General features: G+C 38.7%; 1 long non-coding RNA gene and 1 other non-coding gene across 2 annotated transcripts; one reads left to right on the plus strand and one right to left on the minus strand.

The window, feature by feature from the left end:
- The first annotated feature begins 15,843 nt into the window (after nucleotides 1–15,843).
- On the plus strand, nucleotides 15,844–15,987 carry LOC127665294 (small nucleolar RNA SNORA48). The gene has a single exon (XR_007973349.1). It is a non-coding gene; the product is annotated as a small nucleolar RNA SNORA48 (small nucleolar RNA).
- Nucleotides 15,988–21,465: 5,478 nt separating this feature from the next.
- Nucleotides 21,466–32,252, minus strand: LOC127664772 (uncharacterized). The gene is made up of 3 exons (XR_007973252.1): nucleotides 32,149–32,252; nucleotides 22,613–22,779; nucleotides 21,466–21,956 (listed from the first exon to the last, which is right to left on the minus strand). It is a non-coding gene; the product is annotated as an uncharacterized LOC127664772 (long non-coding RNA).
- Nucleotides 32,253–72,089: the final 39,837 nt, after the last annotated feature.

The following is a 72,089-nucleotide window of genomic DNA, read 5'->3' on the forward strand; positions in this document are numbered from 1 at the left end:
CTTTTGAAGTCTTCCTGTTACTGGATATGGGCAGCAGCCGCCCCAGCACCTCCACAGCTGATTCCAATGGGACAGAATCATACTACGAGAAACAGCAAAGAAGTGGAGAGATTCTTCCTTGTTAAAAACAATCAAGCCCCTTCCCAGTGACAGCAGCATCCTTGGCCTCGGAGGACATTCTAACACTCATCCATCTTGACAAATTTTCTAGCAGTCTTCACACTCCACTGAGGTTAAAAAAGACCAGGCTGTCTTCAAAGTTGTGATTCTCTTGGATCCGTTTCTCTGGTGCTGGGGTTATAGGGTTACAATATAGACACACCCAGCTCTAAAAGATATTTGCAATTTTTCATTGTTATTGAGATATGTTTAATAAAAATTATACAGCTAAGATATACAATATGATATAAATGTACATAGATATAGTTATAGATATATAGATACATAGATATACATACATATACACACCACACACAAATGAAATGATTAGCATAATCAAGTCAATTAGGACATCTATTCTGTTATATTATTAATTTTGTGCATGTGTGTGTAGAATAAGAACACATAAAATCCAGCCTTTTAGCAAACTTCAATCAAGGACATCATATATTATTTCTTAAATTTTTATTAGTAGTAGTGCATGACACATGTTGTATGAGTGTGGGCATGCATATGATGGTGTGAGGACAACTTTTGAGGCTATGTTCTCTGCTCCCACTAGGGGATGTGGGGATTGAACTAATGTCATCAGGCTTGTAGAGCAAGCACGTTGCCACTGAACCATCTTGTTGGCTTCCACGCCACTACTATTATCTAGAGTCAGTATCTTGAACATTATTTTCCTGTCTTGTTCGCTCCCACACCACTATTATTCACTGGGGTCAGGATCTTGAACATTATTTTCCTGGATCACATTCATCCTATAATTGAAATGTCTACCTCTGACCAACATCTCTCCAGCATCCAACCCCAAATCCTGCCAGACACCATTCTGCCTTCTGCTTTTATGGATTCAGTTTCTAGGGAGTTAAATTCCACATATGAGTAAGAGCCATGGGAATTTGTCTCCTTATATCTGGCCTTATATTTCTCTTGTGTAGTACAGTCAAGATGCTCCGGAGTTACCACAAATGACCACATTTCCTTAGTTGGTAAGGCTAAAATAATATTTTACTGTGGGTAGAGATCACAATAAGAAAATATTTTAAGTGTTAACCAAACACAAAATATATTCTCCAAAGGCTTTATATTTAAGAATCATTTTGCTTGTTAGGAAGGTTGGGAAATAGAAGAAAATACTGATTTTATGGTTTTGTTTATGAGCCTAGCCTTTAGCAGCTAAGTCATCTCTCCATTCAGAAATACTGATCAAACAAACAAAGAAGGATCTGCACAAATGGAAATTGGATCCCTTTTATTTTTCACATGAGGTTATCTGCTCTCCAGTGGCTAGTCCACGCTGTGGAGTGCCTATGAAATGATTTCTAGGGTTGAAATACTTCACTAATCTCACAGCAGGTCAGAGCCAGCATGGGCATACAAGCTGTCTCAAAGATTCCTTCATTGTGTAGATGAGAGAATGGAGATTCCCAGCAGTGAGCCCTGGGCACTGCAGACTTTGTTTCTGTAATGACAGCTGTTCTAGGTGTCACTTACTAAATGTTTGTTGGCTGGGTTGACACTTTGCCAATACCCAGTTGTAATTGTTCTTCATTCCAGAACTGCTGGGAGAGTGTCCTATAATCTACCCCTGTACTATGGAAACCCTAAGCACTCAAGTAGGAAGACTGTCTACCACTATGGGCAGGTGAACAATGACATGCCTCTCACAATTCTTGCTGTCCATCAGCTGTTTGCACTCAAGGGCAGGGCAGGTAAAGTTACTTCCATGACTCTCTGTGCAAGAAAGGGCAGTTGAGTCTCCAAAGATCAGCACCTTTCTGTTTCCTTTCTCTTGTACTGTCCCATATTTAACAAAAAAAGTAGACTGATCCCACATTCTCATGCAGGACACCTGGAGTCTGTTCTGCCGATTATGAGTAAGGCTCCAATTTGAACGAGAAGGGTCGCCACACTGGACAGCAGGCATCTTACAATGAGTGTGATGGCTGAATAGTTGAAATTGAAAGGCAAAAGCTGATCCTGTCTTTTCAGTGTGAAAATCCCCAGGTGGCAAAGAATAAAATGGCCAGGATTTTTTTCCTAGGCAGATTAACTAAAGCCTTCAGACATGACCTTATGGTAATAACCTATAAGTCCAGATGAAGCTGTGGGGGGGGGGGGAGCCCAAATCTTGGTGGTTTGTGGAGCCTAAGGAAAAGGCAATTGCTTGCTAGGGGTATATGAGGAGAGAGCCTAGGAAGTCCTGTCCAGCTGAAAGAACAGAAGAGTGAGCCAGTGCCCCTTGACAAATGAGGCTGGAGACAACATTGAGTTGTACACTAACCAGTATCTGGGACCCAGCATTAGGAATTAGAACCCAATAACAGCACCCAGGAACAGGGACAGAAACAGGAATAGGAACAGGACATTGGGTCAAAAGCATGACCAGAACACAGACCAGAAACAAGACTAGGACACAGGACAATGAGCTGGCCCAGGATACAGTGCCAAAGATAGGACCAGGATCTTGTCTAAGGCACAGGGCCAGCAGAAATTAGACCAGGACAAGAGGCCAGTAACAGGAGCTGGACACATGGCTAGGCACAGAACCAGGATTGAGAACCAGCCAGGTCACTGGACAGGTCCCCAAAACCAGCTTTGGTTATAGAACCAAGTCATTGTAACCAGGACCAGAACCACCACCAACTCAAGAGCTACGAACCAGGTTTTGGGACTTAGAACCCAGGATGGATTCAGAGAGGAAGACTTTATTAAGAGAAGTAGATGTCCCTGTTCAGTCTTGGAGGTCAATTGGACATCTGGGTCTCATTCCAAAGGAAAAAAATGCTTATACAGAATTATAAACAAGGCTCTGAGGCAATGAAGTGATCAGTGTGTAGAGCACTTCCCTCAAGCATAAAGACCTGAATTAGATATCCAGGACTCATAAAAAGTTGTGCATAGTGACTGCTGTTCTAGGAAGGTAGAGACAGGAGGCTCCCTGGACCTTTCATGCCAGCAGATGAGATGAGAGACCGGTCTCTAAAAAGTAATGGGAAAGTGATGAGGGAACACAACCTCATAGACGTCTAATCTCCACATGCTCATACAGACTCATGTACTGGCACAAATTTGTGCATACATCCAAACATATACACATGCACACACACACACATACATATACATACATAAAAACACACATACTCACACACAAACATACACACACATAACACACACACATATGCATATATACCACCCACATACTCACACCACACACACACATACACACATACCGTACATACACACACACACTCACACACATACACCCCTAACACACATACCACACCACACCATACCACACCACACACACACAACATAAATAGAATCCTAACAAGGAAAGAGGTACATTGTCTTATTGAAACTGAATATGGCCTTTTTGGTTGATATCCCTGGGAGGCATGCACTTTTCTGAAAGGAAATGGAAAACTAGATCTGGAGGAGAGGGGAAAGGAGGGAAGACTGGAAGGAGAGAAAGAGGGAGGAGAAACTTGAATCAGGATGAAATATATGAGAGAATAGTAATAATAATAATAATGAAGAAGAAGAAGAAGAAGAAGAAGAAGAAGAAGAAGAAGAAGAAGAAGAAGAAGAAGAAGAAGAAGAAGAAGAAGAAGAAGATTCTCCTTTGGGTTTAATAAAATAAAAAACATGCAGAGCACAGCATACCCTCCCCCAAAAAATGTGGGCATGGATGAGTATTTCTGAATTTATTTTAAAAGGGTTTGTTAATTGTTCCATAAACACCCTGGCCGGTACTTACAAACATACAACGTGATCTGAAATCTCAAGGCTGAGGCTCTTCCACTCCTGGTTAGTTTCCATTCAAAAACAGAAACCAACCAACCAACAACAACAAACCACTGGGCGACACAAACGCTGGTATTTTAAATTAGCACTGGGCTTCTCTGAAGCAGTGGCAAAGGAAACCAATAAAATGCTGAAGCGGGGTTAATGGCATCTTAGCAGACCAAGTCATCATTTGTGTATTCTCCACACTACAGTGGGTGGAGAGGGCGCTTCATCGTTGGCTGATTCGCCCCGTCTGTTCCTGTTAGAATTCTGTTCTTAGAGTAAACTTACACCCATCCCCTGGTGCCCTGGTTCAGGTTGTCTTGGCCTTTTCATTACGGGTCATGTTTACCAAAGGTTTACAACTTGGCTGTAAACACCAGTTGGCACCAAAACCGGAAAGTTGGCATGAGGAGTTTGGCATAAACATTGCCCGGAAGCACTTTTTTTCCCTTCTAAATCTGAGAAAAACAGGCTAGGGTCATTTTCAAGTTATTTATGTTATTCATGCATAAGTAAGCACAAAGCCTGACAGCATCAAACAGTTGTTGGCTTCTGCAGGCCTCAAAAATAGATTTGATCCAAGAAAAGTAACATTTGGTAAACAAACACTCAGTGACAGGCTGTTAAAAAAATGAAGGGAGGGAAGAAAAGGTGGCATGGGATGGATTAAATAGTGAGGGAAGGGAGAATGTTTCAAGAACTGTTTTTCATGTCAGAGAGCACAGTCAAGAAAGTTGTTGTTGAGTGCTTACAAACATTTAGAAATTTCTACAGACTCAAAATTATAAATAAGCAAAATGCAAGCTTTCAAGTAGATTTTATTAAGATCCAGAGGGCACCTCGTCCAAGCATACAAAGTAAACACTATAGAATCATCTCATAGGATAGGAACAAATGATTTTTAAATATGTGTTCTAAAAGCAATGGTATGTTTAAAGCATTTTAAAACTCAAGGGGAGTGAGTCAGGAATTAACACATGTTGATGTTATAAGTCTTTTAAAAGAGTTAGTTCTGAGTGTTCAAAGTCTCCTCTTGTCTTCCTTTTATTAAATTGTTTGGAAATGCAATTTGTAAACTATAAACCCCAGCAGCCTGTGGCTGTATTCTAAAGAGAGAAAGTGATGGTGTCAACTGTTCCCTAAAGAACATCTCTCTGGCAAACTTAAAAGTCAGCCTTGACGTCAAGAGACTGTGGACAAGAGTCTGCATTGAGTTTTTCGAAGTGTGGGCAGAAAGGACTTTCACTCTGGAAACCCTACCAGGGAGGAAGGACTGAAGAGACCGTTTAGGGAAAAAGAAAAGCAAGCCAACTCAAACAGAAAGCAAAAATAAGTCAGTGGGGAAAGAATGTCATCTGCAGAAGAATGCAGCCTGTCTGCTGAGGCTCATGTTCCGGAACACATGCTCTTTAGGCAAGAAAAGGGTTTTCCTCAGCTTGTTTTGGTTGCTCTTTGTAAATGAGGCTTGAGCTATTGTTGCTGCTCAAGTCAAGGGCAGCTACATCTGGTGGCCAAAAATGTATGCTCCCCTCTACATAAGGTGATGTTAGCTACATTGAGCAAAGAAATAGAAATGCGCTATTCCGTAATAGAATTATCCTGATTAACAGCCTGTATCCATAATCCAAGGCATCTGATCAGTATATTCCAATGCCAATTCAAGCCAAAAAGCATTTCCAGGACTCATTTCAAATGCTTGGCTCCCTGGAACTTCCTAGGTAAACTTCATCTACAACTACGTCTAGAACAGGATAAACTAAACATTCCTGGTATGTGCTACTTCAGATAGAGTCTATAAATCGGTATACTTACCCTGCTATCAAAGCTGTTGCCATGACAATGTTGTGGCTCTGAGGATAACAAATCACATGATCTGTAGATAAGTGTTTACATCACAGAGCCACAGAATGCCATGGCCAACACCAAAAAGCACAAATATACACATAGGATCATCCCTTGGAGACGGTTATTGTCTGTGAAGAAAAAGCCCTAGAGAATGTGGTCTGGACACCAGAGACCAGAGGATAAACATGCTCATCAGATCACAGGCTTCTTGGAAAGGGGCCTAGGCAGCCTTCAGTATTCTCAGAACTGGCAATTAGTTCATATTATATTTGAAAGATGCATATTTCCCCAAACTGAGTAGTCATGTGGCTTCTTCAAGAATTCCTTTTGAATTCTCAATTCCTAACACTATGCCTGATATTTAGTAAGTATCTGTAGAATGATCAGTCAGCATGAAATGGCACGATTCGACATCCTTAGTCACACACTGATGTTGTGATTATTTAACTGTCTACACGCTAAGAGAGGGGTCCTCAGTTTGGCTTTGTTTAAAGTTTTTGTTGTTGTTGTTGTTTTATTTGTTATTATTCTTTGAAAGGGGTCTTATATGGCCCTTTGAACTTGGTGGCCTAGGATGACCTTGAACTTCTTATTCTTTCAATTGCTAGAAACAGATCTTTGCCACAATGCTTGGCTTTTTAGAGTTTAAGAGTTTGAACTCAGGTCTTTATGCATTCTAGTCACGTCCTCTACCAACTATGTTCTCTGCCCCTTGGCTTTTATTTTTGGTGGACTTTGGAGAAGTGGTAGAAGCTAAAAGAAAACTTAGACTAATCATAAATAAATAAATTGTTTTAAAATGCTCTTTTGGGCTAGAGAGATGGCTCAGCAGTTAAGAGCACTGACTGCTCTTCCAAAGGTCCTGAGTCCAAATCCCAGCAACCACATGGTAGCTCACAACCATTCGTAAAGAGATCTGACGCCCTCTTCTGGGGCGTCTGAAGACAGCTACAGTGTACTTATTTATAATAATAAGTAAATCTTTGACCTGAAGCAGGGACTATGTGAGCAAGGTTGACTGGAGCGAGCAGGGTTGACTGGAGCGAGCAGAGGGCCTAAATTCAATTGTCAGCAACCACATGAAGGCTCACAACCTACATACAGCTACAGTGTACTCCTATACATAAAATAAATAAATAAATCTTTGAAAAATAAAATAAAATAATAAAATGCTCTTTTGTTGTATAATTTCCATACAGATCAATATGAACATGTAAATTTGAGTATACACTGGCAGATGATAGATAGAAAACTGATAAATTACAGATCAATATATGCTGATAGATGTGATTATAGATCTATAGATAGCTGATAGATGATTGATAATAAAATGGTTAGTAAATAGTTGAGAAATAATAGAAAATAAAATAGATAAATAGACGTGTAATATAAAGATTGAGATGTGAATGACAGGTAAATGGGTCGTTGGTAGAGAGTAAAGAGAGGGCAGACAATACAGAAAGACAAACAGGCAAAGGAATAAAAAGTCCTCAATAAACTCAATGAAGAAATGTTTAGAAGCCATGATCATGCCAGGCAGTGGTGGCACACGCCTTTAATCCCAGCACTTGGGAGGCAGAGGCAGATGGATTTCTGAGTTCGAGGAGAGCCTGGTCTACAGAGTGAGTTCCAGGACAACCAGGACCAAAAAAAAAAAAAACAAAACAAAACAAAAAAAAAAAAAACCAAAAAACCAACAAACAGAAACCATGATCACACAACACTACCAATTTGACATCTTCTAGGGTAGTGTTCTTCCCAGCTAAAGATTTTAAACCCATAAGTGCTTTTCTGCACACACTGAGTTTAAAGGCATTGACAGCAATTAAATGATTAGTAACTGAAACTCCAGAAGGAAAAGAATACTGGGGTGGAAGTACAGATTGTAAAATGATTCTGCCTATTTCTATACTGATACGGTGGGAATGTACATTTGAAATTGAATTCTAAGAAGGTAAAGTTTAGTAAAAGTGAAGCGAGGTCTCTAGAACATCAAAGGCTAGCGGGTGGCATCTGGAAGTAGCCTGAAGGATGCAGTCTGGGACTTGTTCCCCAAAGCTATGGGTCTGTAAGCACGTGTCTTGACTCTGGTACCTATATTTATATTCTCTCTTTCTAACTCCAGAGCACAGGAACCACAGAGAATTTAGCTGGCCCCAGATCAAAGATACCAAGGGGTGGTTTAGCACTTTTCTTAGTGAGTCTTCAGTGTTACACAGCATGCCCTTGGGAAATGAAAGCGAAAGCTCTCTGCAATGACAAACTTGAGACAAACTTTAAAGTGAAGAGAAGTTGCACAGAGAAAGAGCGTAGATTTAGGAATCTGAGAAGCCTGGGTTCATGTTCTTCTGTATTCACAAGACATCACTTTGAGCAAATTATAAAGTTCATGTGAACCTCCAAAATCTCAGCTGTCAAATGAGGCTCTTTATACCAACTCCTAGACAGTTCACAAAATGCCTGTAGCCTAAACATTTCTCACGAGTCCCCCTGTGTTTTACACCACACATTGAATTCCATTATTAAATGTGGCTGGTTCTACTTCCCAATACATCTAGACTCTGTGTTACACAACACCCCTTGCTCTTCCAACAGTTGTCTCTTCCCTGGACTGTGTTCCTAGCCCCTTTCCCTACTTCCTCTCTTGCTTCTCCACATCACCAAGGTGAGTACTGAGATCATGATGTGTGTGTGTGTGGGGGGGGGGTGAGTTCACATTTGTGTGAAGGTGTTCTAGCTCAGATGTGCACATGAAATGGCCATAGTCAATGTTCAGTATCTTCTTTCATCACACTCAGCCTTAGTGGTTGAGACAGCCTTCTCACTATACAAGGACCTTGGCACTTGACTGGCTCAGATGACCCCCGACTCTTCTGTTACCATGTGCTCCTCACCAAACTCCAGGACTACAGAACTATGCTTTAGTACTCTGCTTTTACCTGGGTCCTGGTGATCCGAACGCAATTTCTCACACTGACCCAGCACATGCTCTGTCCACAGAGCCACATCCCTACATTATTAACTTTCAGGAAATGCTGGTGACTTTTTTTTTTCCTGTAAGAGAGCAGAACCTCACAGAGGTTTCTGGAACCTAACCTCCTCAGGCAGGTGAGCCTGTCTTAGCTTTTGTCTGTGGGTCAGTGCTGAGGGCTAAGACACTACTAGGAAAACATTTGATCTCTGAGCTTGTAATTTCAAAATAATCTTATACTTCGGGTGTAAATCACAATAACATGCTAGCTTGGACAGAAGAAAGATGGTGAGTGAAGAATGAGATGTTGAGTTCAGCAGTAGCGCCGATGTAAGGCTTAGATCACTGTAAGGCAGGGACCAGCACAAACCGGTGACAGTGATTTGTAGACAGTTTCAGCAAGGCTCCAGCAAGGCCGTATTTTCACAGCTTTATAAATTACTTTCTTCTTTCTGTATAAAAGCATTAATGATGTGAAGAGGTCACTTACATTTTATTGCATTTTAGGAGGAAATTATATATTACAATTGAATTTGCAAAGTTGGGTATTTTCAAAGGTCATATAATGCATGCCTCACAGATGTGAGGGGGCATTATGAGGCAGGTGTTTTATTGGCTGTCTGAAGGATGAATTTTCGTCTATTATCTACTTTTGATTTAATTCCCCAACTTCATATGTAGCCTGCCTCCCTTCCTCTTATTGCCTTTTTGGCCTCTGATAGAGATGGAGACAATGAGCATTTCAAAAGTACAATCTCAGTCACAACATGCCACTTCGACCTGAGCCAGAGCAGGAGGGCAGAGAACATTACTGACCCTTAGGGAATGACTCACTCTCATATGATAAAATACAAGAGGGGAAGGAAGTGTGCCCTGAGCTGGAACCAATATCCCAGGGATTCTTTCTGTTGACTATCAAACTCCTTGAATCTTGTTTCCTAGCAACATGGTCAAGTCTTAAGTTTTCAGTGGATACTTACTGTGTAATGGTAATCTTCCCAGAGATGTCCTGTTGATACACACCCATTTTCTCAATAGTCTATAAGGGCATAATTTCTTTTTAATAGATGAAGGAAATCTCAGCTAATATCCTAAGAGAAGAGTAGATATGGTAAGTCTCAAGTCAGGCCTACAATTATCTATGTCAGTGATATGTTGGTAAAGAAGATAATGGATATTATCTGGTCACTGTATACCCTTGACACATGAATCAAAACATCATCCCTATAGGACAGGCACAATTGTTATATACCAATTTTACAGTGAAATGATAAGGTTTGCGAAGTTTGAATGCAGTGTATCTACTTCCAGTCTAAATCCTGTACAGTTCCTGGTAGTAGATACCTCCAGAGTCACAGCCTTGCCACCATGGACCTAGTCTAATTCCTCAGGATGCTTGTGAAAAAAAAACATAAAAATGACTCTGATTAAGGTTTTATATAACGGAGAGTCTAAGGAAGGCCCGTCTCTATCTCAGAGAAGACTCTCTTAAGTCAGCAGCTTGTTTGCCTCTTGCTAAGAACCAAGCCAATGAAAAACAGGTATGCTCAGCATTATAAGTAAATTTTCTAGTGAAAAGTACTGAATGGGTTATAGATGTGTCTTACAGTTAAGCACAAATCTCTGCCTCACCTCAATCACACCTCTTACCAGCAGCAGTGTCTGTGTCTGCTTTATAATTCATGCCTCCATCTACTTCAGATGGCTTCTGATAATTCTTCAGCAAAGCATTCTTCAGAAAACCCTTAATCTTTTCTTCTACTTCTATCTCCAGGTATGGAGATTTCAGCTGTGTGTTTTCAGCACGGCCTTGATTTAAATACTCAGACGCCACTAAAACTTTGGGACTCCAGGAAAGGACTTCAGGTTCAACCAAGTCCTTCCCTAGCTCTTCTGTAGGGAAGGTCTTCCTTTGGCAGGCAGGGCATCTTGATAAGGCTTGTTCAGTGGCCATTTTAGCCCAATGGCATTCCACATCCTTTTACTCCACAGTCTCAGGAACTGGAAGTTTTAAGAATAAACCAACCACTTCCCAAATTGTCCCCATGCTAAATACTCACCGCATCCCAGTGTCCTAAGACCTCCTTTTCTTCCTTTGATCTCCATTGTAATCACTGCCCCTTAACTTGGATATGGTTCACTTGTTTCACTTCATCTCAGTTGTATCTCCTCTAAGCATAAAATAATCCTTCCCCTTTTCACACTGGGTCCAAGTGTGCATTTGGTGCATGAGAATATTCAATGGAAGCTAGCCAAGAAAATATGAAATCAAGTTTGGAAAAACGTCATCCCTTTTCACAAAAAAATGATTATGTCTTTCCTGCTCCAAAATAGAAGGCTGATGATAAAGTCATCGCAACATCAGTTGATCCGATATTGAAACATGGATAACACATTGGTCCCAGATTAAACAAATCGAGTAAGTTTTAGATTTTTCATTTTTCAGGCACAGTTCCAGCTGTTCTTCTGAAACCTAAAGGGACAATTACCCTCTGCAAGGAAAATACATCCACACATAATTTTAAAAATATACCTCCTCCTTGCTCCCCCACCCCCATTCTTTATTCCAGCACCCTCCCACCTAGCAACTTGACATGTTAGCAAGCAATCTGTGTACTTTGAAGCGACTTGAGAGAAAACAGGTCTTTCATATTTATTTGTGAACCTATAGATTGTAAAAGCTTATTTTGCTGGCTAGCAAGGCACTCACTGTGCCTATTATTCATGGCTGCTACTTTTCTGCAGGTATATTTTTATCCACTTAGAATAACATCCTTGAGAATCACAATTTTTTTTTTTATGTTTCATCCATGGGACAGCTTGCAGAGAAAGCATGAAGAGATGAAAAATGAATTCATTTATTTAGAATACATCATAAAAATATCTTTAAAGCCTGTGTAATTATGTGTGACATATATAAGGAATCTAATTACATTCAAGTTTCTAGTCTGTTATAGAGATAAATTATTAAAAATAGGAAATATGCATCTAGTAATCCTGTTTTTTTTTCCTGTCAGGTATTTTGTTAGCTTCTTTTTGATTTTTTAAAATGTAATTACTACTTTATTCCCTAAAAATGGCATAAGATTTACATATGCTCCCGCACATTACTATTGCTTTCATTTTAACTTATTCAAAAGCATAAAAGAATTGGTTCCAAAGTAAAATAAACTTTCTGCATTGAATGCAAAAGAATAGGTAATGAGAACTAAGAAAAAAAAGGTACCTTGTATGTCATTATAGACATTGTTAAGAGTGTTTGGTTGAACATATAAAGAACATTATCAGGCTATATAAAAATGGGGTATGATAAGCAGGGTTACAAAACTGAAAAGGTTATACCTACACATTGCATATGTGTGTAAGTAGACACAAATACAGTAATATGCAGATCTGTTTTTCTTGAAAGAATCCAATAAGTAATAAATGCTTGTTCTTTTTGAGGGAATGTCTTAAGAGAGATTTTTTTATAGTTCTATCCTATTTTTGTTATTTATTTAAAAAAAAATATCTGTAGAGGCCACAGGCAGGTTCAGAGCCCCTCAAACTGGAGTGATAGACCGTAGTTCGCTGCTATGTGGGTGATAGAAATTGAACTTGGATCCTCTGCAAGTACATGCAGTGCTTTTAATCACAGAGCCACCCTTTGCTCCAAACTCTATCCTATGTAAAAGTCACATGTTTTTAATTGTTAAAAATGTCAACAGAAGTCATCATGGTACAATCAACAACCATTTTTATCTTTATACCTATATTAAAAGCACAAACCCAAGATTTAAAAATAACTATGTTATGACCTATTCTTGACATTTTTCGATAGATAATCATATAGAATTTATTTCCATTTTGCATATATTATATAGCTTAATGCTATTATTCTAACACGTTTTCTTTACCCCTCTATTTCTAGACAAGTATCACTATTATTTCCATTTCCATTGCAAAGTTATGTGTGATGTTAAAAAAAACAAACAAACTTAGATGTTTTGTGTTGATGGAGATATTTTTGGCACCATCAGCCCAGAGACGTGATGAGTAAGACTCTCTGTTTGCAGTGTAACTGAGCCTGTCTTGTTAGTTACAAGAATCACAGCAAGGTTAAATCATGTCAATGGGCTTCTTATCATTGAGGAGTCTTATAGTTTGAGGTCAAGCACATGCAAGTACATACTCATCATTGTGGTTATCTGCCTACGACATGGCAGATGCTTGGGGGAAAGAAAGAGGCTAGACCCCTTCCTAGGTCATGGTCACCTTCTTGCCAACCACCATTCTCAGAGCCACTGCAACTTTCCTAGTTCAATTTTCTCTTCACCAATAAGATATTTGAAGAGCAAAATAGAGAGATGTTTTAATGGATGAAAATGATTACTGATGTGCTTTCAATTTTTTAATGAGGAGTTAATCTTGAGAAATGCTTGCTTTCTGGGCACACTTTTGTATTCCTATAACTGAACAATTTGAAAATTTTTTACTGGTTTCAGTCACAAGAACATAGTATGATGTCTCATGATATCTTGTCTTCTAATGAACCCCAGCATGTGAGAATAGTTAAGAAATGTGAAACACACATCAAATGAGGTACAAGAAGAACAGAGGAGTGGCCCCTGGTTCTGGAAAGACTCAGTGTAGCAGTATAAGGCAAAAGCAGAACAGGGAAGTGGGAAGATGTGGTTGGGAGAACAGGGGGAGGGAAGGGGGCTTATGTGACTTTCGGGGAGTCGGGGACCAGAAAAGGGGAAATCATTTGAAATGTAAATAAAAATATAACGAATAAAAAAAAAGAAATGTGAAACAGAAGGAGGAAGAGATACTTGGAATTTTAAAAAAAGATTTATGCATATTTTTAATTATGAGTATGTATGTATGAAAGTATGTATGTATGTATGTATGTATGTATGTATGTATGTATGTGTGTATGTATAGATATGTGCACAAGAATGCAGGTGACCAAAGAGATCAGAAGAGGGTATCAGATTCCTGGATCTGGATTTACAGATTTTTTTTTAAGTGCACAGGGTGTTGGGACTGAACTCTAATCCTCAATAAGAGAGTATCTCTCAGAGATCACATCTGATGAGTCATATCTCAAACCCTGAGGGTTTGATATTTCTGTAATGTGTTATGCCTTCTAAAAAAACACAATAATTTGTGTTTGACATAATTTGACATAATTATATCAGCATGTTAATATTTTCAATTTTTCTCAACTTAAATTTGCCGATGATCCTTTGACTATCTGACATCTTAAGACCTTTTTCTTTGTTTAAAGGGAAGGGCAATGAACAATCTCATTAACTTAGCATATAGAATTTTGAAATAAAATTATGATTTTTATATAGCAACAAAGCCATCTTCTATTTGTAATTAAACTCATACTCACCTCCCTGAGTTACTGGGGTAGCACAATTAAAGAATTCAAATAGTTCACACATAGTAGTATAATAGTAAAAAACTGGTGTTTCCTGCAAAGATCAATAGGCATAATACCAGTCTCTTTGCTTCATAATCTGAGATTTGACAGGGCTTGAGGACAAAAGAGAAATTGTAGGAACAAGTGCAGACAGTTCAAAACACATTCTATTTACCACATGCTGTTTTGTGTGTTCATATTTACGACACTTTCATTTCAAACACTTTCAAGATTTTGTTTTCTTTTTTTTATTCGATATATTTTTTTATTTACATTTCAAATAATTTCCCCTTTTCTAGACCCCCACTCCCCGAAAGTCCCATCAGCTCCCTTCCCTCCCCCTGTTCTCCCATCCACCCCTTCCCACTTCCCTGTTCTGGTTTTGCCCTATACTGCTTCACTGAGTCTTTCCAGAACAAGGGGCCACTCCTCCATTTTTCTTGTACCTCATTTGATGTGTGGATTATGTTTTGGGTATTCCAGTTTTCTAGGTTAATATCCACTTATTAGTGAGTGCAGACCATGATTCATCTTTTGAGTCTGGGTTTCTTTTTCATTCATGAAGTTTGCCAGCTAATCACCATTAGAGATAGGCGGTCAGAATAGCAGAACAAGAACTCAGACCCTCTCATAGATATGAAAAGCAAATAAAATATAGTGATGAGTAATTAATATATTTAAAATACCAATTTCATAGGAAAACTGCTTGTACAAATTATGATTCCGTTGTGATTAATATCATAATTCTGGGCATGAAAAGAAGCCCTGGAGACACATAAGTGGCCTCAGAATTTACTTTTTTGCTTGCCTCCTCCACAGAACTCTCTCCCTTCCTTCTCTGCACCACAGCTGTCTGGCTCTGTGTCCCCAGCTCCGGAGTGGCAGGAACCCAGGGCATTCCAGAGACCCTGCTGAGTCCTAACCACCTCCACCCCCACTCTCCTCTTAGGTTTGAAGACCTTTCTGACTTCTCAAGTATGTGACCCATCTGGATGCCACATTCTGGAAACTGAAATCCCCTCCCAGTCCTCTGGCTGAGTTCCACCGGCTCCACGCCCAGATACTTACAATTCCTTTGCTGTCCTGTTCTCAGAGACCCCTTATCTATGGAATTTTGTCTCAAAATCTGAAATTGTAGGCCATTTGCACATTCAACACTGGGAATTAGACTACTGAAAACCAATGCTTCAATAAACAGAAGAGAGGGCAATTCAATAGAAAGAGGAAACTATAAAGGTCAATTTACCATAGCTAATTTCATGTTAAAATGAAATACATAGCCTGTTTTTATTTGGCATTTAGGTCATGCCACTGAGAAAATCTTATAGTTTAATATATGACATTAAGAGTGTATTTCTGAATAATGTCATATATTTAATACACACAGTGTCTTGCAGATGAAGACATTACAAGTTTATTAATAAAATTCATTTCGAAAGATGCATATTAATACATATTTTTTCTCTTTCTAACACCTTAGCATAGAGCTATGGCCAGACACACAGCATGAATATGTGATCCTGCACTGAAGAGTCTGTAATTATTTGACCATAAATAAAGAGCCAAGAACCTGTATACCAATAATAACTTTGGGACTTCAAAGACTTTGCCCCACAGAAAGAATATTTATGAATTAGCCTTGGTAGATATGCTCAGTCATCACTCCTGGCAATGGGCAGAGATACCTTTCTGCTAGTGGTGGTGTTCTTCTATCAGTCAGGGCAGAGCAGACATCAGTTCTTTGTTCATCCTAGCTTGATTCCTGGCTTGGTGGCCAAAGCGATTTTATGACTAGGACACATAAAAATTGAATCAGATCAAATCCTGGCAGCACAGTGTGGGAGGAGAAAGGCAGACAGAGACCTGTATGCTGCCATGCCACATGGTGTAGGTGGGAAAAACACCCATAGTGCTGCCCTCAGACCCACAGGGCACTGATCTTTGGATGAATAACTTTGTCTTTTTGTCATGCCTGAGCTGGGTCCTGTTAGAGGCACAATCCTATCTAGACAGAATCTGGTTTGTCTGCTTTGTTTCTCTGCTTCAGAAGAAAAAGGAAGACAGCAAGGAGAGTGAAGTCAATGCAGTCAGAGGTGGCATGCCCATAACTAACACTTCATCTAAGAAGGACAGAAAATAGAATTTCTTGAAGAAAGTTTGTTAACGATTTCTCATTAATAACTAAAGATCAAAAATAGACTATAAGAAGGAAAGCGGGAAATAAAAAGAAAGACTAAGTATTTACTTGTGCATAGTACAATTCATCAGAGGATGAATGTGGGCCTGAGTCCAACGTGCTGAGCAGAAAGAATATACTCTGTTCGTTGCTTCCTTTCTATCCGTTCCTCAAGAATCCATGAGGGATGACTCTGTTTGCTGTTTTGGGTCTTGGCCAACACTTTCAACTTCTCTTTTTCCTATTTAGATACAATTAAAAAGAGTCTGCAATGGCTGTATTCTCCCTAAATCCTGAAAAAGCAAGCAGAGCATGAGGATATCAGGGACAGGATCTACAGAAACTGACACCATGCCATGTCACGTTTCACAATAACGATTTCAAGCAACTCCTCTAAACAAATGGCAGAATTAAGATGGATGCTAAGTTCCCATGACCTTTAAAAATAACAACTTCTCAACTTCTGGGGCCTGACCATCTTCTACTTGTTTTAGTAAAAGTGGGAAACAGCTTTGTGTAAATATAAGGATAAGCTTGTGAACCGTGGCAGCCAGTCACGTGTGTCCTACCCATCCCTCCATGCAGTTATATAGCTGTAAACCCACCTATGGCCCACAGTGAAGAAATATTAGCCCTACAAGCAGTCAGAATTGGCAAGAAAGTATGAATTATCTCTTCCCGAGGCTCCAGAAGCATCAAGCAATAGTCCTTTTAAACTGATGGAGAAATCACACTGAACACATTTAGTCAGTGTTATGTGGATTAACATTCAATAATTCATGCAGATTAAGTTCCAGTAACATGGCTGAACCTCTGCAGCTAGCCCATTGCCTCTGAGGAAGGTCCACTACTACAGTCACCCACATTACAAAGCCCAAATGCTTCTCTTTTTGATCCATTCTAGATTAAGTTACATTTCTATCACATAGCTCCACGACCCCCAATTAGCACCCTGAGATTGAAACAGCATGTTGTAGAAATCACATAATAACAAAAACTGCAGGCAATTTTCACAGAAGGTCAATATCAGTCATGCAAAAACACTCTTATCCATTACCACTTCTTAAATTCATGCACACAGGAAATCAGTGCCCTGTTTTCTGAAATATCTTTGAGTTCTTGTGTGGGTGGGGGGGGTCTTCTAATTAAATCATTATACAGTTTAATTAAAATGCCAGAAACACATTGATTTGTCAAGAAGTCAATATGCATTTTAAAGCATTAATTTTTTAATTAGACTGAAATTCTAGAGAGTTTTCTTTCTTTAAAATTCAGCATGGGATCTCCATATTTGTAGGGTGAAACTATCATGTTCTATAAGTCACAGGTGTCATCTAGACACAGGAATATGGTGACATCCAGAATAATGTCTGAGGCTTTGTTGTTGTTTGTTTATCTGGGTGGTCAGTTGTGTTATTTTTTGTTCGGTTGGGTTGTGCTGCGGTTGTTTACATGTCATGTCTTTGTTTTGGGACAAGATCTTATGTATCCCAGCCTGGCCTCCAGCTTACTCTGGAACTGACAATGACACATAAGCTCAGAGACTGACCTCCTCGCCTCCGTCACCAGAGAGATGGGCTTACAGGTGTGTCCCACCATGCCCAGGTTGATGCCAATGATGAGTAGCAGTTTATCTTCACAGAAAGAGGAGGTTGTTTCGTAAAGAAGAGAACAACGTTCAACCTGTTTCAAGTGGAGGTTTGTAAAGTGCAATCCCAGAAGGTAAAATCGATTTGGAAGCTCCTATGAATGAACCTCTTGGTGGAAAAGACTGTGGACAAAGCTAAAAGGTCTCTTCTCACATAGAAGCTGACAAATAGGCAAGTGTAGTCAGGAAAGCAGAACGTAGGGATTATGTTAACAGAGGAAAGCAAGGTCTTACCTAGATAAGAGATACAAAAGAGATTGCATGCATACAGGTATACACACACACACACATACACACACACACACAAACACACGCAATATATGATAGGGCTGGTAAAACCCATTAGGATTAAATTATCTATAAACATTGTTGGACCATTTCATACATCAAGAATGACTTAATTACCCCAACAGATAACTGAACACATGAAAATGTATATATGACCCAGATTCCAAGGAGGATTAGACAGCTTGAGAAAGGGGGATATTTATATCTAAAATGACTCATTGTACAAAAAAAGAGTCCAACAAGACAAAAAGAGAAAGAGAGCTTACAAGCAGGACATTAATTTCATTGTATAATCGGCTCAGGTAGTAATAAGGAAGTGATTTACTAATCCTTATTAAAACAAAGTAGAATATTGCTACAGGCAATGTCAAGAGATGGAGCTACATTTCACTTTATAAACACTTTCTTGCATTCAGAATCCTTTGAAATGAGAAGCCATCTGTGAAACTGCTTGTAGCTAAGTGGGAGTCTTTAAACAGCTTATCTTTTGATAATGCTTGTTAATCTAGCATAGCAAAGAATATCTTTATAATATTATATATGTATATATTATAATGTGGAAACACACACACTGGCATATTTAGATCTTAAAAGTTGGAGAAGCATGAAATTTATGAACAGCATTTCAAAAGAAGAAATTTAGTAATTTGATTAATACACAGTTTGCTTTTCCTGGAACCTCTGAGAAGAATTGAGTTATGACCAGGAATGGTAGCACACACCTGTAATCTTAGCACTTAGTAAGCAAAGGTAGGAGGATCGCTATGCATTTGAAGCCATTCTGAAGAACACTGTAAAACCAAGTCTCAAAAACAAAACATCAGAGCATTAAGATATGTGCTGTTCCCTATACTTATTTACTAATGTGTGCATACAAATATGGATAAACACATGCATTCAAAAAATTCCCACTTCACATATATGCAAAGCAGATTGGTAAGCAGGGTTACTACAAATGTAATTTACATATTCTGTGTGAATCTCCATTCTGGCAGCCTGATAATAGACAAGCTTCCAAAGCTTAAGTATATTCTCAGAGTGACCCAGTTCACTCAATCACTCCCCAGATACAATGAGAGGCTACTGAAGGGTCCCAGACTACAGCGGATTTGAAGTCTTTGTCCTTATTTCAGGATACCTTTGTTCCAATAACAATAGGTGACATCCCACATAATACAGTGCCATTTGTTCAACTGCCTGCTGAAACTTCCTGTTTAGAATGAGGCAGAGGGATTTCTGAAAAGCCTGGGGAGGTTAGTGAGAAAGAAAGACAAACAATGCAGCTATTTCCAGGATTTTCTCTTGTTGGAAATGAAACTAAATGTTTGGAAGTGAAGGGAAAGGACAGCCTTTCAAAGGAGAAACCAACATCATTAGGACTGAATTTATGCAAGTGTGAATTAAGCTTGAAACTCAGAATATAGGCATGCATTCTGAGACAAATTCATCCAGGGATTCTGTGTAGATCACATAGCATCCTGCTTAGTTCTCTTGAGATTGAAAGCTAGGAATAAAAGTGGTAGTTTTCCAAAGATCATTATGTATAAAAATAAAAGACAATGTTACCTCAATATTTTGTTCTTCCCCCATCTTTCATCCCCTCCTCCTCTTCCTTCAAAACAGTCCAAACTGACTTCCAGCTTAGTGTATAGTCAAGATTGACCTTGACCTCCTGATCTTCCTGTCTGTTGCTGAGATGACAAGTGTGACCCATGCCACCCTGTGGGAGTGTTGCTGGGGAAGCTATACCCCAGACCAAATTTTTGAAAATTTAATTTTGCACCTTATTTTTAGCATGTTTAAGCTTGTTATAAAAAAGACAGTAAAGTAAATTAAAGATTCTTATTTTTTTTAATATGAGTGTGTGTGAGAGAGAGAGCTTTTCTTTGTGTGTGTACAGATGACTTCACAAATCAGGTCCCCTGGAGCTAAAGGTTTAGGTAGTTATGAGCTCGCCAAGGCATTGTGGGTGCTGGAGACCAAGATCAAGTATTCTGATAGAGGAACAGGTGCTATAAAGAGCTCATCCACCCCTCTCACCACAATATAGTTTCTTAATAACATATTGCCAAAGAATAATGCTCTGGATCTAAAGAGAGATACAATATACATAATGATTCCTTAGTCTCCTAGTCCCCTGCCACAAAGGAACTGAACAGATAATGTTAGGAGATGGATCCAAACATGGGCTGGAAGTACTATAAAATAACACTTATTTGATTATTGTATACCCATGAGACACTGAACATGGAATTGTGCTTCATTCTGCTCCCTAAATGCTACATGGCAGATGAAGTTAGTTGGTAGTTTGTACTTAGAAATGTGGAAAGAGGTCAACATGTATGGCATATTATGTTCTTGCCCCTTAAAAGTGAGCAACAGGAACAAAAGTTTTAAATGTCTACTGAAAGCCGATGTGTCAAAAGCTTCGTCCTTAAAGCAACAATGTTTAGAGGTGGGGTTTGGGGAATGTGATCTTACTGTGAAAGCTCTTCCATCATGGATGGATTAATCCACTTATGGACTCATAACTTAATGGGCATTCATTCTTAGCCTTTTGACCAATGTCAAATATAACTTAAAAAACTACTGGTGATGATAGACACAGTAGAATGTGGAACCTAAAAGTATCATTGGCAAGGGTATATCTTGCCTGCTTCTCTGCCATTCCTTCTCTATATCCCTCTCCCAGTCCCTTTCTCTTCTGGTTGTCATGAGATAAACTTCTAAGATGTTCTGCCCTACAAAGGCCTAGAAACAATGAAGTCAAGTGACCAGGGGCTGAAGTGTGTGAAACTGACCCAGTTGCGTTTTTCTTCTTACACTTTAAATTTAAAAGCTGACACGCCCATTTTTATTCTCTTTGGAATCTTTGGTTTTGGTAAAATTTGAAAATATTGGAGTACTTCCAAGATAATTTTCCAACAGAATCAACAGAATTTTTGAACGGATAAATTCTTGTGGATGATAACACGTATCCCACAGCGAAAATGTGACTCTGACGTGGGTCTTGGTTTTATATGGAAAGTAAATAACCTCAATTGTGGTTAGCTGGTGCAATATAAGTAAGTAAAAGCATTATTCTGCATCAGATTTATTGTAGGAGAAAATACTGTTAAGATGGTGACCCAAGAAGATATTACAGTTACAAAAATATGCCCATAACTCCCTTTAAGAACTTATATATTTATTGAGCAGTTAGTATATGACAGTTATTGTCAAAATAATTGATCATTCCCATTTCAATCCTTGAAGAGAGAAAACAATGTTATTTTTATATAATGAACAAGAAAAAGTGAAGGCTGTAAAGAGGTTGAAATGCTTGCCCTAAACCACTCAGTGGAGAATGGAAAATCAGTAATACAACACAGATGGGAAACTCCAGTTCTTCCATGCCTTCTCACCATGCTGGGCTGCTTCCCAAGGAGGAATTTTCCTCTCAATTGAGATTTCATAAACTCTGGATTCGTAACTTGGAATCAAATCGTAGAGCTTCCAGGTAAGGGTAAGGATTACATTGTTGGCATCTAGGGTTCATGAAAATCCAAAAATCTCTATAATCTAGACCTGTATCAAGGCTTCCAAAGAAATGCAAGTATCATCCCTGTCAACTACATGGAGATGCACATGTAGGGTTCCTCTGTGAATCACAGCATCTCACCTATAAAATACAAATAATATTTTGAACTCTCACCATGCTCTAGAAGATGAAAGGTATCATCTGCATAAACTGCTTAATGCATTGCATCAAAAATATGAAATGGTTTATACAGCTGATACTATTGTACCCACAATACTTCCTAAGTGCCAATATCATGGCAATTTTGGATAGCTCAATACATTAGTACCTCTCCACTCATGTAATAATCTCTAACTACAAAAATGAAACCACTGTTTTACAGCATTGGCCACATTCTTTGGTGTAAACTCTCTTATCAGGATCTACTTCATGCAGTCAATGGCTATTATGGGACAATTGGCACAACAGAAAGTGGCGAACCTTTCCCAAAGTAGAGCCTTTTTGTGTTTTCATTCAGCAAACCCCTCCATCTATTATTTTTGAGTCTAAAGACTCTTCAACCAGTTCGTTCATTCATTTATTTTTAATTCTACTGCTTATTTAGTCAGTAAACAGCACTGTTGACCCTGAGGATAGACCAGTACACAAGATAATTGTCTGTCTTCATGAAGTTTCAATTTTGATGGAAGTTCTATGGCTTAAATATAATTGTGTCCCACCCCCATGTATATGCATCCAGGCACACATTTAAATGGTGGGCCTCCAAGTTGAGGAAATATTTTGAAGATGGGGGTTACCTTTAGGAGATGGAATGAGGCTAGTGGAAAAAGGGCACGATAGGCATCTGTGATTAACTTCAGGTTTCCTGATTGGTTCATCTCATCGCCACCAGCTCTCTCTCTCTTTCCATCAAGGATGGAGTCTTCCTACAATGCCTTCTCCACTATGAGTAGCTTAAATAGCTCTGTAAAAAAAAAGATCAAAATAAAGCTTTGTCACTTCAGTTGCTATTGTCAGGTATCTGGTCACAGTTCCACAAAAGTCATAATAGGGTTATAAATAAGCAGATCATAAATAAGTGACTGAATGAATACCAAAACATTTGCTCATAGAAATGAATCTTGTATTAAAGTCTACTTTTGGACTATAAAAATGAAGTAGTCTTTCCTTTAAATTCTACATGTTTAACTAATTAATTCATGTATATGTGTGTTTTGTCTGCATGTATACATTTGCACCACATGCATGCCTGGTTCCTGTAAATAATAGAGGGCAGTAGGGATAAATTCCAAGAGAGTGTAGTTGCCAAGGGTTGAGAGAAACTGTGTGGGTGCTAGGAATTGAACCTGAGTCTTCTGGTAGAACACCAGTTGCTCCCAGTGATTTTAACTGCTGAGCCATGCCTCCAGCCCCCCAGCTTCTATATTTTTTAAGACAAATAATCTTAAACTTCCTCCTACTGTCATGTGTCTTTCCAATAAACCCATGACTGGAATTCTTATTTTTCCCCAAAATATGATAATAATTATATTATTATAATAATGTAGCAAAACTGCAACAGAGTAACCCCACACTAGAAGCTAAGACACAGAAGATCTCCAGAGCCTCCATAAAGTCAACTGTTGGCACTGTAGTCAATAAGAAGTAAGGTGATCAACATTTTTATTGTTGGAATTTGGCTTTACGAATGTATCAGGTCGAAAAGTTGCTAGAAAAAGTCAAAGAGGCCAGGCTTCTCAGGATTCAGCAGAGTCCAGTGAATGGGTCCATGCTGCATGCAATGACGGCTGTCCACACCCAGAGTATATGTCTATATGGAAGAGTAGGAGAGAAGCTACCGTGCGGATGCAACAGAGTCAGTTGGATCAGAAATCAGAAGAGGTTGATCATTCTGTAGATTGAGGTAGACGCTCATAATTGACTTTAAATTGCAACTAGAGGCAAAGCAATGAAGCAACGGTTTATCCCAGCAAGTGGAAGAAATCATTTCTCTATGTCTAAGACAAAGCTTCTGAAAAGGTTTACCAGTCATTTTATTTTATAGACTTCTGGGGCAAAACAGCGGACAGAAACAACTTACGGAAAAGTGGGTTTATTGTGGTTCAGTTACACAATCATGGCTGTCAATGCATAGTGACAAAGTGAATTAGCTAGGCACATTGGAGCCACAGCCAAAGAGCATGGAAAGGCAAATGAACGGAAAGATTAGTACCCTTTCTCTCTTTTATTCAGTCTAGGACCCCAACAGATACCATGGTGCAAAGAACATTTAGAGTGGGTTCTCCCACTACAAATAACCTAATCTAAGAAATGTCTTACAGACATTCCTAGAGGTTTCTTTCCATAGTGATTCTGACTCAGTATCATCAAAATGACAGTCAAGATTAACCATCACAGAAGGTATCATTTCCAGGAGACAAAGATGACAAGGAATCCACTCCAGGAATAGTTAGAGGTCATCAGGTTTCACAAGAAGGGCATATTACACAGAAAAGCTCTAAGATAGCAATAGGTACAGTCAGCCAGGCAGTGGTGGCGCACGCCTGTAATCCCAGCACTCTGGGAGGCAGAGGCAGGCGGATTTCTGAGTTCGAGGCCAGCCTGGTCTACAGAGTGAGTTCCAGGACAGCCAGGGCTATACAGAGAAACCCTGTCTCCAAAACACCAAAAAATAAAAAAAAAGAAAAGAAAAGAAAAAAACAAATCCAAAAATAAATAAATAAATAAATAAATAAATAAATAAATAAATAAATAAATAAAAACAATAGGTACAGTCTAAACAAGAAAAAAAGGCAGCATGTCAAAGCAAAGTAGATTCAAGGTATAACTGTGGGACAAGGCTTATCAGTCAGGAATGAAAATGAGGCTTGACTGAATCAGTTATGTCTGTGCCTTGTCTGAACCCATCTGCATATTCTTCTTGGTGGCTCAAAAGAAGAGAAGCCAGAGAGACAGGAGACTTTTCAACAAGAGCCTGATCTGAACCATTGTTCTCACATGTGAGAAAGTTCTCTGTATTCTTATCCTTAACCTTTTGATTCAGGGACATTTCTCTAGGGGCAATACCAGTCAAGATTGTCCATGTGACTGAGGAAGCTAAAATCTGAATCAGAAATTAACAGACAGTAGATGTTGTCTTAAACAAATGATGTTGGATTTCTGCTACCAGTAAGCATTCTAATACTATTTTGAATATGAAATATTCATATTCAAATTGATATTAGTGTTATGCTAATATCATATCCCTAACTTGATAGATAAGTGGTGAACCAATGCAGTGTATACATTTTATGACTCTACATGTATAACAAGCGAATAGAAGTCTAGCTAAAAATAGTGAGTTGTGATGGGGTTACTGATTCCTCTCTGTTCTTATGCTATCGTCACTGTATTTCAGATTCCTGTGTGGTTTCTACAATAATACATCAATGTGTGACCTTGAAAAAGTCCTCTGCTCTTGACTTTTCTCACTTTTTTCATATATGAGATGGGATAAATCATCATCATGACTGTAAGCATCACCATCATCATCATCTACATTCATACATACATACATACATACATACATACATATATATATACATACATACATACATATATATATACATACATACATGCATACATACATACATATGTACATACATACAGGAACTTGCATTAAAGAAGATTATATTAATAAAGATGGTATTTTATACACTGCAGTCAGTATCTGACACCTATAAATGTTAAATTCTAGTTAATATATTTATTATGACTTATCTCTCCTTATTCTTTCTGGCACCCTTTTTTAAGATAAACAATCGCAGACTTCAAGATCTACATCCTACTACTGCCCAGTTCAAACTTCTGCCTCTATGGAATTGTCCAGCTAAAAGTACCAGTAGATGGCTAAAGGTCCCATCTAGTAGCTGTCTAACAATGTTCTCTTGTATGTCTTACTTCCTATTGGTGGGTCCTCAATAGAGAGGCAAAGGTCACACCAATTTAGTCTGCTCAAGAGCAGGATATTCTGACTCTCAGCCTACCCAGCTCTTGTGGTCTATTGCTCAACCACTGCTCATCATTTTTGCAGATCTCGCTGAGAAAACTCAAGTTTATGTCCATCTTTCTAGTATGGTGAAGAAAGATCAACATAGTATAGTCTCCAACTAAGGCAGCCAGTTGAGAAAGCCCCACCATTGAGTCTGTGACAATCTCTTTGTCTCCAACCATATGTGTATTTCTTCCACAAGGCACTTAGTGTCCAGCTCAGCTAGCTTCTCCTTTGACCCCCCAGTTCTTCTTCCAAGATTTACATCAGTCAAGTGCTTTTCTTGCATTTGCAGTTTTGAATCCTGACCCAGAGTCCATGTGTGTGCTTGTTTCAATGGCTCAACATTTTCCCTTAAAGACAATGAGCTCTCTAAGTACTAAATAGCAGATGACATGCTGGCTGCTGGGAGCACCAACGTAAGTCAAACAAAAATCCCTTAAGTAGACATGCTCCCCCTGAGAGAGAAAATTTTGTAGGTTTGAACAGTTCATGGAAAAGAAAAAAGTCCTAGAAACAGAAACTACTGTGTAGGAAGCTCTTTCTGTGATATGACTGGAGGCAGCCACCCTTTTCCCACATTCATTCCTGTCCCTGTCTGCCACTGTTCAGACAAGAAATGGCACAAATAACATCTATGTGCTCTCTCTCTCTCTCTCTCTCTCTCTCTCTCTCTCTCTCTCTCTCTCTCTCTCCCTCCTTCCTTCCCTCCCTTTCAACTCTCTCCCTTTCTTTTTCTATTTCTTACTTTTAATTCTATTTATCTCTCTTCTTTCCAAGAACCATATGCTCTTAAGATGGATGAGATAAATGGTAGAAATATGAGAGAAAAAGTAGATAGAATAAACACATTACAGGGGAAGCCTTTGGGTGCAGGGATAATGGCAGCTTTTCCATGCAGCTGAAGAACCCTGAGAAAAAAAAGACAGCAGCAAGCCTTGTCAGGCTTCAGTGGGAAAGGATGTGCCTAGCCTTGCAGAAACTTGATGTACCAGAGTTGGGGGAATACCCATGGACCCCCCAACCTGCTCAGAAAAGATGTGTATGGGGAAATAGGGGTAAGGATTGTGGGAGGGGGTGACAAGGGTGGGGCAATGAGTGGGATATGTAGTCAATAAGTTAAAAACAGTAAATAGATAAAAGCTAGCAGAAGACCTGCAGTTGTCACTCTCTCCATTGGAGGTCAAGAAACGGAGAAAGGAATCGTCTCAACCAAGAGAAGCCATCTGAAAAGCTCCCTGAATTGACCCCCATCAGTCTTCACTGCAATATCTATTGATCATGGCATAGGCAACCGTGGCAACACCAAAACCCTTGACTTACATCATTGTCTTTGGTGAGTTAATCAGGAAGATTCAGGACCTTTAGGGAAAATAATAGGAAAGTTGACACAGGTCTCCATCTGGATTCCTTTTCTTACTCAAAGAAAGAAGGTCATGAATTTACAAGGAAATGATGCCATGGGTTGATCTGGCTTATCTCTTTCAATTTGAAGCAGTTCTCCGAGTTGGCCAGGAGATTAAAAGCAAATATCCTATGACCTGTAAAATATGCTCTCTCCTCTCCCTTGCAGCATTTTCTCACAGGCTCTTCCATACCAAGAAATTTCGGAAGACAAGTTAGACAGTTTTGAATCAATGGAGGTCAAATGAGGTATGAACACTGCCCCGCAAAGGATCAGACTTAAGAATTCAAGAGTTCACTGAACACAGGCACACAGGCTAAATGAAAAGGCTACAACACAAAATGAATAAAATAATATACAATGAAATAGTGCTTGGTTTTAAATCCTTTTTACATTTAGATATTTGTATTGTATGAGAGTGAGGATGGGCATATTCATTCCATGGGATGCATCCAGAGATCAGAGGACAGCTTACAGGAATTGGTTCAGTCTCTGTATCTTCTCTTCTTTTGGCTTCCAGGGATTGAATTCAGACTGTCAGATTTGGCAGGAAACACCTTTACCCACTGATCTGTCACTCTGATTTTAGAATTAAGCCAGGAGCTGGTCATTCTCCATTTCTGAGCCAGACAAAATTAACCTCAATAGCAGCAACTCATTTCCAGTCCTGAAATACACACATGGCTCGTTATCACTTATGGGCGTCTCTCCCTCCACAGATAAACTACTCTCTTGGCATCACCCATGCAAAGATCTCATCAGCACGTGGAGGGCATGTGATATAAAATATGTCCACAAGGGAAGAATTATCTTTTACTGGCAATCTGTGAACACTACGGAAAAAGAATCTTCTGTGATAGAATTATAAATGCTGGCCCATCAAACAAATACCTCACGTCTAAACTCTGGGTGAATATTGAATGCCATTTTTTTCCTGCTTGGCATTTTGATGTAACTATGCAATAATATCAAATAATTTTGTGTTTACATATACCAGGTGACAAACTGCATATGCACAATTACAGCGTTTAGTAAGGAATTTTACAGCCATCTAATGCATAATGAAAATTCTGTATTGAAATATACTTTTCCTCCTAGAGTTTTATGTGTATTAGACACAGAGTAGACAGGAGAGAATCTTCCAGTATTGGAAGCATATGCCAATTCAATTTTTTCATAACTCACTACTGTGCATGAAGACAGAGATGGAAAGTCAGCAGAATATTGAAAGGGAAGCAAAATTAAACAAGAATTGTAACAAATACTATTGAAGTGGTTTCTGTGGGCATGAAAATTAATATTTTTGTTAGAAGCTACATTGGTCAACAATTTTACATCAATATGACTGTTCAGAAATTAGCTGATTGCTATTTAGAACAAGATGATACAAGGCAGCCTAGAGTGTTTAGCCTTTGCTTCAGAAAGTAAAATGAGTATAAGCAGTGTTATAAATGAATCTACTTAGCACCATAAGACATTTAGAACCAAACAAATCACTTTCTAAATACCAGCTTTGTATACTATAATTATCAAGATAATTGTCATAGATCTACGAATGTGGCATGGTTGATTAATCCTCTTCCTTGGCAGGTTTAATTTATTTGTTGAATATCGATGTATACCTACCACTAAAGGAGGCTCTCTGATATCAAAGAACACCTCCCCTATCTAATTTTACAAGCATCTAATCTACCATTTTTTCATTAAAACAATATAATTTAGCTTTAATTCTTAAATTCAGTATTATTTTCCAATGGAGCACTTTCTAAAACATTTAAACACATTTTGCAATTATAGATGAACTGCTACCAAATGCTCTAAGATATTGCTAAACCTATATTTATTTTAAACAGTTTAAGCTAAAGATTTAATATTGTTGAGTAAATTTCCAAAGATCTTAAAGAAATCACTCAAAAGCCTAGTGTTAATCTATTTTATGGTAGATACACTTGAATTACAAATTTTAAAACATATTAAAAGTGCTTTGGGGCTAACACCTGTATTGACAGCTGACAAGTGTCTTGGCTGATACACCAGGGCACATGCTAGTGTGGATGCCAATAGTGGTAGCAGGGGATGAGATTACAGGCACCAGCATAATGCTGCTGCTTGAGATCTTCTCAAATGTTTCTTTCTTTTTAAGGATAATAATAAAATTTTAAAATAATATAATAAGATTTTAAAAAAAACTAATATATTGGAGTTAGATAAAGTAAACAAACAGGACAAAAGCCCAAGAGAAGCCACAAGAAACAAAGCCCTATTTGTTAATACTCTCAGGATTCCCATATAAATACTAAACAGAAAGCCATAGCATTTACACAGAGGATCTTGTGCAGACCCACGCAGGCCCTGTGCATTCTGCCTTGGTCTTTGTGAGTTCATATGTGCTTAGATCATGTTGATTTAGAGGCTCTTGATTTTTCAGTGTCCTCCATCACCTCTGGCTCTTGAACTCTTTCTGCTTCCTCTTCTGCAGGTTCTCTGAGCCCTGGGGGAGGGATTTGATGAAGACATTCCATTCATGATTGGATATTTCAATGTCTCTGTCTCTGTCTCTCTCTGTCTCTCTGTCTGTCTCTATCTCTGTCTCTCTGTCTCTCTCTGTCTCTCTCTCTGTCTCTCTCTGTCTCTCTCTGTCTCTCTCTGTCTCTCTCTGTCTCTCTCTGTCTCTCTCTGTGTCTCTCTCTGTGTCTCTCTCTCTGTCTCTCTCTCTGTCTCTCTCTCTCTCTCTCTCTCTCTCTCTCTCTCTCTCTCTCTCCATAACACCTGTCTGCAAGTCTCTGTATTTGTTGCCATTGGTTGGAGGAGGTAGCTTCTCTGATAATGCTGAATAAAGCAATGGCTTATGGGTATCACTAGGAGTCATTTTATTGCTACTATATTTTTATGTTCTTTAAATAGTATTTTGATCTACCTTAGGTACATGGGGTATCTACTCCCAGGTTCTTAATCACCCAAGCAGTGTCAGATATGGGTTCTATATTGTGAAGTGAATCTTAAGTCATCAGATATTGGCTGGTTACACTGCTAAGCTTTTTGCCACTATTACACTAGTGTATCTTACAGGCAGAACATCAAAGCTGACTATTTAATGTGCCTAAAAAGCCATGACAATTGCTCTACAGCCAAGAATTCTACTGATAGTTAATAATTACACCATATGCAGTAAGACCCAAATGTAAACCATTTTGTCTAGCCAAAGGAAATATCATTATGCTTGAAGTATGCCCCAATAAAGCTAAAATTGCTGCTACTATAAAACAAATTATACCTAAATAGTGACATTGAGCATTGGTATTAAATAAAGGATTAAATTAAAATGATTTGGTAATTTAATTTGCTTAGTGGTAATCCTTTTGACAAGTGATGTTTCACAGTCCCATCACTTTCCAGAGAATTCTACCATTCCACTCTTTCTTGGTATGTTGGTTTTTAGTATTGTAAGAAAGTATTGTTGGGTAAAGAGAAAGAATGTGTACAAGATTCTTTGATTTAGGAATTATGATGCTTTCTTTACAGGCACTTTAGTTCCTGTACATTGAAGTCACTACAAAACTGTATTATGAAACCACAAATGTATGTATTACCACAAATATAGTCTAAGGAAAACTGGAAAAGAACTCTCTCATAGGATACCACCCTTCTTTGTAAAATATCAGTGATAGAAATTTTCATAAAAAGTAAAATTTCCATTGCATGTTTTACTCAAATTATTTCTTTGAAAAAATTTTTCTCTTTGAAAAGTAATTAGAATGAACAAACACACAGAAAAAAAATGTGTTTGACCCAGCTGACAAATGGAACTGTCTTTTTGAAGTTAACCAGATAGCTCAATGTTATCTGTTCCTCCAGGATTGGTCCCTTTGTTGAGGTAATTTAGTTGGAATCTAGCATGAGTTTTCTTGCCTTCAAGGACCCTGATTTATTTTAAAAATGAACAGAATTTGAACAAATTGTGTAAGACAACCAAACAAAAATGTTATGTAATTTGGGTGGGGGAGGGGAGGGACATTCCACTACTTGCAGCAAGACTTGTGTTGCAAACCAGCATCACTATAAAATGGTTGTTGGAAAAAATGGATGGAGAAAGCCCATGTGTTTCTACACACTGACTGTACTTATTAAACACTGTCCAAGGGGAATTCTTTAGGAGAATAGCAAGTATTTCTCTTGTGAGGTTGTTCTTTTGTTGGGCACTCATGTCTTTCTGCAAAGAATAAAGCTGAATGAACGAATGAACATGCATTGTTCCTCGAAAGCCATAGAGAAGTAGCTGGGATATCTCCCAGCCTTCATCTCTCTCTGAAATTATCTTTGAATAAATAGCACCAACTTTTCGTTCTTTTTATCCAACAAGTATCATGGGACTGTATTCACATATATACACTCAGCTTTGACCTGCGAAGTCATCTTCCCATACCTAAAACTCCACCTCCTGTATACAGGTCAGATTCTCCCTTTTCTTTTTCCCTTTCTGACTCAGTTTTAACCCTATCATAGGTCATGATGAATGAATTCTATAGACCTTATTTGTCTGTGATCACATAGATTTTAAGACAAATAGAGTAGTCAGACAGTACCTGGAGAAGTAAGTTTGCTTTAGATTTCATTTTCATGAGATAATATAGAGTTTCTATTTACTAAATTCCTATTAGATATTTAAGTATTCAGGAGCTAGGAGTATGGCTCAGTAAGGAAGAGCTCTGCTATCCAGGCAGAAAGTCCTGAGTTTAATGAGTTTACATTTCTAGACTGTATGTTAAACAAGCATACCTGAAACCCCAGTGCTGAGCTGTGGGGACAAGATGGCCTATCTAGACATTACAGAGAATTACAGGTTCAGTAAGAAAACATCTGGTAAGAGAGTAAGGGATTTTTCCAAGGTCATTGCTTACCTGAAACCTGTGTAATCATCCATCAAAATGTGGTTTTGGCTTGTGTCTTTCACCTACGATCTCAATGGTTTTCTCATCTTGAGTAAGCACTTGTAATATGGTGCTGTACTATGGCAGCACTTCTTGTGCTTTTAGCTATGCAAATAAACTAATTTAAGCTACTTCCATATTCTTGACAGTTTCATGACAGTAGATTCTCCTTTCCTACTGGAGAGATTAGACACCTCAGTATACAATCATTTTTACTTTCTTATTAGATTGAAAACTTTCACATTGTGCTTTATAGCTTCTCATCAGCATGTCTAAATTGCCAGCATCATTAATCTTTATTTTTCAGGACCATGATGTAAAATTAGAAATACTTGAACACAAGTACTAGGGTATGATGGTAGTCAATCTGATGGCTGTTCCTTGATTAGTAGAGATGTTGTGTACAGAGTGTGGATACACTGGACAAAAACATAGTTCAAATCATAGCTGGGGTTAACCAAGAGAACACAAGATGTAAGTATGCTACTAAAAAATAACATGGAATTTAAATGCAATCTATAGCTTTATTTATGGAAATGAGCAATACGTATTTTCAGATAACTGACTTCAGAAAGCAAAACTATAATTTACATGAGAAGAGGTGCTACTGTAAATTACTCCATTTTATAAAAAGTATCTGAGAGATTCTAAGGTAATGTTATGTTTTATAAAATTATCAAAGGGGTGAGCTAAGTTAACAAGAGGGCAAACTGTTCTAATGAATTAGGCACTAATACTTTTATTCTAAAGGACATTTATGGGATGACTTTATAGGTGTCCTTCATAATGATTTTGAACTTATTAAACATTCACAAATGCCTCCTGTGACTTGTACAAATTTCTCTAAGTACCACATTCTACCATCAAGTTCCTTGTGGTACTTCCTTCAAATATATCGTTTTATATGTCCTCTCTTTTTTTCCCTCTTCTTTCCTAACTTAATGAGGTTCAATAAAGAACAGTTTAAAGAAGAAAGAGAGCAAGAGAGCAATTATCCTATTGTGGCCATTTGAGCCAAAATCAACAGTCTCTAAAGCTGCAAGGCTCTAATGACAATGTCTTTTTTCAAAGTCTATGGTCTTTTAAATCACTTCTGTTGTCATGGGGCCATACATGACAAAGACTGGCAATTTGGAAGATACGAAAGTACCAAATTGGATCTATTTCTGCCTAGATGCAATTGTGTACAAAGCTTAGCTGACATAAAGCAAAAGGATGGAAGGGGGGGTTAGTAGCAATGGGTTAGTGTCAGACCTAGGAAAGTTCTCTCAGTATGTTTGAGAATATGTGCATTATATTCTCTCTTATTTTCACTTCTCTCAAGAATGAAGCTACACTGTGGTGTCACCATGTGTTCCATTGTATAATGATGTTAGATCCATCACAGAAGAGGTGAATGAAAACAAGGTTGAGTTTTGTTCACTCCTTGACACCCTCAAAAATTCTCTCTCCAACACACCCCAGAAAAGCAGGGTCTCCCTGCTCCATGGGTTTCTTTGTCTTCCCCTTTCCTCACCTCCACACACATTTCATCATGTTACCGTGACTTCCTTTATGATTCCTTACTCACACAAAGCTCATGACTTTATTGTGAATACCCAACCAGAAACTGTCTTTCTTCTTTCCTGTCTCTGGGTCAGATAAAGATAAGGAATGTCTCTTTTATGGTCCACAGTATTCATTAGTAACTGTCTATGTGAGATCAGGCCATTGTATCCAGTGTATTCCATACAATACAGACTCTTGCTTTCTCCATTAATATTCTCAAACTATAATATAATCATAGTTTAAATTTTCTTGGTTTAATCTTTAAATCCAAATGAAATTCAAATATTAAATCTAAAGCCTTTATCTGACATAGTAGCAGGTTTTCTTGCTCTCAACTCTGTCCTCCTGAATTATCTATGACTGCATATCATCCGGTGCTACTTGGATGCCTAACCAGTCCACCTGCCCTCCCTGAAGCATGGCCCCAGGTATTAAAGGGACTGCATATGCAAGAGCCTGCCCTTTAACCTACTGTGCACCCCAGCATGTTCCAGTAATACCTTAGGAGGTCTCTTCTGATTCAGTCTTGTCATCATCATAAAGAACACCTCAGAATCCCTGCTACAGTAGTTTGTATGTGTGCTCCCCGCCCACACACACATACAATGTGCTCTACTTATTCTGCTAGTGCTCGATAGAATGTTTTGAGAACACTGAGTAGAAAACCAGTAAACACTAGTTGGTCGTACTCTAATCTCGTGACTGAGTGCGCACTGCCCAGATTGGTATTTGGTCTGAGTTCAGATCTATTCTTATATGTGTTCTCTTATATTTTTGGCTGTAAGTCTAGCGTTTAATGGCTGAGCCACGTCTCCAGCCCGCATGCTTTTTTCTCAGCCAACACTTAAAATAACTTATTTGTAAACAAGTGCCCACAACTTACCTCTGCTTATGCACCTGATAGCGAGTTCAAATATCAGTTGTCATCAACAAGCTCTTGTCATGGTACTACGATGTTTCTTTTCAGTCTCTCCACCTCCAAGAAGTAGCCTACCATTTACCCAATTGCTGAGGTCATTAATGACTCACCTTCTCTCCACACAGTCTCATTAGTCAGCACTCTCAAAGCTGAATCTCACTTCTCACCTCCTTCCTGTTACCATTTGATGAGAAGCCACCATTGGTTTGTTTTGGTTTGTTTTGGTTTGGTTTGTTTTGGTTTGTTTTGGTTTGGTTTGGTTTGGTTTGGTTTGGTTTGGTTTGGTTTAGTTTGGTTTGGTTTTGTATTGAGCCCACCATGATAGTGACCCCAAATGAGAGTTGTGCTTCGGCACAAGCCCTACAATTTATTCAGTATGGTAGCAACTGAGACCGAAATGCATATGGACATGATCACAAGTTCTGGCCTTTATTATCTGAGCATGTTCACACCCCCCACACCTGTGTTTCCTCTTATTTAGCTTGTGCCTCTGGTCTGCTCTCTGTGGTAACTTACTCCTCTCAGCACAAAAGGAATTTTTATATGGTGTGCTCACTGCTACATTGCTAGGAGCTGCCACATAGTATCCACCTAGTGATGTTCCTCAGGTTCGTGGTTTGATTCTGTTTCTTTTAGTCCTAGTGTACCTTTGTGACCCCAGTTCTCTGCTACTACCCTTAACCCCAACAGTGCATCTGGCATGTTGTATACACTATGGGTGACCAAGGTGGTTTTCACTGCCTTCTGCCTTCTGCCTTCTGTCTCTGCCCTCTGCACTTGTTTGTGTAATCACTTCTCTCCCACCCTTTTAGTTACAGCTCCAATGTGCTTCTCCGAGAGAACCCTTCCTGACAATGCCAAATTGTAATCTTCTTTGAACGTCTTGCGTGCTGGTTAAAAACCCCTTCGTTTCCACTTATGAATCATGTGTTCTTTGATCTCTGTGTTTTCTCTAAGTTATATTCAACTGTTTGAATTGTCAGCATGGGCTGAATCAGAAGCCAGAGGCCATTCATACCTTGCTAAGAAATCCCAGAGGGAAAAAAAAATATTTACTAAGAATTGTCACTAATTATTTTAAACTGGCAGAAATTCATGTTCTTTCTGCCTTTTAAATATTTAAAGTTAGCTAGAAACCAGGGAGCTGCCATTACAGAAAGGTCTGTGAGGCAGCATGCTACCATGGTCATTAAAGTCTTTCTTTCTGCTTCTCTTTTACTAAGAAACAGAAGAGGGCAAAAAGGAGACGGGAAATGAACAAACAGGGACTTTCCGTGGGAGGACGTTCAGAGAAGCTTCATGGAATCCTGGTTGCACTTGCCTGATGACTACGGTTGTCTGCTAGTGAAGCTTCATGAAAGGCCCTCAGGGTTTCCGAGATAAACTTATAGAGAATGATTTGTCATATACAGATGATTAACCGAAAGAAAAAGTGTTCAATTATTCTTGGGAAAGCTTTTGGAGCTCTTTATAACTTTTAAAGCTCAAAACACAGAAACAAATGGGAAGGCAGGACAGAAAATAAAAGAACAAATATAAAATTATGTTTAAAAGCATAGAAACAAACTAATCTACCGACAATAAAACAAGTCATCAATATGTTGCCAATTGTTCATTCTAGATCGGTAAAGATTCTACATAGCAATTCTATTCAAAATTGAGATGCTTAGAATATGGCAAACGTTAGGACCAGTGCTAACGAAGCTGCTGCCATTCTTCACTGGGTCTCGCGGGCATCAGGCGTCACTGCTTTGAACACCGTCTAGAGCTAGTCCTGTGCTAAGGTGCTTGCTGGGCGGGCTGGGGGGCGATTATGATCTCCAGATACAGACGCTTTAGTTTCCTTTCTATTTCTGTCATCAATAGCCTTCACCAAATTCAAACAAAGAAGAGGAGAGGAGAGGAGAGGAGAGGAGAGGAGAGGAGAGGAGAGGAGAGGAGAGAGGAGAGGAGAGGAGAGAGGAGAGGAGAGGAGAGGAGAGGAGAGAGGAGAAGAGAGGAGAGGAGAGGAGAGGAGAGGAGAGAGGGGAGGGGAGGGGAGGGGAGGGGAGGGGAGAGGAGAGGAGAGGAGAGGAGAGGAGAGGAGAGGAGAGGAGAGGAGAGGAGAGGAGAGGAGAGGAGAGGAGAGGAGAGGAGAGGAGAGGAGAGGAGAGGAGAGGAGAGGAGAGGAGAGGAGAGGAGAGGAGAGGAGAGAAGAGAAGAGAAGAGAAGAGAAGAGAAGAGAAGAGAAGAGAAGAGAAGAGAAGAGAAGAGAAGAGAAGAGAAAAGTAAGAAAAAATTTAGGAGAGAAAAGGTTCATTTTAGCCCTCAGTTCCAGGTTACAGTCATCAAAACACAGAATCAAGGTTGCAGGAACTTGAGCAGCTGATCATATTCCATCCAGTCAGAAGGAAAAGAAATGGATACAGACATGTTCATGTTCACTTCCTTCCTTCATTGTACTCAGCTCATTTCTTTCACTCACACACTTCAGGATGTTCTTCATAGGGAATTGTGACCCCCACAGTGGGCTTGTTCTTCCTACATCAATTGATTTAACAAGATACCCCCCCCCCCACAACACATACACACAAAGATATGTCTGCAGTCAAACCCACTGAAGACAATCCCTCACTAAAACTCTCAGGTGTTCTAGGTTGTATCAAGCTGACAATTCATCGCAGCACATAAAGAACCCAGTTATAGACGCAGGCACTTGTAACTTCAGCACTGGAAGCAAAGATTGAAAGATCATGGGCATTTGCTGGCCAGCCAATCTACACTTCACATATACCTACCTGAGCAAGCACACCTTCACACAATGTATATATGCCACTTAGGCCAATAAAATAAAGTTATCCAAATTTATGAGCAGACGATAATGATTAGTGCCTATCATCCAAGCTCCTGAGACAGTAGTGTAGGATGGTATTAGTTTGAGACCAGCCAGGGTTGCATGGTGAATTCAAGATCAGTCTGAGCTACACAGTGAGACCTTGTCTAAAAAACTAAAATATTAGATTTGTGGAAGCTGTTTGCTAATCATATCTACTCATAATTTTAAAATCAGTTATGAAGAAGAAATAATAAACTTGAGGTAGACTTCTCATACTATCTCTAGGACAAAGCTGACTGTTGAACTCAAAACCAAAGTGCAACTGACAGTTAGCAAACTTGAATCCGGTGTTCTCTGTAGGACATTAACCAAAACAGCTGACAGACTCAGACATCTAAGATAACAGCAAGTGAGTGGATTCATTTTGGAAATCTAGATTGACTATAAAATACATGTATTAAATGTTAGCTCGATTAATCAGTCAAATGAAAGAATTTATACTTTCCATATAACTTTCATACTTCAATTGCTTTTTAGGTCTAAGTATTTTTTATATATTGTTCTCAAATGTATTCATGGAGGAAGGGTCCATAAAGTATATTTCTTTAATTTTCAAAGTAGAAGCTAGTACATTTTTTATAATAATTCAACTTGCTTTTAATTTATAATAATTTCTACACAGTTTAGTCATTTAATACATCTTATATTACTAAATGTATAGACTTAATTATAGCCATTTAAAAATTTAGATTTTCAGTTCAGAATTTCAAGTAAAATAATACTCCATAGTTACAAAAGCCATGCTTTATGTTCCTATAGGAATCGATTTTATGACAATTTTTCCACATTCTTTTCTCATATAATCACTTTTGTGAAGTAAGTCTTTTGACATATAAGAAACATGAGTTCATTAAAGGAAATGACAAACTGCAAAGTTGTTCAGCTTGCATGGGGACATAGGTTACCCTTAAACTGCATACCAAATCTTCCTTTGACAATCTTTACACTCTGTCTTAATTATAATTTTGATTATGCACAAACTAAGTCTAATTTGATTTCACCATTAACTCTTATTTGTCAATATTATTCCTAGTCTCCAGGTGAAGTTTCTTCAGCAATGGAGAGGTCTGAATGCTGACATCTTCTCCTTGTTATGTTCTAAGAGCAGAGTGGAAAGACACAGGAGAACCACTGAGACAACAACACACATTCCCTCGTGGCCTCACCACATCTCAACTACTTCACTTACTCTCTGAACCTCATATTTCTCACCTGTAAAAGAAAGAAAATGATGATTATACAGTAATAACTTCACAGGTTCAAAGAGTTGATAGAATGAAGTATTTATGCACAAAAGCAAGCTAAAAAGTGTAGTTTCACATATTTAGAAGTGGCCCCTTGTTCTGGAAAGACTCAGTGAAGAAGTATAGGGCAAAACCAGAACAGAGAAGTGGGAAGGGTTGGGTGGGAAAACGGGGACGGAAGGGGGCTGATGGGACTTTCGGGGAGTGGGGGTCTAGAAAAGTGGAAATCATATGAAATGTAAATAAAAAAATATATCGAATAAAAGATGTGTCCCCTTTAAAAAAAAAAGTGGACCATTATTCAAGAGCTCTAAAAGAAGCCAAGATAGTATGTCTGTCTTAAACAACAAACAAAAAACACACCTCTTCTGTGCAAGGATCTGAACAGACAGGAAATGAATCACACATCTCCATTTCACTATTGATAATAAAAAAAAAAGCATGTGGGATGTCACACTGTGTCCTGTGACATCTTTTATGTGCCCTGGATGCAAATAATGTGTACAGAGACATGCAGATAAGGGAACAAATATATGCAGAAGTCTTCAATGGATGAATGCTCAGAGATGGGCAAGTCCTCAAGCAGGATATAGTAAGGAAACATTTCACCAGCAGATAAAATTAGAGAAATAAAGAGACAGAATCAGGTAAGAATACCCTCAAACCTAGAAGGCTCTTGGACTATTCAAGTCAGGAGTGAGATGGAAAACTTCTGAGGATTTTCCACAATGTAACATATTATTTGATTGCATTTTATTGTGCTGCAATACTGATCTCTTAAGACTTTACTATAAATGAACTTGAGAGGCAACATACAACATGAGGCCCAATAGCCCTTGGTGTTCAGGCCTGTTTTCTGTGATATCATCTCCTTGGATATGTGCTGGAGCCACTGACTTGTTTTTAACCAACTGAACTCTGAGGCATGATGGGAGCTGAGGGTGTACAAGACTGCTTCTATCTAGGGTGATTTTGACATCGCTTATTATCTTGCTCACTTAGCTCTGAGAAAACACAACCACATACAACTGATTCTGACCTCTAACCAAGAGCTTGGAGGAAACACAACGCCCTCAGTCCAGTAGTCTGCAAGGGTAATAACTGACATGCCAACTTCAGAGTCGAAATTTGAAGGAAAATTTGCCTGTTGAAAACTCAACTGGGACATGCCTTCAGTGTCTCTATTTATGTGACGTTTTCCTCAGATGAACTTAGATGTAGATCCACACAGCCTAGGAGATAATAAATACATGCTGCCTTATAGTACTAAGAGAAAAGAGCATTTCCTGGATGTCACATGAGTAAATCGAGCCAACAGCAGGAAAGGAAGTCAGTGAAAGCGTCCACAGAAACCACAGAAACTTGATCATGATATAGGAAATGTGAGCAAGAATTTTGCTCAAGCTCTTCTTTCAAAGAGAAATAGGATCTATGCTCACTCACTGTGATTAAGTCATTCTTAACCTGCGAAGCACTTAAGTAAATGCATAAAAATAATTCTATTCTTTGAAGACAAAGACTTCCATTTGAAACACATTATGGTACACAGTCCTGTGAATAAGACCCAAGCTTGAACAGCAGCCACTGCATTCTTGATACACCTACAATTTAACTCTGCCATCAGAGGTAGTCAATCACGTTATAATTAACTTGGAGTTGGTGACTTCCACCAAAATTTAAATCCCCTATTGATGCAGACTATTCATTATAAAACTATTTTCTAGGTCTTTCCATTCCAGGACTCATTTATGTGAAGTAGGCAGATGATCAAGGGAACATGTTCTGTGAGGCCATAGCTTTGTTATTTCTATTGCCCATCCTGTTGGATCAATATCATAGCCCTATAGTCAATTCGTTGTTTTAAATACATGCTAACCTAATTGTCCTATGTCACCCTCACTACTCCCTTCCTTCCTTGAATGTTACTCTCCTCTAAATGTTTAGTCAACAGGGATAAAAGTAGAAGTTTTTATAAGAGGACTGTAAGTTACTTTTTCCAGAAGCTTAAATAAAAATGAACAATTCATTAACTGCAGGCTGTAATGTAATCTCTCAAGTTTATGGGTATTAGACAGCACATTAAAGCACAGATGTTAGAAATCTGAAGCAGGGTGCAAAAGTAAAATAATTTCATAATGAGTGCTACGTCTAAGATTTGTTGGTCACATTTTTTAAGCAGTAATACAACATACAAATAGGAAAGTCAAGGTTCGTTGGGAAAGAGAGATAAAAATAAATTATAAATATTATAAAGCTGACAAATGTCATATGCATTATAAACCTTGGGAGAATTATATGTCTGATGTACCCTTTGGTCTAGTATCATTTCTACTCCTTTGATAAAAACTCTGACGAAAAAACCAACATAGGGGAAAAGGGTGTTTTGTTTTTAATTCCAAGGAATAGTCCATCATTGTGGAAAAATCAAGACAGAAATTAATCAGATCATACCCATAGTCAAGGGGAAAGAGAATCAAAAAGTACATCCTTGTTTGTTTAGTTTTCTCTCCATTAGCTTTCTCCTCTCTTATACTGTTTAGGACTCACTTCTTTTTTTAAAAAAAAAATATTTATTCATTATATTTAAGTATACTGTAGTTGTCTTCAGACATACCAGAAGAGATCTCCTTATGGATGGTTGTGAGCCACCAGGTGGTTGCTGGTATTTGAACTCAGGACCTTCAGAAGAGCAGTCAGTTCTCTTAACCATTAAGCCATCTCTCCAGCCCTAGGACTCACTTCTTAATGAATGGTGCCACCCACAATGAGCTGCATCTTCCTACATCTAGTAGCAATCAAGACAATCGCTGATATCCATGCTCATATTCCATCTGAAGCTACATAATTCCCCATTAAGACTTTTTAAAAGGGAATCTAGGTTTTGTCAAATTGACAGTAGCCTTATACTTGATCTTAGCAATGCCTGATATAGTAGCACAGGGCTGTAATCCCAGAACCCTGGAGACAGATGTAGGTCAATCCCTCTGTGAGTTCAAAACCAGCCTGGTCTACATAGTAAGTTTCATGACTGGCAGGGCTACATAGAGACCCTGTCTCAAAACAAAACAAAACAAAACAAAACAAAATCCAAATTGCATACCCTTGTTATATGATTCCTAGTTTTTGCTTTTGTTTTTGTTTTTTGGTTGCTTCCTCATGGAAATGATTTTGTCTAGAGATAATATACAGAATTTAATCTTCCCTCTAATACATGCCACTCAATTTATTTTTGTATGTGGTCTTAGAGGAATATCTTTCTGCCTCAATTATTGTTGGCAACTAAATGTTTTCCAAGTTTCTAATCAAATTTGGTGAAACATTTCTTAATTTTATACACATGTAAATTTTAAATTTCTCACACAATCTTGTGTTTTCTTATTTTATAACCAACAATAAATTTCTGTTTAATATTTTTCTTAGGAAATATCTGCTACAGTAAATTACTATTTTAGTGGAGTATTAACCTTTGTGATTCAATCTATTTGTCATGCTAGAATAATTTATTTTGAGGTGATTTGTGGTACTTACTGTTTTTCCTTCGTATTATATTCATTTTATTTGATTTTTATCTTACACTGTTAGATATAATGTGCAGATAAAAAGAATAAGTAGCATGTACAGTCACAAAGTCAGAAGTTTGGAATTTTTGACTTTGTTAAAACATTCCAAAATGACCTTTAAATTTGCCTTTACAGTGCATGACACTAGGAGTTACTTCTCCTAAGACAAACTTTAAAAGGCCCCATAGTTTCCAACACCAGGTGACACAGAACACTGGTACTTTGAGGATGATAAAGTAAGTTATGTCACAATATGTAAGGTTGTGTTCTTTGGCAGCAGATATACACAACACCCAACCATGTGAGTTCTCACAGAGGGAGCCCAAGAAGTCCCCAATTCATGGAAAATCCAACTCTATTTAAATGAATACATTGCAGGAAAATCTAGATTATAAATTTCAAACTCCACAGTCTCGAAATGAAGAAAGAAAAAAGACAAATCTTTGCATTAGAATTCCAGAACCTTGCAACGTCTCTTTTAAATTCATGGCAAATCAAGTAAGCTGGTACATTAGTCACTGGTAAAAGATTATTTATGTGGTTATAGAAACATCTCAGAAGCATTTGGCCTCAAATCCTTTCCAACTTTGTATTATTTGTGGTTTAAGGCAAACATATAATTCACTCATCTGCTGATTCATCTCTTCTGGTTTTCTCTTTCTCTACCAAACCCTGTGTAAGCATTTCAACCTGGCAGATAGAGACAGAAGACACATGCTGCTCCTCCAGGGGGTCACATTCTAATTACAGTGACAAACAAGTCAACAAAGGACAAAAAATACATTGGAATAAGTGCTGTGAAAGAACTAAGCATAGTTCTACATACCCAGGGGAGCCTAGTCAGAGATTCCTCACTTGAAAGAGATAATCAGAGAGTAATATGCCTGAGCCACATGATGCAAGACATGAAAAGTAAAAGTACAAAGCAACACAGATGAGAACCTGAGTAGAAGAAGAAAAGTTATGGAAAGAATGAAGGTGTGCATAGCTAGCACCTGTTCAATAGTTAACTTTGTAAGGAAGTTTCCTAGGCTACTTCATGATGGAATCAGAATTAAAAACAGGACAGGATGACTGTAAAACCATTTTCCATTCCTTAAAAATTATGATTAGGAAAACCCTCTGTGCACTGAACTTGCCAGGGGAGAACTGGTCAGCAAGGAGTGATTTGACTCCCTGGTTTAGAGGTGAGGCCACAATTTTGTCTCCGACCACTGAGCAGGCAGGTGCACCCAGGAGCACAGGGAACACAAGAGTGGTGGAGTAGCTGGGACAGGGTCTGACTGGGCTCCACCTACACCCGGGAGCTGGGCTGAGCAACAACACTCTCTGCCAGAGGACAGCCGGTCACCCAGGAGGGCTGAGACAGGCTTGCAGGCTCACCTGAGGGACAAGGGACAGCCAGAGACAGCAGGACCAACTAACACCAGAGATAACCAGATGGCAAAAGGCAAACATAGGAACTTTATCAACAGAAATCAAAGCAACATGGCACCGTCCAAACCTAATTCAACCACAACAGCAAGTTGTGGATACCCCAACACATCAGAAAAGCAAGATTTGGATTTAAAAACCACAGCTCATGATGTTGATTGATGGCATCGAGAAGGATATAAATAAATCCCTAAAAGAAATAAAGGATAACACAGGTAAACAGGTAGAAGCCCTTAAAGAATTACAGGAAAGTACAGCCAAACAGGTCAAGGAATTGAACAAAACCATCCAGGATCTAAAAATGGAGGTAAAAACAATGAAAATATCACAAAGGGAAACAACTTTGGACATAGAAAATCTAGGAAAGAAGTCAGTAGTCATAGATGCAAGCATAAACAATAGAATACAAGAGGTAGAAGAAAGACTCTCAGATGCAGAAGATACAAAGCATTAACACAACAGTCAAAAAAAATGCAAAAAGCAAAAAGCTCCTAATCCAAAACATCCAGAGAATCCAGGACAAAATGAGAAGACCAAACCTAAGGATTATAGGTATAGAAGAGAGTGAAGATCTCCAGCTTAAAGGGTTAATAAATGTCTTCAACAAAATTAAAGAAGAAAACTTCCCTAACCGAAAGAAAGAGATGTCCATGAACGTACAAGAAGCCTACAGAACTACAAATAGATTGGACCAGAAAAGAAATTCCTAGGTGGGGTAGTCTCTGGGTGGTCTTTCCCTCAGTCTCTGCTCCACATTTTGTCTCTGTATCACCTTCTGTGGGTATTTTGTTCCCCCTTCTTTTTTTGTTTGTTTTCCTTTTTTATTTTCTATATTCTTTGTTTACATTCCAAATGATTTCCTCTTTCCCAGTTCCCCCCTCCCTGTATGTCCCTTAAGCCTTCTTCTCTTCACCCATTCTCCAATCACCTCCCTCCTTTTCTCTGTCCTGGTAATCCCCTCCAATGCTAGATCAAGCCCTTCCAGGATTAGGGCCCTCTCCTTATTTCTTCATGGGAGTCATTTGTTATGCTAATTGAGCCTTGGGTATTCCGAGCTTCTGGGCTAATTAATATCCACTTATCAGAGATTGCATTCCATGTGTATTCTTTTGTGACTGGGTTACCTCACTTGGGATATTTTCCAGTTCCAAAGTTCCTGAACAGAACACCAATAGCTTATGCTCTAAGATCAAGAATTGACAAATTGGACCTCATAAAATTACAAAGTTTCTGTAAGGCAAGGGACACTGTCAAAAGGATAAAACGGCAACCAACAAATTGGGAAAAGATCTTCACCAACCCTACATCTGATAGAGGGCTAATATCCAATATATACAAAGAACTCAAGAAGTTAGACCCCAGGGTACCAAATAACCCTATTAAAAAATGGGGTACAGATCTAAACAAAGAATTTTCACTTGTTCCTCCTTCTAAAAAGGACCAGAGTATCCATACTTTGTTCTTTCTTCTTGATCATCGTTTGATATGTGAATTGTGCCTTGGGTGTTCCAAGCTTTTGGGCTAATATCCACTAATCAGTGAATGTATGTCATGTGTGTTTTTTGTGATTGGGTTACCTCAGAATGATATTTTCTAGTTCTACCCATTTGACTAAGAATTTCATGAATTTATTGTTTTGATGCCCACAAGTACTTGCTGACTGGAGCCGGATATAGCTGTCACCTGGGAGGCTCTCCTAGTACATGACAAATACAGAGGGGGACACTCTCAGCCAGCCATTGAACTGAGCACAGGGTCCCCAACGGAGAAGCTATAGAAAAGACCCAAGGAGCTGAAGGGGTTTGTAGCACCATAGGAGAAGCAACAACATAAGCCACCCAGTACTCCCAAAACCCCCTGGGGACAAAAACACCAACTAAATAGTACATATGGTGTTACCCATGGTTCCAAATGCATAGGTAGCAGAGAATGGCCTTGTTGTACAGCAAAACAAAGAGAGGCCCCTGGTCCTGGAAAGGTTCAATGCAGCAGTGAAGGGGAATACCAGGACAGGGAAGCAGAAGGGGGTTGATTGGGGAACAGGGGGAGGGGGGGGTGGGTTATGGGGCTTTCAGGGGATGGGGAGCAGGAAAGGGGAAATCATTTGAAATGGAAATAGAAAGTATATTTAAGAGAGAGAGAGAGAGAGAGAGAGAGAGAGAGAGAGAGAGAGAGAGAGAGAGAGAGAAAGAAATTTCTCCTGCCACATAATAATTAAATCACCAAATGCACTAAATAAAAAAAGACTATTGAAGGCAGTAAGGGAAACACGTCAAGTAACATATTTTGCAAACCTATCAGAATTACACCAGACTTCTCACCAGAGACTATGAAAGCCCGAAGATCCTGGGCAAATGTCATGCAGACCTTAAGGGAAAAAAAAATGCCAACCCAGCTACTATACCCAGCAAAATTCTCAATTACCATAGATGGAGAAACCAAGATATTCCATAAAAGAAACAAATTTACATATTATCTTTCCACAAATCCAGCCCTTCAAAGGATGATGAATGGAAAAACACCAACAAAAGGTGGGAAACTACACTCTAGAAAAAGCAAGAAATTAATCTTCTTTTAACAAACCAAAAAGAAGAAAGCCATACAAACACAACTCCACCTCTAATAACAAAAGTAATGGGAGGCAATAATCACTTCTTAGTATCTCTTAATATCAAATGACTCAATTCTCCAATAAAAAGACATAAACTAACAGACTGGATACATAAGCAGTACTCAACATTTTGCTGCATAATGAAACTCACCTCAGGCACAAAGACAGACACTACCTCAGAGTAAAAGGCTGGAAAACAATTTTCCAAGCAAATGGTCCCAAGAAACAAGCTTCAGTAGCCATTTTAATATAGAATAAAATTGGTTTTCAACCTAGTAAGCAAAAAAGATAAGGAGACTTCATACTCATCAAAGGAAAAATCTACCAAGATGAACTCTCAATTCTCAACATATATGAATCCAAGGGCACTCACATTCATAAAAGAAACTTTACTCAAGCTCAAAGCACACATTACACCCCACAAAATAATAGTGGGAGACTTCAACTCTCCACTCTCCTCAATGAACAGATCAGGGAAACACAAACTAAACAGAGAAACAGTGAAAGTAACAGAAGTTATGAAATAAATGGTTTAAACAGATATATGTAGAACATTTTATTCTAAAACAAAAGGATGTACCTTTTTCTCAGCACTTCAAGGTACCTTCTCCAAAACTGACCGTATACTCGGTCACAAAATGAACCTCAGCAGATATAGAAGATTGAAATAATTCCATGTACCTTATCAGATCACCACGGACTAAAGCTGGTCAATAACAACAAAAACAAAAGAAATCCCACATACACATGGAAACTTAACAACATTCTACTCAACGAAAACTTGGTCAAGGAAGAAATAAAGAAAGAAATTAAAGACTTTTTAGAATTTAAGGAAAATGAAGTCACAACATACCCAAACTTATGGGACACAATGAAAGCAGTCCTAAAAGGGAAACTCAGCTCTGAGTGCCTCCAAAAAGAAACTGGAAAGAACATACACTAACAGATTGACAGTACTACTGAAGGCTCTAGAACAAAAAGAATAAAATACACCCAAAGGAGGTGACAGCAGGAAATAATCAAACTCAGGGCTGAAATCAACCAAGCAGAAACAAAACAAACTATACAAAACAATCAACCAAACCAGGAGCTGGTTCTTTGAAAAACCAAGAAAGTATATAAACCCTTAGCCAAACTATTCAGAGGGCACAGAGACAGTTTCCAAATCAGCAAAATCAGAAATGAAACAGAAGGCATAACAACAGATACTGAGGAAGTCCAAAAAAATCATCAGATCCTACTACAAAAGACTATACTCAACAAAAGTGGAAAATTTAGATGACATGGACAATTTTGTAGACAGATAACAGGTACCAAAGTTAAATCAGGATCAGATAAATAATCTATAACCCCTAAAGAAATAGAAGCAGTCATTAATAGACTCCCAACCAAAACAAAACAAAACAAAACAAAACAAAACAAAAAAAAGCCCAGGACCAGATGAATTTAATGCAGAGTTCTACCAGATCTTCAAAAAGGACCTAATACCAATACCAATACTCTTCAAACTACTCCACAAAATTGAAACAGAAAGAACACTACCCAATTTGGTCTATGAAGCCACAATTACTCTGATACCTAAACCACACAAAGACCCAACAAAGAGAACTTTTAGATCAATTTCCCTTATGAATATCGATGCAAAAATACTCAATAAAATTCTTGCCAACCGAATCCAAGAACATATCAAGATGATTATCCACCATGATCAAGTAGGCTTCATGAAAGGGATGCAGGAATGGCTCAATATAAAAAATCCATCAATATAGTCCACTACATAAATAAACTCAAAGAAAAAAACCCACATGATCATTTCATTAGATGCTGAAAAATCATTTGACAAAACTCAACACCTCTTCATGATAAAAGTCTTAGAAAGATCAGGAATTCAAGGCCCATACCTAAACATAGTAAAAGCAATATGCTGCAAACCAGTAGCCAACATCAAACTAAATGGAGAGAAACTTGAAGCAATTCCACTAAAATTAGGGCCTAGACAAGGCTGATTGATCACTCTTTCCCTACGTTTTCAATATAGTACTCAAAGTCCTGGCCAGAGCAATTAGACAACAAAAGGAGGTCAAAGGGACTGAAATTGGAAAGGAAGATGTCGAAGTATCACTATTTACAGATGATATGATAGTATACTTAAGTGACCCCAAAAATTCCACAAGAGAACTTGTAAATCTGATAACTTCAGCAAAGTGGCTGGATATAAAATTAACTCAAACAAATGAATAGCCTTCCTATACTCAATGGATAAAGAGGCTGAGAAAGAAATTAGGGAAATGACACCTTTCATAATAGTCACAAATAATATAAAATTCCTTGGTGTGACTCTAACCAAGCAAGTGAAAGATCTGTGTGACGAGAATATCAAGTCTCTAAAGAAAGAAATTGAAGAAGATCTCAGATGATGGAATGATCTCCCATGCTCGTGGATTGGCAGGGTTAATACAGAATATCCAGTATATACAAAGAACTCAAGAAGGTCAACTCCAGAGAACCAAATCACCCTATTAAAAATGGGGTACAGAGCTAAACAAAGAACACTCAACTGAGGATACCTAAAGAAATGTTCAACATCCTTAATCATCAGGGAAATGCAAAACAAACCTGAGATTCTATCTCATACCACTCAGAATGGCTAAGATCAAAAACTCAAGGGACAGCAAATGCTGGAGAGGATGTGGAGAAAGAGGAACACTTCTCCATTGCTGGTGGGATTGCAAACTGGTAAGACCACTCTGGAAATCAGTTTGTCAGTTCCTCAGAAAATTGGACATACCTAAGTACCCAGCCATACCACTCCTGGGCATATACCCAGAAGATGCTCCAACATGTAATAAGGACACATGCTCCACTATGATCATAGTAGCCTTATTTATAATAGCGAGAAGCTGGAAAGACCCCAGATATCCTTCAACAGAGGAATAGATATAGAAAATGAGATACATTTACACAACGGAGTACTACTCAGCTATTAAAAACAATGAATTCATGAATTTCTTAGGCAAATGGATGGGGCTAGAAATATCATTCTGAGTGAGGTAACCCAATCACAAAAGAATACACATGATATGCACTCGCTGATAAGTGAATATTAGCCCAAAAACTTAGAATATCCAAGATACAACTCACAGACCACATGAAGCTCAAGCAGAAGGAAGACCAAAGTATGGATACTTTGATCCTTATTGGAAGGTGAATCAAAATATCCATGGCTTACAGCCAACCAATAGACTGAGTATAGGGTCCCCAATGAAGCAGCTAGAGAAAGAACCTAAGGAACTGAAGAGGTTTGTAGCCCTGCAGAAGAAACAATAATATGTACTAATGAGTATCCTCAGACCCCCTCCCCAGGGAATAAAACCAACCAAAGAGTACACATGGAGGGACCCAGGGTTCCAGCTATATATAAAGCATAAGATGGCCACTTCATACCTCAATGAGAGGAGAGGTCATTGGTCCTGTGAAGGCTTGATTCCCCTGAATAGGGGAATGCAAGCCAGAAAATTGGGGGGGGGGTACAGGGAAAGGGAGGATGGGATAGGGGGGGTTTGGAGGGGTAATGAGGAAAGAGGATAACATTGGAAATGTAAATTATGCAACTATCTAATAAAAATTATAATGAAAATAATTATAACAGAATAATACATACCTTTATAGTACATAGAGTAGTAAATAGCAGGTCCCTTCCAATATAAGACAGTCCACACTTTAATTTCTTTTTCCCTTTTTTTGTAGAATCCTCTACCAAAACAAACTTTATTTCACTTGACTCTCTCTTCTGTAGAAATTTTAAATGCTGTCTCAATGACTAACAGTATTTAGTTTTCTTAAGAATATGTTATCACATTGGAAGTAAATCATGATAATCCTGAAAAAACTATAATAATAAATTCTGTGGTTTTCTTATGAATAAGAAATAAAATGCATAGGAAGAAAGCATTTGTGCCAGATATAACAGGAAGAACACATTCAGGTTCCCAAGTGTCTTTGTTAGGACTTCAAATTTATTGATATGGACATCTCTTGCCCTGAAAGTGTTCAACTCTCAACAGCTGAAATAACCATGTGACTTTGGGGAATTTAGTTTTGAAGCATGTGAGTGGCCCTAGCTGCTCCCTCATTTACTGCCATTGGGTGGCAGATGAAACAAGATACTTTGAGGAGCAATTGAGGACTGAGAAAATTTCCCTTAGCTCTTCTCTGCAATTAGTGGAACTAGTTTGAAAAGTTGGGACACCTTTGGAAAGTGGAACTCAGAGAAAGAAAGTTGGTTCAGAAGACCTGATTTGAGTGACCTAATATCCCATAATCTCTCTCTCTCTCTCTCTCTCTCTCTCTCTCTCTCTCTCTCTCTCTCTCTCTCTCTCTCTCTCTCTCTCCCTCTGTGTGTGTGTGTGTGTGTGTGTCTGTCTGTCTGTCTGTCTGTCTGTCTGTCTGTCTGTCTGTCTGTCTGTCTGTCTCTTGATCTACTATGATGTAAACTCGGATGTTCTACCTAACATTTCTTGCCATGGTTGATTGAACCCTCTGAATCCATGAGCAAAAATAAATTCTTCCTCTTTAAGTTTTTCCTGACTAGGATGTTGACAAATCAAGGCAAAAGGAACTGAGACAGACTTCTCACATAGTTTCTCAGTGTGTGTTAATTTGGTCTGTCTCCTGATACAATGCTATTAGGACCATAACATAACTGCCTAGGATTCTAATCCAAGCATTCTAGACATTCAAGTCTCTCCTACCTTGTCTTTATTTTCCTAGAATGAGGTGATAGGCTCACATAAGACCACTTCTACCATCTACTGTTAGTGATGAAAAGGACATGCAGTGTCCTACCTTTAGAGAAGGACACGGCTCCACCTGCCAATGGAACAGTATTCAGGCAACACTGAGGTAGAACACAGTGAACAGCTGATGACACTACGGTCATCTTTGAAAAAATGGCTGCCTTGCTCACATTTCTATTGAATTTCAAGGACTAACTAATGAGCACTGTTTGTTCATTATTTAATAATGTGGCCATTAAATAAGAAGCAAATCCATTCACTTCAAAACTAGTATTAGTATACAAGCATGCACTGGACAGGGAAAAGGAGTCCTAGAGCTCCAATTGTCTTCACCTACACACTGTTGAGATTTAAAACACACAACACTTCTTTGAGTTTCTCTTGCACGAATTCTGAGGATTATACTCATATTCTCAGGCTCTGTAGAAAGCACTTTACTGCACTATGTCACTAGCCCATGCCTGATTTTTTAGTAACTATTCTTTAGTGAATGAACAAGCCTTTCCTGAGAACCTTGTCCTAGATTCACCATGGGGAGACCAAGTGCTCTTTTGCTAAAGATTTATAAGAACAAAAGATATAGGCAGATGCAATGCTCCCTGTCAGAAGCCATCTCAAGTCCCTCTATGGGTCCCTGTATTTAAGGTTCCTTGATCCTATATCAACATTCAGAGCTTTAATGAGGAACAGTAAGAGAAAGAAGTCAGACTGGGTGAGTACTAATTAGGCAAGCAGTGAGTTAAGATGGTGCAGGAAATGAAGGAAATGTTCAAGCATTAATAATCTGAATAGAGTTATGAACATGTAGAAGGTATAATAATCAATGGGCACTACCTACAAATATTTGACCTTTTCTTCATGTTTATAATGTCGGGTTTAATACTTTCCATTCTTTTAGAGTTCTCTTTTCTGGTTAGTAATCACAAATCCAGTTTCAAGGATAAACAGAAACCCATAGTTCAATGATATTTTAATCTAGTTCTCTGAAATCATAAGGTTCTGGCAAGGCAGTTACTTAAGATAAACACTCGATATAAACACTGGAGGGAGGTGTTATGGGTTGAGACTAGCTGTCTACATAGTGACTTCTAAGGCTACATAGAGAGGACCCATCGATAGATAGATAGATAGATAGATAGATAGATAGATAGATAGATAGATAGATAGATAGATATCAAAGGAAACTCAGACTTGTTTTCTTCTGCAAGAGTTTTGTTTGATATAAATTTGATTTTCAGGAAGAAATATGCAATTAGTGATTGTATGATTTCTTATGATATGATGCAAATTTATAAAGTATGTTGCAAACTGGTGAAGTTTTATCAAATGAATCTTTTTCTTTTTATCACAGAAATATTTTATAAAGTATGTATTATCTGCCTTTAAAATTCATTAATGTTCTTACTTATACTGTTCTAATAAAGTCCTTTATTGTGGTTTAAATGTGTTCACCAAAAACTTCATGTGGTAAAAACTGGGATCTTTTAATTCACAACTGAATGACATTTGGAGGCAGGGACTTTCAGATGTGACTGAGATTAGATAAGGTAGAATCCCCATGATATCATTGCTGACTTTATAAGATGAGGAAGAGTCTTCTAAGCTAGTATGTTGGCTTATTCTCACTGTGTGATGCTCTTTGCCTTCTTAGAATACCTCAAGAAGTTCCTTAGCCGATACCAAGCAGATGCTAGCTTAATGCCTTGACCTTCCCATCTCCAAACCAGGAGCTAAATAAACCTTTACCCTTTTAAATCACTCAGGCCATTGTATTCACTTACGGGAACAGAAAATGGACTCACATATACTTTTATAAACCTTGAGGCATTGTTGCTTTTTATGGTGTGACACAGAGATTAAGGATATTTAATGAACAACAAGAAAGTTTTCTGCTGTATAAATGATAATCTAGGAGAGAGAAGGAATTTAAAGGAATTAGGAAAACACACCATTCCTAAACAGCAATAGCAAACATTGTCTGTTAACACAGTTGTCTTAACTTGTTTTTCTGAAATGATATAAAGGGATTTTATTTCAGTAACATGACTACTCTGTCTGGAATACAGACACACCCTTAGCACACACTTTTAATCCCTCTGTCTGGAATATACACACCCTTAAGCACGTGCCTTTACTCCTAAACAGTGAATGTAAAGTTAGTTCATAGACGGAAGCACCCATGTTTGAAAGTGATGTCTAATTGAGAGGCAGATTAAGTGGTGAATCAGGGGAAGATTTGACAGAGTAAGATATGCCTAACTGTTGCAAAAACAGAGAGGAAAAGAAGACACTTAAGAGAGAGCAGCGCAGAGAAAGAAGGAGAGAGAGGGCAGTTTTACCTCAAGAGTTTTACAAAGACAACTCTTGTTGCAGAGAGAGAATAAGCAACACAAGGTGAGACAGAACAGTGCAGAGACTGAAAAGGAGTCAGAATATTACATGGTATTGCCAAAGGTAGTGTTTTCAAAGGCAGTATGAGGCCAAGCAGGGCAGTTCAGTCAGAAACATAAAGAAGCCAGTTAAAAGCAGTCAGCGTAGAAAGCAGTTTCGAGCCAGAACAGCTGAACTGACCATCTAGACAGAGTTCAGAAAGAGAGGGAAAGGGTGAACTTACTCAGCAGCAGGTCTCAGAGGTTGAAAACATTCCAAGCCAAGATAAGATTGTATGGAGGCTAGAAGCATCCAGGACTAGGACTAGGTTAACAGATTGAGGCAATAAACCTCCAAGGTGACAATTATATCACACAGATAAAAGATACTTTTACAAAATGGCATTAAAGCGGGGGGGGGGGGTCGCTACTTATGGCCAAGAAGTAACACAGACTAGCATCAAGTTGTGATAGGAAATAGTCCTCATGAAGAAAAATTATCTTGGTCTTGGAAGCTAGAGATGTTGAGGGTGAATTGAATTCATCTGATCTGCTCAAGTGGAGTAAAGGGGTGGAGTCTGCTGTTGGAATGAGACACATAAAAGCCATCTCAGTGGAGAAGTCAGATGGATGCTTCTCTTGTGGACCCTTGATGGAGCATGTGAGCTCTGGCCATACCAGACTAAGGACAAACTATCAATACTGCCTTTCCGTGGAAATCTTAAGCTTCACACCTGTAAACAGATGGATGGAGGTAAGGAGTTGGCTTGTTCTTTCGCAAGCATGAAGTCTAGAGTGTGATTCCCAAAACTTATGAGAAAATTCCAGGCATGGCAGTACTAGTACTTACTGCACTGTGCTAGTAATCCTAACAATGGAAAAGCAAGACAGGAGGATCCCTGGCACTTCCAGGCCAGGCAGCTTAGGTGGAAAAAGAAAAAAAAAACAAGTTAGACAGATCCCACACATGTAATGATACACACATGACATGCACACAAATAAAAATAAGATAGGTAACAATAATTAATTTTTAAAAGAGGGCATGAGTTATCAAGAGAGTAGGAGGAAGGCTTGAAAGAAGGAACAGGAAGGGAGAAAGGAAATGATGTATTAAAATATCAGTAACTAGAAGATATAACCTGAAGAATTGAAAGTAAGTAGGGAAAGACCACCACACAAGGCTCAGATGAACATGCAGTAGTATAAGCACTCCTACCAACTGAGCCTGACTGCTTTCAACTAGCTTTTAAAAACAGTAGGGACAAGAGAATTGATTTATTTTTATTTTCACTACTTGTTAGCAGCCACATATAAAGCAACTCAGCAAATGCCACGTGGAATAAATTTTCCATTCTCTGCACCAGGCCTGAAAAGCAAGCATGCTATTATCTTGTACTATAAATAATATTTTTTTTACTCTAACCCTATATAGTGATATACTACACACCATGATATAAAAATGTAGGGCCTGGAGAGATGGTTCAGTGCTTAAGAGAAGGTATGACTCTTCCAACTTACATGTTTAGTTCCCAGAACCTGTCTCAGGCTGCTGACAACCAACTGTAACTTTGGTTCCAAACAGATTCGTCACTCCTGGCCTCCTTGGAGTGAATGCATGCACTCATACACACACACACACACACACACACACACACACTTACTAATGCAATCCTTTGAAATCTTTCTGAACTCAGCAAGCCCTCTCTGTGATAATTTCTTTCTCTTTGGTAGCTAATGTTCATAATACTTATTTTTTAAGATCAATCTAATATGTAGGCTATCTCTTTGTTTACTTGGCCTCACAATAAAACAGTGGGGCTTTAAACTATTACATGTCAACAAAGTGAGAATATGAGCTCTTATTTTGGAATGATCCAGACCATCTGACACTGATTCAAGCTCTATTACTAAGAGTGTGACACGGGGCAACTTATTGGCTCTCTTGATCTTGAGTATTCCATTCATAAGCTAGAAATGATAAAAGTTCCCTTTCTGAACTGTCTTAAGATTTAAAGAAACCCATACATCCCCAAAAAGCATTCAAAATACATGGCACCAGGCAAGTGTTCTCTTTCTAATATAACTCGATGACCCTTATGTTCAAGGTCATCTGTTAGGTATCAAAGGTGGGGCCGGTGACACCATATCACTATAAGTAACAGACACTGAAAAGAATCATATTTAACTGTGACACGGGTTAAAGGGAAGTCATACAATTTAATTAGATTGTCTTTACAGAATTCTTCACGTGAGCTATTTTGAGGAGAGTTTAAAAACTTAAATATTGAAACAGGCTAAGAAGGTTATGCTCTGATACTTGAAGGTTGAGATCAAGAAGAGCAGAAGAACATTGTGCAACTTAAGAGTAGACAAAAGGGGTGTGGCCCTCGGGAGGGGGGGCTACAGGGATCCTCGAAGGCCATGAGCAGAACCATGCAGATTACTGTGTGTGGTTTGCACACAGGGGGATTGGGAATCCACCTGGCTTAATTCCTGAAATTTATAAAATGAGGAGATGTACTCTAGATGCAAATACAAATTGTTTAGTCTGGGCATTATAGGGGTTGGTAGACTATTTGCCTAGCATATAAAAAGCCTTAACTCTGTTCTTGGCAAGCACCAGAAAGCACAAATCCGGGATGGTCATGGAGTGTTCTTGCAATAGCGACATGTGATGGTTAGAGACAGATCAGAAGTTCATAGTTATCCTCAGCTCCAATGGGAATTGAAAACCAGTAGGCACTATATGAGCTCCTGTTTCAAATGATGGGGGTCGAGTCAGAGAGACAGAAAGATAGTGACAGAGAGACACACAGAGAGAGACAGAGATACAGAAGCAGAGAGAGACACAGACTAGTGGCAGTGACAGGCAGAGACAGGGAGAAAGAAGAGAGGGAAGGAGGAAAAGATGTAGGGAAGGGAGAAGAAAATAAAATAGGTGGACTACAAGTGATAGCAAAACTAAGATCAGTTTTAAACATGAACTCATATGTATGCTGAAATAATTCCTGGTCTAATATTGAAGCCTGTTTTTCAAGTGTGAACTCAGGTCTGCTCATGAGTCTGAATCCTCCTAAAGTGAGAGAGAAGCCATGAACTAAATATGCAAAGGTTGGAGCTGAGTTGCTGCCATGTTCACTAAAATAAAGTTCATCAGTGGAATGTGGGCGTTCCGATGTTATCAGAGACAGAAGTCATAAGAAAACAGAAAGTCCAAGCCGGGGCCTGGCTATGATGGGAAATGATCTCTGATACCATCTTTCCTTCTATAAAAACGATCTTTTCTTCCACTCCCCACCTCCACCCCAAAAACTTGCTAAACACTTCTCAAGTCATCAATGCATCAAGCTGAAACTGATACCTGTCACTGTGCCCAGAATCCATAATAACAAAGGGTGTCTGGACAATAGGTTGGTATAGAGATAGGTATAGTGACAATCATGGCCATCTAAGATCAGCTGAGCCACTCTGATGCCAGACTCTCCCAAAAAAATTAATGTGCAGCTGAGTTCCACTATTTTTATAGCAATGCATTCATGATGTTTCTGATAACAAAAGGAATACTGTGCTCAAAACCAAATAATTACACTTTAAAATGAAATAAAATTCTGCTGTCAAAAGGTTTTGCTTGATTATGAAATGAAAATACTGACTGACAATTTTAATCTTATTTTCTTCCTTTTTTGATCTTTTATTTAATTAGTATTATTATTTACAGGTGATGCTAGGGACAAAATCCCAGTTCTGGAATCTTGCACACAAGAGGCGAACACTCTAACAATGAAACACATCCCAAGGGAGCACCCTATTTATACTGAGATCTTAGAAATAACTCCCCATCAAATGCTGAGAGCTGAGCTTGTCAATCTGTGTAGTACTTGGTCATGGGGCTAGCTTATGTGGAGGAAAAGAAAGACCAATGTCAGCAGCGTTAGTATGATAGAGATTTTTGGGGGGACAATTTTCTTTCTATTGTAATTATATACATGCAGGTTTGAAACCATTCAAACCAACTCCTGCAGTCTGAACCACTGAAAATACAGTGATTTTTCTTTTGTTACACATCTTTCAGTAATACAGGCTATGGCTGCAGAAGTAAAATGGAAATGTGGAGGCTTGCAGAAGACAGCAAACCAGCATCTGAGCTGGCAAATAGGTATTTATAACTGTAAACATGATACAAAGACACAGCATGAGTGCAGAAGAAACACGGAGATGATGTCTTCACCCACATTTTCCTACACACCCTCCAGAAATTCTCCAACTACTGTTTAACTGGGCTTATGGATATCATAGGCTGCCCCGAAGCATATAGTAATACTATTGGACTTAAGTCAGGCAAACTATGAGGAATGTTAAGTCCCTAGAATATCTGGATCTCTGTCTTGTTGCAGAAATGAATCAACCTAATGTCATCCCCTGTGTTTCAGAAGAGGCCACTATATATGCCAGGCACAATGATAAACACAGGGTCTTCCTGCCCACCCCTGGTCATTTACAACCTTGCCCACAGGAAGCTTTCCCCTCTACCTGTATTATAAGCATTCTTCCCTAATTTCTTGATATCCAAATAAGACTGTTACTGCCTGAGCCCACAGCCACTGGTAGAGTAACTCGTGCTGATTGTATAGTTGATGAATAAAGGAATTGTGCTACGCAAAGTCAGAATGGAAGTAATATGAAGATGCTTTGGAGGACACAGGGAGGTTAGTTCCTGTCTGGGAAACCTTACCCTTGGAAGGCTCATCAGTCCTAACCAGACCCTGAGATCTGGGACTCAACTTTACCAGGAAATTCTGCTGAGAGAGAAGAATATCTGGGGCTTCCTTGTAACTTCCCCTCCAGCTTCAGGGTAACTAGAAGAGTTGAAAACAAAAGACAGAAATGAGAGGCAAGCAGCACGTACTACACAGCAAAGCCCTTTGGGGATGTGATAAGAATCAGGTAATAATGGCTTCTCACGGAGTAATCCAAAGTATTTCACAGTTTTTCTGGTTCAGCCAGTTAAGGTTGAGGAAAAGAACACCCCCTCAGTAAATGAGGCACATTGGAAGGAGGAGACAGCTAGCGTTTGCAATACGCATAGTGGGGATGTGCCCTCCACCCCCATGAGCATATGTATATCAGCCAGAGCGCATGAGTCATTTCCCACCCAAATTATGTGTCTCAAAAAAAGAAACTCTTGGCATTTACTCTGCTTCTTAACCTGTTGCTAGCATCTGTCATTCAAAGTGAGCTAAGGTCATTTACATTCTTAATCACAGTACTCCGTATCTTACTGTTCAAATTCTGTCCTGGTTCATCTGAGGCGTGCATGGAGTTACCTGTGATGTCAGTAATAAGTGACCCATTTATTCTACCCCTGAGGTTGCTGATCGGAAAGTAGAAACTTTTAGATATAAAGCATCAGAAAATCATTACTTTCTTGTATGCATAATTAGTAATATGGAGGGGGAAAAAAAGAACAAGATGGAAAGGCAAAGGGAAGCATCCTTTGAGACACCTGGGTTGCTGTAACTAACTCACTGGGAAAGTTAGAAGTGCCTCCCTGTACATCAGATCAATGTTTCTATAATCACAAATGTTCTCAGTGTTACCACATACCTTCAGTTAAAGACTTCTTCAGTGAGTTACCAAGGGATAACAGGTCCAGGCTCTGAGTTAACAAAACATTACCTCACCCACAAACAACTCCATTAACTGTTCAGACCCTAAGGTCAAAAATCCTTTTTCTAAGTTTCTGGAAGTTTCTCCACTTTCAAAGCAATTACAAACGTGACCTTTCTGTCTCCCTAAGAGCAGACAGCTCGAGGCAACTTTGTCCTAATCAATACAGGGAGAGAATCTCAGGACTTCTTTAGAATGTCTGCACAAAGAGGTACCATGTAATTTTAGAAAAACACCGGTTCTGACTTACATAGAGATAAATATGAAGAGAAAAGACTCAGCAAGTGTGTTGGGGGTGTGGGGTGAGGTGGGGAGAAAAATCCTAGCAGTTAAGAGAAAATGGAAGCATGAAAATAAAACAATTTGGGGGTATGGGGAATTGTTGGATAGATTCAGCATGACTTTAGTCACTTTAGAGGCAGAGAGACAGATGTCACTTTCACCTAGTTTGGGTATCATCTTTTTCTTCTCTTCATAGCTAAAGCCCTGCCCACATAGTAGTGGCAGATAAGGATACCTGTCCACTATGGAGGTCATACAATTGGGAGCTGATGTCATTGGGATGAAAACAAACAAACAAACAAACAAACAAACAAACAAAAACCAAGAGAAAAAGAGGAACAAGAATCTAGGTGTTGAATAATACATGCTTACCTGATGGCAGCCTGGACCAGCTGACTGAATGCCCTTATATAGAAAAGTGGCCTGGTTCCACTTCTCCTGTCCCTCCAAGGGAAAATGTCTTGTTGGGTAGCTTCAAACAAAAGAAGAAAGCAGAATGATGACTAGAGTCTACACTGTTTCAAACATCTTGTCATGTTTCTCTTCTGATTAGGTTTCAGACAGGTAAGAATGGAGAGTAATTTGGAGTAAAAGTTTCTTTGAACTATGTCTAATTACTGAAAGGCATCTAATCTGAGTACAGTGACCAGTCTGCTTGGTCTCGCTCAAAGATCTTCTAAAGATGAGCCCATCAAGACCTTTTGCAAAGCTCTTTAAAAAGTTCTACAACCCAAAACAAATAAAAGAAGACAAGAAGAAGCACAGGAGCCTACGTCACTTCAATGTGAGAGGGAAAATACATTTTAAAGAGCTAAATTGCTAAAGAATTCAGAAAAGTTGCATTTAGACATTATTTCAATGGAGACTTTAAAGGGAGGGGAGTTACATATAAGAAATCTTCCTTATAGAAGACACACTATTTACATTTGATCTCTGTAAAAAATATCAACATCATTTTGTATGTGATTGAGTGTGCACATCTTGTTTTGTTATATTTTTTTGAACTAGCATCTCACTATGTAGGCTTTGCTGAGATAGAATCTCCTGCCTCTGCCTCACTAGTGCTGGGATGAAAGGTATGCATCATCAGGCCTGCCTTTCTCTGTTTGTCTGTTTTGTGTCATGGATCTCTTTAAAGGAAGGACTGAGATTTACAGTAAATCCTGATGGACTTATCTTTAGAAGATCTTTGAGCTAGACCAAGCAGACTGACCATAGAAGTCAGATTAGATTCCTTTGTGTAATTAAACATAGTTCAAAGAACTGTTTCACTCCAAGTTACCTGTCTTCCTCATTCACTCTTTATTTTGAGCTCTGGTCTGTTTCTAAGCCTTGAAATTACTGGTCCACTTTGGTTGATTGGCCCAGAGATCCATCTATTTCCCACCTCAACCTACATGGAAATACAGATACACTGGGAACCTGAATTCAGGTCCTTATGCTTGCAGGGCAAGCATTTTACAAATGAGGGATGTTCTCAAGAACATTGTCATGACAACCTAATAAACCTGAGAGAAAATAAATGCTGCTAGTTTCCTTTTTCTTATTTTCTTTACTTACCAGAAAAATTCTGTAACCTTGAGAGTTATACTATCACTTCCGTAAGTATAATTCCCTAAACATATCTACAAACTCTATGCCCTGCTTTCTATTGAAAAGCCATCATATGATTTTGATTCCTTCTTTCCTTAAGACTTCAATTTTCCTCCCTCTACTTCCCTGTCCTCATCCTTTTCTTCAAAGGAGAAATGATTTCATCTTGAGGACAGGAGAATTCGTCAGCTTCTCCATAATCTCAATACTGTGTTAACCTTCTCCATACCTAAAGATGTTTTTTTCCTTATGAACACTGAGTCACTTTTCTACTCTGTTCCTAAACTGCATATTTCCTTTAAGCAACAGTATAAGCCAATGGCCTCTGCTTCTAGCAGCTACCTCAACAGCTCTGCCAGGTGCCCTTGGTGTTACCTCCCACCCCAGGCACCAGCTCCACACTGTTTTCAGTCTACAGTGAGACAGTGTGCTCACCTTCATTCTACTACCCTGGTGGTTTCCTGGACTCCAAGTATTTGGAATTCCCCATTATTATGATAATCTCTGGCATTTCCTATTAAATTTGCCTGCATATTAGAACCACATCTCCAATTTTTAGGAATTTTTATTAAGGAATAGCATGGATATTTTTTATAAGACAGTCTGTGAACAAAAGAAAACTTTTCTAAAGCCATATTTTATATCATCAATGCTGTCCTTCTTTTCAATCTTCTAAATCATGAGTCAAAGTTGCATCTGTTAATGAAAACACTAATGAACTCCAATTAACATAAAGTTACATTCTAGGTTTTATTTAATATCAGGTTGATGTAATTTATCATCCATTATTTGCCAATGTCTTGAAATGTGAACAATGACTGAGCCTTATAATCTTATTAAAGTAAAGGATCTCAGTACGTTTGGGGAGTTTGCCTCCCATGGGAAGGTTTCTTACGATACTATCAACTTCCTGCTTCAGAATCAATTACCTTCAGCTCCACAAAGCTGGAGATAGGACTCTGAAAACTGCATCTAGTGAAAACTTCCCCAGCAAGGGATACTAGAAAGATGCTGTAAATTGGAAGGAGACAGTAGTTCCTTTTTACTGCCTGGAACTTCCTGTTGACTTCCTGTCTCCAGGAACACACACTAGTAGGACTGACACACAGCGGAATGATAGTTCTATTCATGGAGATTTTGTATGACAGCACTTATGCCCTGGGCCCTGCATTCAGTGACAGGTCCATTTAAAGATATAAATCTGTGGGGCCTCTGTCATGCCTGGGAATTCTGTTGATGCACCTGTCCGTTTCTGAGTTCTTCACGATGTCTGCTAAGTCTTTAGACTTTCACTGCAGCAGCATCACTGTTCGTGGGTTTTTTTGTTTTGTTGTTGTTTGTGTTTGTTAGTTTGTTGTTTTATTTTTTGATACATACCCTAATACATATCCACAAACCTCTGCCTCATTGGTTTTCTGATGTAAATTGCCTGTGGTACCTAAACTATATGTGATTGGTATTTCCAAGATTCATGTCCACCTTTGTATAATACAGCTTCCCAGAAAAGATGTAGGGAACATGGCCATATACACTAGATAAGTATAACTCTAAACTTATGAACTGTGACTCACAGTAGCTCCCTTTGCAGGAGAAAGAGGATGAATGGAATTGTTAAAAATCTAGAAAGAAAACAGGGGAGAAGTGAGATCATAGAACCTCACCCCATGAGTCATAAGCAAAGTTTTACAGAGCGAAGTGTAGTTCTATGTCAGGAAACATGAAGACTCTGACAAAAAAATAAGAGCAAAAAGAAACTCTAAATGTTTGATAGTTAAGTCATCATGGGGAAAAGCCAAGCAGAAGTAATTGTTTAGACAGTTCCCCGAGGAAGTGAAATAACCTGACAGGGAGAGAAGCTGTCTAGGGAAATGCAGAATGATGTGGTGTGAGCCTTGAGAAGCAGTTATAGGAGAGCGGGAATTAGGATCATTCTAGCTCTGTAGGATGTCTGTAGAGAAAATGCTATGTGTTCTGTACAGAATAAATATATTTGTATGCCTTCAATTAATTTATCAGAGCCATAATTATTAAGGTAGCTGTATTTGAAGACAGAATCTTTGAATGATGAAGTCTAAATGAGGTTCTATTACAGGTGGAGCCCAGATCTAGACATTTTTGTCTTTGTATGAAGAACCAAGAAAGGTCTTTTTTTTTTTTTTTTTTGCTCCTCCATGTTGAAGGCACTCTTAAGAATGCAGTCATTAAATGGGACCTCATAAAATTACAAAGTTTCTGTAAGGCAAAGGGCATTGTTAAAAGGACAAAATGGCAACCATCAAATTGGGAAAGGATATTCACCATCCCTACATCTGATAGAGGGCTAATATCCAATATATGCAAAGAACTCAAGAAGTTAGACCCCAGGGAACCAAATAACCCTATTAAAAAATGGGGTACAGATCTAAACAAAGAATTTTCACCTGAAGAAATTCGGATGGCCGAGAGGCACCTTAAGAAGTACTCAACATCATTATTCATTAGGGAACCGCAAATCAAAACAACCATGAGATTTCACCTTACACCAGTCAGAATGGCTAAGGTCAAGAATTCAGGAGACAGCAGGTGTTGGCGCTCCTCCACTGCTGGTGGGGCTGTAAAATGGTACAACCACTTTGGAAATCAGTCTGGCAGTTCCTCAGAAAACTGGACATGACACTTCCGGAGGACCCTGCTATACCTCTCATGGGCATATACCCAAAGGATTCCCCAGCATGCAATAAAGACACATGCTCCATTATGTTCATAGAAGCCTTATTTATAATAGTCAGAAGCTGGAAAGAACCCAGATGTCCCTCAAAGGAGGAATGGATACAGAAAATGTGGTATATTTACACAATGGAATACTACTCAGCAATTAGAAACAATGAATTCACAAAATGTTTAGGCAAATGGTTTGATCTGGAAAATATCATCCTAAGTGAGGTAACAAAAGAATACACATGGAATGCAATCTCTGATTAGTGGATATTAATTAGCCCAGAAGCTCTGAATACCCAAGGCACAAATCCCATAACAAATGACTCCCATGAAGAAGTATGGAGAGGGTCCTGATCCTGGAAAGGATTGATCTAGCATGTGTATAGGTTGTGTTGGAGAACAGAAATTTTTGAATATAGTCTCTCACTGAACATGGAGTCACCAATTTGGCTATAATGGCAAACCAGAGACCTCTAGACATCATCCACCTTTCCAGCACCAAAATTACCAGCTTTTGCTGCTGTATCTGCATGCATTTTTACATGGCTTCTAGAGGATTGGACTTAGGTCCTTATGACTGTGCCCCAGGAACTTTACCAGCTGAGCCATCTCAACAGCTGGCACTTGCCTTTTGACATAGGTATTATCTTTAGTCCAAGGATACATTAAGGTATTCCTTGCTTGAAGCCTCTTCTACTCCTGGAAGTTCTTTGTAATTTTTCCTCAGTAGATCTAAGTCTGCTCTCAGAGGGGAAAAGTGATGAGAGAAGGGGCGGGGAGGGAGAAGAAAGAAGGGGTGAGGAACAGTGAAGGAAGGTAAATTGATATGCAATGTGGTATGTGGAAGTTAGGCTAATTTCTGAAACTGAAACCATTTTGAAAGGATTGCTTGAGAGCTTGCAGCAGAGGAGGGTGACGTTCCACACGCGTGCTAATTATCTGCTCCAACTCTGGAGGCCTACTAGATTGTTCTGTTGTTGCTGTGTATCCTCTTCCACACACTGATAGGTGTTATGACCTAACTCTCTACAAGGAAGATACTATAAACTTCAGATTGTACAAATAAACTGTGGAAAGCACCCACAAAAGACTGGACAATGTCCTCTTTTGTCTCCCTTCATGCCGTCACTGAGCAATCATTATAGTGGCCTAACAGCCACGCCAGGGAGAACCATCTAATCTAGATCATGTTTGACTTAGGTGAATTGAAATGATATCTTTAAACAACTGTTTGCTAAGTTTCCCCTTCTCTTTGTTCCTTGAAACACAGCATTGCTGCCAATGCTTCAGCACTATCAATGGTACCATGAGACAATATTGGTATTGTACTTGTGCCTATGCATGTACTTGTGTGTGCCACAAGTACATGTATGCCAGTAAGGCAGGAGATAAACCTTAAGCATCACGCCTCAGTTGCTATCTGCCTTCTGATTTTGACACAGTATCTCTCATTTGCCCATGTCACTAGACTAATAGGCCAGTGAGCCCCAGGATCCTGCCTCCCTCCACCTCACTTATATGAGATTCTAAGTGTATGCTGCCACAGTAAATTCTTTCACATGTCTCTATAGTTAGTACTCAGGTTATCATTCTTGAATGACAGGCATCCTACCAACTGAACGATCCCCCTGAGTCCCTAATTTTTAATCAATATAAGTCAGAAAGAAGCATACATATTCATTTGTAAATGTCATGTGCACAGCTATTTTTATTCTTCATTGAGGTGCCCCAAACTGTCACAATTTTCTATATACTAGTAAATGAACAGAACACGTGAAGGATTATAATTTTGTATTGGAAATTCAGCATAAAATAATTCAAAGACTATTTGCACCACACATTTCAATGCATTATTGTTCTATGAGTACTTAAAACAATTATCTATGAATGTCCCATCTGTCTGCCTGTGTCAAAGACACAGAGCTTGATAGAGATTAATTCCACTGAAATTTGCTGTCATAAGCATCTACACCCGGTGCCAAGAATAATATCCTTGTTACTTATTGCGAATGTAGAACATACCAGGTAGTGACCTATACACCTCATGCTTACCCATTGTTGTGCTTCTTACCATATGAGGGTGGCATTATTTTCACCCGCTTTGTTGTATGAGTTCTTAATGTTAGTTGAAAGCCTTTTCCATGGCAACCAAGCCATGATTAGAAAACTGTCTGGCTCCCTTTCTAAGTGGAATAGATTTTGTTACAACTTCCTAGTAATTCTAGAGAAGAATAAAAACATTCATGATTTATTATGAGGTCAATGCTAGTTGAGAGGAGATACTCAACATTAGAATAAAAATGAAAATGATAGTTTCCATAAAGCTATTAGAAACCACAACTCATTTCATTCCTGGAATATTGTATAATTCTCTAGACAATGAGATCATAAACAAGAAAATCCCACAGGCAAAATCCCCCCAGAAAGTCCTAAATATTTTAGAACTTTCAGTTATATTTCTCTCTATAATTATGATCTCAGACAAGAGTCAGTTGCCAATAAAAGATTTCCATGTAAGAAATATTGCTATAACAACAAGTATTAAAGTGCTAACAGTGTTCTAAGGAAGTAAAAAACTTAAGTGTCTTTTTATACATCAACATAACAAAAGAAAATGACAGTGTATTTTCTTGGAGAACTTGAAGTATTAATTACATTGTCAAAAGTGAAGATTACATCATACAGGCAGCCTGCCTCTCCACTCATTCATCCGTCAAACACTGACTTGCTAATTTGAATATTAACATGTTTGGATAATCAATTTTAATTTAGTTACACATTTTTCTTATGAATGGATCATACTCATCCAAAGGCACAGGGGACTCAAAATAACTAAAGAAGATTTAGTGACTGACCAAATTCATGCAGTTTTATCTCTGCTCTGATTTGTCTTTTAGGCTACATTCAATCATGAAAAGGATCTTAGCAATTCAGGACAGCCTGGTTTCTTCATCTTACAAGAAAGCCAAGTTCAGTAAGAGATTATCATTTGGATCTTATACTAGCACAAGTTCCCTGAATATGCCAAAGACATAGTGGTCTGGGGACCCACTGTTACAGGCACTGTTCCCTCATTAGTTTTAACAGGTTTGAATTTTTTCTGAAAATTTTTAATTAGATATATTTTTATTTACATTTCAAATGATTTCCTCTTTCCTGGTCCCTCCCCCCCAAAAAAGTCCCATAAGACATCTCCCCTCCCCATGTTCCCAATCAACACCCTCCAACTTCCCTATCCTGGTATCTTCCTACACTGTGAGCCTTTCCAGGATGGGGGCCTCTGCTCCCTTTGATGTCCAACAAGGCCATCCTCTGCTGCCTATGTGTCTGGAGCCATGGGTAACACCATGTGTACTATCAGGTTGATGGTTTTGTCCCTGGGAGCTCTGGGAGTACTGGCTCATATCGGTGTTCTGTTTCATGGTAGTATTGACCCTCCCCATTCAAAATGAGGCTGGTGAACCAACAACGATGGCGTGGTCTAAGAGACTGCCACCAGTCATGCAGAAACTTGGTCTGCACCCAGACATGCTAAGCCAAAGTTTGCCTTGCAGCAAGGTCCCTGGATAAGGACTAAAAAATAAGGGTTGAGAGTTGAGAATCTACAGGTTAAATTATATAGTGAAGCTGAAAGCTTCTCTCTCTCTCTCTCTCTCTCTCTCTCTCTCTCTCTCTCTCTCTCTCTCTCTCTCTCTCTCTCTCCCTCCCTCCCTCCCTCCCTCCCTCCCTCCCCCATCCCTCTATGCCTCCCTCCCTTCACTTTCTGAGAACAATGTAACAGATAGTTTCAATTTAGCTATTGTCACTATGCTGTTTATTAGTCCAATGATACCAGTAATTTCCCAAGCAATGTGGAGTAGGGCTGGTATTTGTCTTGTTTCATAGAACAGGAAAGTGAAACTTGGAGAATTTTCAACAAAGTCAGGAGCCATCCACTAAATGGCAGAGCTGAGATCTCCTCCTTTCTGACCTGCTGCAAACTCAGACTCTGGCCCAAAGTGTTCAGAAATGTGACCGCGAGCTTTACTGCCTTGTTGGTCCTCACCCTGAAGCAGATAATTTTTTTGCATTCAAATGTGAATGTTAAATGTGCATACCAGTCCCTTTCAGTGCTAAACTTAGGAGGGAAACCAGTTTAACTATGTTCTTAAAGGAAGGCATATCCAAAAGGGAAGTGAAGACAGGGGCTGCTGCTGAAACCACAAGTTAAATGGGTCACAAAGCTGAGAGATCTTCTCTTAACATTTTACAGAAGAAAAAGAAGAGAAAAGGCTATGTGCCCCTTCCTCCTCTAAGAAAAAGCACTACTAAACTATTAACATTTCCTCCCACTCACACACTGCCAGTCTTCGTTCTCTGGGTGAGCTAACCCTCACCTGTAAAAGCCAAATATTACCAGTTCAATTAAACAAAGCTCTTATACCAGACAGGCATTGAGAGTGGAGGGTAAAGCTCTGTCTCTCTTATAAAAGCATCTTGAGATAATTTTTCCCTGGAAATCAGTGGTAATGATAAGCAACTTCATAGAGATAAATCCTCCTCAAACCTTCTAGAATAATTTTCTTCTTTTGTTGTAAGCTGGCAAATAAGGAATTCAGAAAGATTTCTCGAAGTCTATTTCTCAGTTGTGCCTCTGAGGTGGCAAAATACAAGGCAAAAACTAGCAGAAATTACTTAAAATGCAAAAGTCACAAAGGGAGCTATTGTGGTGGGTTGTTACAAATGACTTCGGAGACTTGGGGAGGCTAAATCCCCCAAACACACTGAGAAGCAGCCATTTCATCTGAAGATGGCAGCCCTCTCCCCGATACTGCTCAAGCATTGGAGCACCCTCTTATTAAATTACAGTGTTTTATAGCCAGTGAATAAAACTGGTATCATGTTTATTATGCAAAAATCCCTGCTATTTTTCAAATGGATGTATATATATTTTAATATAAGATTAAAATGTAATATTGAAAACACCAAGCGATAAAAACCAGCCCACCTAGTTTCAAACCCTGCTTAAATTAGTTTTTTTTTTGAATTTCATATCTAATAACATAGTACAATAATACTGAAACGAGATTAACGCTATGATAGTATTTGTTTAGGAAACCCAGAGTGTTGCTATGGAAACAGTCATTCTGCATATCTATGGAAACAGAGACAGTGTTGTAAATAGTGATACAGAAAGGGGAACCTTGGAAACTTAGCCTTCCATTCTAAGAAAAGGAGAGAGTGTGGGGTCGCCAAGCAAGGAAACATGCATTTTCTTGTAAAAGAATGCTTTTTCATTATATTCTTTTTCTCATGATAGGACTTTTAATCTTAGGTTTCAAGGCTTGATTCTTTAGTAATTTGTCAGTTACTGTGTTCTTATTGATTATCCAAACAAAGACTAGATATATTAATGTGAAAATTCACTGAAATTTTTTTCATTCAACTTTAGCATGATAACATTTTATCAGCCAAATTTATTTCCCACTACTAATAAAGTAGGTTGCAGAAAGTATATGCTCAATTTGAATAAAATTTGCTAGTCTAAAGTAGTGGCTTTTGAGAATATGAGAATCCATGTGTAATGTACACTACACAGTTGTGAACTGGGTTATGAAAATAAATTTCGGGTGGGCCAAGTGGCCAAGTGGTTGAGGTAATGACCTCCAAAACATAAGTAAGGTTTCTTATGCTGTGAATGTAACATTATTGGAATGCATGTGACCTTGTAGTGATTTGAGCCGTTGATTCCCTGAGTGCGTCATGTCTGACTGAAAGGTAATTATTATTTCTTATTTTCCTTTCAACTTCTGATGTGGCCAAGACAGCTATAGCCAGGAAAATAGCATGATGCATTGTAGAGTGAAAGAAGAAAATTACTGAAGACGATAATATGTAAAACAGAAACACACCAAACCCCCTCAGACACAATTCTCACCCAAACCCTTGGCGATAGTAAATACAGAAATAAGTATGGAGTATGCATAATTACGAATGTGTAAAGGGTCCTTTCATTTCATCTTCAAAGGTAAGGGATGATGCTGTAATGTCAACACTGGTTTGAGGAAATCAACAGAAAGGAAGGGGAGGGAGGGCATTGGACCGTGGCCTTGCCAACAAGATGAAGATACAAGTTTCAGACCACCTGGCAAGTCCCGGCATCTCATGCTCTCGTCTTCCTCTTTCATTCTTTTGTGTTTAGTTCTGTTGTTAAGAGTCCATAGAGAGGGACCTCATAGTTATCCATGAGCTCACAGCTATGCTGACTCATATTTGTCAGTTCGTGAATGCATCTAACATTGTGGCGAGCAATTATTTCAAATTAATCACTGTTGTGTGTTTTAGATTTTATTTTTATCTAAGATTTTTGCTTTATTTTGTTTGTTACTTTTAAAGCTTTCTTAACACAACCTTATGCTATTCATTTTGTTAACTCAGTTTAAAAGTTAAAGTAACTTTCAAATGATGTTTTAGAAAGGTATGAGGCTGGGAACCGGCTCTGGAGCAGCTGCCCACCCTGCATCAGTCAGAGCTGCTCCATTCTCTTTGAAGTGTTAGCCACACTGACTAAAAAAATGTCATTGACTAGTATGTTACTAGACTGTGATTCCTTCCGGTTCACAGTTCTAGGGTGCTATGGTTAGTTTTCAATAACTATTGAATTTTAAAATTACTATTAAGCAACTAGAGACATAGCTCAGTTGGCACATTGCTCGCTTAGCATGGATGAAGGCCAAAGTTCAGTCCCCACCATACATAAATTGCCTTAACATCAGAAATTCCAGAAGTCTCCCAGAGGAGGCAAAAAGGTCAGAAGTGGAAGTCCGTAATTTCTGGTGAGGGAATCCAATGACAGCCTGAGACCTCATTATTTTATATCAAAATATACATTTAAAATAGGAAGCTAGAGAATGGCTCAATGAATAGAACATTTCCACATTGTAAAGTATGAGGGACTGAGTATGGGTTACCCCAACTCAAGTAAAGCCATGTGTGGGTAGCTCATGTTTGTAATCACAGTTCTACATGGTCAAGTTGGAGGTAGAGACGGTTAGTGCCCTGAAAGCCTACTATATACAGCAGCAAAGATAAAAGAGTGTCTCAGTAGAATATAAGATGAGAACTGACTTTCAAGGCTGTCTTCCTACCTCTACATGAGTACACTGGCACACACACACACACACACACACACATGCAGAAGCACACACATGCAGAAGCACACACATGCAGAAGCACACACATATACACACACACAGAGATAAATATATATATATATTTTATGATATATAAAATGATATATATATGACATATATACATATCATTAAGACCATACTTCTTAGAGAACTCAGCTTTCTACAATGAAGATCCCATTAAGAGTCATTATATATGTAAAAAATATGTGGGATTTACTGAATATCTGTCGTGTGCCAAGAGCTCTCTCATCAACTAGGACAAAAGCAGCCCCATACTCATAGAGAGAACACAGGAATTACCTGAATTCAGGTGGGCTTCCTATGCAAGTGGTTAACCTCCCTAGCAACATTTTTAAACTATCAAACATGAACCTCCAATATAGCAATGAAAACTAACCAAAACCATCCTCTCTTATTTAGAAATATCATTGTAAGAGAAATCTTCATGATTGAGTGCATTAATTCACAATAAATAGAAGCTGTGTGAACTGGAACAAATATATGCCAAGTCCTGAGTTCAAAGACAATTTGGGAGAGTTGGTTCTTCCTGTCTAGCTTTATTTGGGTTCTGAGGATCAAACTCAGATGGCCAGGTGTATGCAATTATTTGTAGCCAATGAACCATTTTGCTAACCCCATGGTGCCTTTTTATTGCATAATATTTATGTTTGTAGTTGAAGAAAGCAATTGTGCCACCATAGAGATGATGAATTTTATGTGTCAAGTTGGATGGCCATGGAGTTCAGATATATCATCAAATATTAGTCTGAATGCTTCTATAAGATGCCTTCAAGTGAGATTTAGATATAAATTGGTTGACATTGGATACAATATACCATCCTTTTTGATACAATTCAAGTAGACCTATCCTTACTAATGGAAGACCACAAAATGAAAGAATGGGCCTCCCTAAACAAGAAGAGATGTCCAGAGGCAGCCTCTGATCTCCTGTAGCATTGCCTCTTCCTATCTTTGTATTTTAACTACCATTCATTCCTCTGTCTTTAGTGTCCCTGTGTTCTCTAGCAAATTTTTAATGCACCAAGACTTCATGATTATCTGAGTGAAGTCTTTAAATATATGTATGTCTTTGTGAGTGTATACGTATAATTTATTCAACTATATCTTATCAATATTTTTAACT

Source organism: Apodemus sylvaticus, chromosome 14 (genome assembly GCF_947179515.1).
Source record: "Apodemus sylvaticus chromosome 14, mApoSyl1.1, whole genome shotgun sequence".
Classification (NCBI taxonomy): Eukaryota; Metazoa; Chordata; class Mammalia; order Rodentia; family Muridae; genus Apodemus; species Apodemus sylvaticus.